The sequence below is a fragment of the Callorhinus ursinus genome, unplaced genomic scaffold (assembly GCF_003265705.2).
Source record: "Callorhinus ursinus isolate GAN/ISIS: 27379988/994484 unplaced genomic scaffold, GSC_fseal_2.0 scaffold9, whole genome shotgun sequence".
In the NCBI taxonomy this organism is placed as follows: Eukaryota; Metazoa; Chordata; class Mammalia; order Carnivora; family Otariidae; genus Callorhinus; species Callorhinus ursinus.
The window spans coordinates 575,653-645,946 of record NW_027397071.1 but is presented as its reverse complement, the minus strand read 5'-3'; the positions used below and the strand labels follow the sequence as shown (position 1 = coordinate 645,946).

At 48.5% G+C, this 70,294-nt stretch overlaps 2 protein-coding genes across 2 annotated transcripts; one reads left to right on the top strand and one right to left on the bottom strand.

Annotated features, from left to right (window-relative positions):
* The first annotated feature begins 12,081 nt into the window (after positions 1-12,081).
* Positions 12,082-43,771, top strand: PHGDH (phosphoglycerate dehydrogenase). Its single transcript, XM_025872546.2, has 12 exons — positions 12,082-12,335; positions 19,854-20,005; positions 21,750-21,815; positions 26,461-26,515; positions 26,611-26,709; positions 34,781-34,913; positions 35,384-35,532; positions 36,945-37,097; positions 40,235-40,367; positions 41,333-41,463; positions 42,320-42,557; positions 43,463-43,771. Exons 1-12 carry the CDS (start codon positions 12,198-12,200, stop codon positions 43,615-43,617), a joined length of 1,602 nt encoding a protein of 533 aa, XP_025728331.1. The 5' UTR covers positions 12,082-12,197; the 3' UTR covers positions 43,618-43,771.
* Positions 43,772-47,292: 3,521 nt separating this feature from the next.
* On the bottom strand, positions 47,293-64,064 carry HMGCS2 (3-hydroxy-3-methylglutaryl-CoA synthase 2). Its single transcript, XM_025872547.2, has 10 exons — positions 63,907-64,064; positions 59,146-59,600; positions 57,504-57,629; positions 56,771-56,935; positions 55,210-55,375; positions 53,456-53,626; positions 52,350-52,456; positions 51,042-51,167; positions 49,524-49,635; positions 47,293-47,645 (listed from the first exon to the last, which is right to left on the bottom strand). The coding sequence occupies exons 1-9, from the start codon at positions 64,008-64,010 to the stop codon at positions 49,529-49,531; spliced, it is 1,527 nt and encodes a 508-aa protein (XP_025728332.1). The 5' UTR covers positions 64,011-64,064; the 3' UTR covers positions 47,293-47,645; positions 49,524-49,528.
* Positions 64,065-70,294: the final 6,230 nt, after the last annotated feature.

Sequence of the window (70,294 nt, the reverse complement as noted above, 5' to 3'; positions counted from 1 at the left end):
TTTTTAACTCTGTACAGACAGGCGAGGCAAGAAGAGACACTGCAGTAAAGGAAAGAACAGTCAATAAAACGGCTACAAGAAGAACAGTTTCAGTGAAAATGCTTCCAAGACTAAGAGAAAATAAACAGTCACCTTTGAACATATTTGCCTTTTTTATCAAGTGTGTACTCTTCAAACACACCCAGAACAGTAGGGGCTGTTTTTTCTCATCATGGAACAGTCATAACAAATAACAGTTGTTCAGGATGCTTGCGTTCAAAGCATGTTCACTTTATTTTTTCAGGACATGTTCACAATGACTCTGTTTTCAGGTGAGGACAATGAGCTACATAGAGGAGAAGTGAATTTATCACGGATCCAATAGCCACTGTATGGCCAAACTGAACGTCTATCAGCTTTAATTATCAGATTGCTGATTTATACCTTCTCGGCCTACCTAATGTCCTAAGAGTCTCTGTTTGCCTTCCGGAGAATACAGACACATAAATGCTTATGTGCATATATCATACATTGTCTAATAACTTGTTATATAGATAGTTGGAGCAAATTACTAATGAGCAAATAATCACGGGCTTGACTCTCGAATTTACCAGTTAGCTTATCTTTTTTTCCTCCCTATCAACAGCCTGAGTCCTGGGCCAATCTCTAAATTAAAAACCCCTCCGTGACATAAAAGTTTTTCCATAACCTTTTCCAAACGAATCTCCTTTCTTTTCCAACAGAAGGCATCTGCTACGGGCAGGCCAACCTCTCCCCTCTCCCCCATTCCTGCCTCCACCAATCTCTAATGCACATTGTTGCTTCCACATCTGTGCTTAGAACCCTCCAGAAAGGCTCAGTCTACCTCACTGCCTATCCTCTCCTTTCCTATCCCTATTAAAGGCCAAGCCCACCATTCCATGAAGTCTTCCAGAAATGCTAGCCCTCAGTTACCTAGCCCACCTCTGAGCAAACCACCAAACATATGGTCCATGCCATGTGTAATCAGCGTTTGTTGATTCATAAACGGCACACACTGCTGGCTATGTACAGCTGCACATAGTGGGTAAGTTGACCACGGTGTCAGAAGACCTGCACCAAGTCCCCAGTCTGCCGCTCTCTAACTTTGAGCAAGTTCTGCAACATTATTGTATTTACTCACATAATTAGCATTTCCAGGGCCCCTCATTCCTTTGTATAGATCCAGACAGTATTGTGTTCCTTCTACCCGAAGGACTTCCTTTCATATTTCTTATGGTGAAAGTGTGTTGATGATTAATTCTTTCAGCTCTTACGTATCAGAAAACTTGTCTTCATTTTTGAAAAATGTGTTTGCTGGCTATAGAATTTTTTTTTTCCTTTCAGGATTTAAAGACGTTGTTATGCTTTCTTATGGCTTGCATCGATGGGAAATCTGCCATCATCCTCACCTTTGTTCCTCTGTATGTAACGTCTGTCTTTTCCTTCTGGCTGCCTTTAGGATTTGTCCTCTGTCACTTTTTTCGACTTACCTACATGTTCGTTGGTGTAATTTTTTTCAGGTATCTGGTGCTTGAGGTTCATTGATCCTTTGGATTTGTAGATTCAACAAATCAAACTTGGAAACATTTTTGGTAATTGTTACTTCAAATATTTTTTCTCTCCCCCTGTCCCTTCCCTTCCCTTTGAGGATTCCAGTTACATTTCGATCAGGCCACTTGAAATTTTCCAACAACTCACTGATGTTCTGCTAATTTCTTTTCCCAGTCATACTATTCTATGAATTTCATTTTGGATAGTTTATATCGATGTCTTCAAATTCACCAATCTTCGGGGGCGTGGGCGACTTGACTGGTTGAGCGTCTGTCTCTTGATTTCAGCTCAGGTCATGATCTCAGGGTTGTGAGATGGAGCCCCACCTGGAGCTCCCCGCTCAGCCAGGAATCTGCTCCCTCTTACTCCCTATCCCCTGCCCCTCCCCCTGCTCTCCTGCATCTCTGTGCTCTCTCTCTTTCTCTCAAATAAATAAATCTTCAAATTCACCAGGCTTTTCTTCTATAATGTCTAATCTGCTGTTTAGCCCATCCTGTGACTTTCCATCTCACACACTATAGTTATCATCTCTAGTAATTTGATTTGGGTCTTCTTTTTTTTTTTTTTTTTTTTTACATCTTCCATGTCTATATTTGACATGCTCACTCTTTCCATTAGTCTTTTGAATATATGGAATACAGTTCTCCTACTTGATTTTATGTCTTTGCCTATTAATTTTAGCATCTGTGTCAAGTTCTGGGTTGATTTCTATTGATTGATTTTTCTCCTCATTATGGGTCATTTGTTCCTGTTTCTTTGCATGCCTGGTAATTTTTTATTGAATTCTATACATTGCAAATTTTACCTTGCTGCATGTTGGCAATTACTGTATTTCTATATAAATTCTTAAGTTGGTCTGGGATGTGGTTAAATTAATTAGAAACAGTTCAGTCTTTTCAGGTATGTCTTTTAAGCTTTGTTAGGCCAGGCCAAAGCAGTGCTTAATCTAGAGCTCATTTTTTTTTTTTTTTTTTTTTTTTTAGCTCATTTTTATCTACTACTGAAGCAAGAGCCAGCATCTTGTGAATTATGAGGGTTTCTCGTCTGGCTGGTGAGAATAGCAGCTGTTTCTAGCCTGTGTGAGCTCTCAAGATTATTCCTTGTAGAGATTATTTCCCTGGATTCTAGTAGTTTCTTCACGTGCATACAGTAGGCAGCCTCAGCTGCAAACTCAAAGGACCTCTTCTTCCAGATCTCCAGAATTATCACCGTTTTCAGCTCTCTCCTCTCCACTCTTCTCTGTGACACAGCTTCATCTTCTTATTTCAGGGAGACCACTGTGCTTTACTTGGTTTCCTCCTTTCTGCCCTGGCCTGGAAACTCTCTCCAGACAGTAAGCTGAGGCAATCATAGGACTTACCTTATTTGCTTCTTATCTCTCAGAGATAACTGTCTTTTAACATCTAGTGTCTTGAAAACCATTGTTTCATGTATTTGTCTTTTGTTTTAGTTATTTCAAGTAAGGGGTAAACCTGGATCCTGTTACTCTATGGTGGCCACAAGCAGAAGTCCTATGCAGCTTCTTTGAGCCTTAATTGCTCATCTTTGAAATGGTGTTGGTAATATCAGTTTGTCCTACCTTATTGAGTCATCACTGTTTTATGAATTACACAAGTCCTACATTAATATAAGATCTCATTTGGAGAGATGAAATGTGCATACAGATAACTGTGAGAGAAGTAATAGTAAGATTGTATCAGTTATTTGCACATTAGTGAGAATGGTTAATCAGAGATTTTACTCAAACAGATTCAGAGTTGACAGTAGCATTAAAGATAGCAACCTGGGCGCCTGGGTGGCTCAGTTGGTTAAGCGACTGCCTTCGGCTCAGGTCATGATCCTGGAGTCCTGGGATCGAGTCCCACATTGGGCTCCCTGCTCAGCGGGGAGTCTGCTTCTCCCTCTGACCCTCTTCCCTCTTGTGCTCTCTCTCTCTCATTCTCTCTCTGTCAAATAAATCAATAAAATCTTTAAAAAAAAATAAAGATAGCAACCTGTTTTTGCCCCAGGCCTTCTTACTCTCTATATTACAAGATAGAGATTCGGGGTCCTATATAGAAGAGTAAGTCTAGATGAGAGTAATTAGTCAATGAATTATTCCAAATTACCCTAAAATACATTATATGTTTCTATCAGAAGTTAAAGAACTGGACCTGGAACCTCAGTAGAAAAGAATATTGCCTCTTTGAAGACCTAAGGGCTTAGAGAGAGAGCAACTCTGGCCTGAAAATGTCAGAAGGTGACCTAAGAAGAGAGAAGAGTAATTCCAAGGTCAGGGTTATGAATGGGGAGTTTGCTGTCTGAAAGAGCAATGAAATGGAAGAACCGGGAAAAAATAAAGATTAATTCCTACAGCACAGCCAATGCAAACTGAATAAATGGAGACCTTGAATTTGTAACTCATGTCTCCCATATATATTTGTATTCTGAAATCCCCTGGGCACTGTGCTGTAGAAGTAGGGACCCTTGGGCTTGATAGATGTTGAGGAAGCCTGACCTTGGAGCCCATGTTTTCAGGGGGTAATGCTAAGGTTTTGGAGCATGCTACAGACTGAATGTTTATGTCCTCCTAAAAATCCATAGATTGAAACCCTCACCCCAAAGTGATGGTATATGGAGATGGGGCCTTTGGAGGGGGTAATTAGATTTTAATGAGGTCATGGGGACAGAGCCCCCATGTTGGGACTGATATTCTTATGAGGGGATAAAGGGATCAGAGTGCACTCTCTGCCATGTGAGGACCAGCAAGGAAGTAGCCATCTGTAAACCAGGAAGAGGGCTCTCACAGAGAACTCAGCCATACTGGCACCCTCATCTTGGACTTTTACCTTCCAGAACTGTGAGAAATAAATGTTTCAGCCTTCCAGTCTGTAGTATTTTATTATAGTAGCCTGAGTTGACTGAGGAATTTACAGGAAAGTAGCTCTGTCCTCTGATTCATTTTGATAATGACAGGACATGAAATGGGAGGAAACTTTCTGTCTGGTGTCTCCTTAGCGGTGTCCATTTCGTCTTCAATGCTACTTCCCGAGTACATGGCAATCATCAAAAAAGTGACAGTACCAGGGTCCTCTCCCCACTCAGCTCTGCCCAAGACCCTAGTGGCATTGAGAGATCCAACTGCATCTTCTCTAGGCATTGGTCACAGTGCTTGAATCTTCAGAGGTGTGTCAGAAGACTGTACCTCAAGCCACAGAAGATTCTTTTATTTAGATGTAGCTTCAAGGTTCTTACATGACATTAACATAGGGAGGCTGAATTCCCTGGTTCTTGCCCCCTTGCCTCCCGTGCGCTACTCTGCTGGTGCTCACCATGATGACACCAGAGTCTCTGCCAGTGTTGCCACCAAAGGTCTGGGAGGCACTGGAGTGATGCCTGGCAGGCCTGCTCTCCCATGGCTCACAATCCAGCCCTTGAACTGGTTGGGGGATGGGCAGCACATTGTCCTTCATTTCCTCTTTCATCTCTGGCCTCAAGCATCATTCATCAACGAACCATCCAGGAAATAGATGCTTGAGGATTGGGGAAGAGAAGGTGAGAAATTTCTCAGGTCCCATCCATCCTGTCTCATTTTAGGCCTAACTAGGACTACTTAGGAATTTTGCTTATTTGTTTGTTTTAATGTTAAATTACCTGCCTAATAAGAAGCAAGGTGGGGAGGGGTCCATTAATGTTCCTTCTACCCTTTCTGTCTTCTAAAATTTCTTTGTGCTTCACTGCTATTTAATCTCTCTGTCAGGATGAAATTTTGTTCTTTTCATTTTGCGTGGTTTCCAAGTGTATTAGTTTTCTATTGCTGCTTAACAAACCATCACAAAATCAGTGGCTTAAAACAACGCACGTTTATTCTCTTGGAGCTCTGGAGTTCCAAAGACAGAAATCAGTTTCCCAGGCCTAAAGGCAGCGCTGGTTTCTCCCAGAAGCTCTAGAGTAGAAGCCGTGCCCTTGCCTTTTCCTGTTTCTAGAGGCCCCCTGTGTATTTGGCTTGAGGTCCTTCCCCCATTTTCAAAGCACATCGTTCCAATCTCTGATTCCATCACCACATGGCCTCTCTCTCCTCTGACTCCCCCTGTGTCCCTATGAGGACCCTTGTGATTCCATCACCCCACCCAGGCAATCCAGGATCATCATCCCCTCTCCCCCCTCAAACTCCTCAGCAGAATCACATCTGCAAAGTCCCTTCTACCATATAAAGTAGTTCCAGGTTGTAGACCTTAGGGTGTGGACATCTCGGGGGAGCCATCATTCTGCTTATCAGACCAAGATTCACATTTTTCAGTAAACACCAATGGCTTGGGCAATTCCTCAGGCAATGTAGAATCCTGATTTCTGCCTGTGATCAATAGTTACAACATTCAAGGGGTGCCTCGAAGAGGCCGCTTTTAGGCAACAGGCTTGAGCAATGGACACCTGAGCAAGGCAGAAAGGCCCACTGTAATCACCAAGCTGAAGACAAAGGGGCTCATTAAGCGACCACCTCAAAATGGCCATAGACCCTAACTGACCAATGACAACCAGGCACAATTCCTAGAATTACCAAAAAAAATGGGAAATTCCATATGTCCCCATACTCCCTCACTCCGCCCTATAACTGTGGCCCTTCACCACTACCTGGTTACAGAGAGTTTCTCCTTTGCTGTCCTGCCCATGGCTCCCTTACAGTATATCCAATAAACTTTTATCTCTTTTGTTTCGCCTTTGGCGAATTCTTTCACCACCAGTGCTGCCGGCCCCAACCCAATTGGGATGCCCCACATTTGGTGACACCCCCCATCCAATCAGAGTACCCCCACAGGGCTGACTGGCTCAGTTGATAGAGCATGTGACTCTTGATCTTGGGGTCATGAGTTTGAGCCTCACATTGGGGTAGAGTTTACTTAAAAAAAATAGCTATAACATAAAAGCCAGTTGTATTGTTGTTTCTTTTATTTATTTATTTATTTATTTATTTGAGTGAGAGAGAGAGAGAGAGAGAGAGCACAAGCATGCAGGGGAGAGGAGCAGAGGGAGAGGGAGACAGAATCTTAAACAGACTCCACGCTGAGTGCAGGGACCCACGCAGGGCTGGATATCATGACCCTGAGATCATGACCTGAGCTGAAACCAAGAATCAGACACTTAACCAACTGTGCCACCCAGGCACACCTGTATTGTTGTTTCTAAACTGAGTATACTATCTTAGAGAAAGGAGGACTTTTGATTTTATTTTGAAAGATGTGAGGACAGAGCAATTAGAAGTCTGACTAGAGATTTAAGGAAATGCTGTAATTATAACTTTACAACCTATTGTCATCTAACTTTTGGTAAGTCATTTTACTCCTCTAAATTGTAAAGCTGGGCTAAATACGTGTCTCAGATTTGTCATTTGTATAACACAAATAATAGTGGCACTTATACCCTAGAATTGTGAGGATTTCCTGAGTTACACTTAGCTAGCCCTTTAAAATGATCGATAAATATTTGTATTATCATTATGACTGTTGTGCACTTTGTTACCATGCCTAATCCATGTAAATATGGGCATCTAACAAGTGGTTCGTGGGATCCTAGGAGGCCCATGAGTAGGCTATAAAAGGTACATGAATTCCCAAAATTTATGCACAATTTAGAAGGTGAGTGGGTTTGTAGCTTTCCTCAGATTCTTATAGAGTTCAGTGGCCTAAAGAGGTTTTGAGACATTGTAGCTTAAGGTATTGAGAGGAGAGCCTGAGATCTCGGAGGGAAGCTAGTGTTGATCAGAGTTTCAGAGACTACCACTAGCCTAACTCACAAGAGACAAGAATACAAACCTGAATTCTCCTACAGGGGAGGAAAATTTTTCCTCTACTCCTCTAGATTGTTTTAGCTGGCCTATTAATTAAATTCACGTAAGACGATTAACAGGAGAAAAACAAATGTAATGTATGTACCAAAGCCCCATTAGAATATAAGACCCAATGTCAAGCCAGGCGATAGATTATATACCCTCCTGAGCTAAGGAATAGGATAGAGGCCTGGGCTTCAAAGGGGAAGAGGGCAATTCACAGGATTGTAAGAAGAGCAGATGTTTAGTAATTCGATATTTGTCCTGCCATGTGGATAGGTCTTTCAGATAAAAAGTTGTCTCTGGTAATAGCTCTTTTTCTTGAGTCTGCTGGGTCCTGATTGCCTTTAGCTCCAAATAATCCACATGCCATAGTGCATATTTGGGGGTCACATACTTTGCTCCCCCTTACTCCTGTGTTTATGAACAGGGAGATTGTCCATCTAGTGACTGTGCCCGATTCCCTCAACCCTTGTTGCTTGACAGCTTTCTCCTGTTGACAGGAGCCCTTCAAAACACAGCCTTTTAGCTTCTCCCTGTTTCTTCTTTTGCCGCAGCACCTGGCAATGGGATCTGGTGAGAAACAGATCCACTCAGCAACCCTTTATTGAAATCAGGGTATCTGGAAAATAAAATAGGTGCTCAGAAGAACAGCAAAGGAAAGGAGTTGCAGAATCAGAAGGGATACGTTTATACAGACTATGATACAATCTGGTGAATTCTCGCTGTACCACATCAAAGTACACCTTGCTACTGACCACTCCTGTTTGTCACATGCAGTCTTCCTCTCTTTCTTCTGGAACAGTGCTGGGTCTTTTTGAACATGCAGACCAGCCTTTCCATTAATATATTCTTCCTGCAGAAAAATTATAATGCAATTGATTATATTAAGAGGGTTTTTTTTTTCTTTTTAACATTTAGTAGTATTTGGATGAAACAGTATTCTCTTAATTTGATCTGGTCATTCCCAAAACTCCTTTTTCAGACATTTACCTTCTCAGGGTGGGTTACTTTCTCAGGTGGTTAACTTCATCCATTATTCACTGATTCTTATCAGTTTCACAGTCAGAGATTTGCCTTTTCAAGTTCTGACTGTGCCTTACAGGTGCCAAACAAGGGACCCACTTCTCTCCTAATCATTATCATCATAGTATTCATTGTCATCATCATTATAATGATAATCAAAACCACACTGTAAAAAGGAGTCTTTTTGGTGTAAATTATAGAATGATCATTTTAAAACTTAGATAATACTTTCCCCTCCTTATAACTAAACTTCAATGGTTTCCCATCTTACTTAGAATAAAATCTAAACTCCTTAGCATGGTGGAGTGGTCGACTGTTGGTGTTACCAGCCTGTCTTCCAATCCCCACACCCCTTCTTTTGGCTTAGCACCCTGAAGTTTCCTTTAGGGACCCACTTTCCTCATCCTCTTAGCATATATTCCAGATGGAACTTTCTTCAGTTCTGAAGTGGGTGCTTTCCTCGGGACTGACCCGCCAGCATATCCATTCCCCTGGACACAGGAATAGGTTCAGAGACAGATACACGACCCCAGTTGACCCAGTGAGGATCAGGTATGAAAACATTGTGGCAATTCTTAGAAAATAAGAGCAAACTTCCAGGATTGCAAAACTGCTCAGAATATACGACGGAATCTTATAGTCTTCACTAACTGGTGACATTCTTGCCACATCTTGGCTTTCTGGAAATGAAGCAAAGCCAGAGAAAACAGAGATGGGGAGAGAGATAGATTGCCATTGACACCAGTCTGAGCTCATTTCTGTCCACATTTGATCTTCTTAGCCACCTTGAGCCAGTTTAAACTGAGTTTTTAATTTGCATCCACAGAAGTCCAGACTATTCACCTGGCCTGAGTGGTCTGTCCCCTGTTGACCTCTCCACCTCATCTCGTGCCTCATTCCCCTTTGGTCTCTATATGACCAAAGGTGCTCTTTCCTACCCAAGTGACTTTATTCTTATTGTCCTCTTTCCCCTGGATATTCTTCCAAATGTTCTCCACTGACTCTTCCTCCACCTTCAGATCTCAGCTTAAGCGCTTTCCTTCTCAGAGATTTTCCTGACTGTCTGACACGGGCCGCACACCGCACACACACTCACATGCTAGACTTCCAGTCCCCGGAGGGCAGGCACCGTGTGTGACTTGTTCAGCGTTGTTATCCCAGGGCATGGCGGTGGGCCTGGTACACAGTAAGTGCTACAGCAATATCTGGGAGCAAGTTCCTTGAATGTGCCAGACTTGTTCTGCTTTGCCTTCTGCCTGGAATTCTCTTTCCTCTGCTCTTTGCAAACTGGCTTCTTATTTCAGCGTCAACCCCAGTATCCTTTTCTTGGAAAGCCCCTTCCTGGTTATAAAGTCTAACATAAATGCCCCCGCATCTGATCCTCTCTATCACGTCACTCCGTTTGTATTCTTCATCATACTTTCACATCCTGCAGTTATCTTGTTCCATTTTTCACTTATTTGTTTATTTTCTGGCCCCAAACGGAACATAAGCTCCATGAGAGCAGGGACCGTGTTTGTCCCCTTCAAAGCTTCGTTGCCATCACCCTCAGCAGTCCCTGGCACATAATAGGCTCTCAATAAATATGTATTGGCTGTCTGATTGAATGAATGAATGAATGAATGAAAGCCAAGCACTACAGATTGCACTCATTTGAGTGCTTTGCATATTGTCACAACAACCATATGAAGTAAGCACTATCCTATTAGCCCTGTCATACAGAGAAGAAAACTAAGTCTAAGAGAAGCAATGTAATTTGCCCAGGGTCACGTTATCAGTAATTTCAGAAGCTGAAATTCAAATTCAGATGTGCCTGTTTTGCAGATGACAATTCATCATTTACTCATCAAAATATCTGTTTTATTACTCCTAATGTGACTTTGGAGATCACAGCTGGGCTCCAAATAAAAAAATAGTATTCCTACCTCTCGCCCTTTCCTCTCTCCCATGAACCTTATCCTCTACAGGGACAGCAGCTGGACAGCTATGGCTTTTGCCCCCTCAGGTACATGGGGTGGGGCCTGCCCTGGTGGGCTCACCACATACAAGGAAGCCGGGGAGGGCACCTTATTTGTGTGCTTCAGCTCCAAAAGAGAGAGCTAAGCAGGGGCTGGCCTGGGCTGGCCCTGGGACCTTTCCCCTAAACTGTCTCTCTTCCCAAGGGGCTAGGGCTCAGGGAGGGGCGGGAGTGAGGGGTCTCAAGAGAATGGCAGAATTATTTTCCTAATACTTCCAAGAAGGCCAAAGTTCCTGTATTATGGATGGAAGGCATAACATGGGGTGGGGGGAGAATATCTCCTCTGCTCCTAGGCTGATTGTAAAAGAAAAATCCTCAACTTGCAGTTGATGTTGGAGGTAGGGTTGAAGGTTGGGAATGCGGTGGGCGGGGGGCAGTGCAGAGAGATATTATATCTCCATTAGCAGTGTCAGGGCTCAGCTCAGCTAATGTAAGCAGATCCTATCTAAAACATCACTCTGTGCCTCTGTACTACTTTGGAGTGCAGTTCAAACTCCTCCCCAGGGAAAGGCCCCCGCTGGGCAGGCTGGCCCTTCCGCACTTTGGTCTCCTGCACCCCTAGGGCATCTCCTTCAGCTATTCATCACACCCTGGGCCTCTGTACATGTCACTTCTTCTCTCCCTGGTTATTTCGCATTCAGCTCTCAAGATTAGACAATTGACTAAGAGCAGCTTGAAGGCAGATAATGTCTTACTTATCACCATATCCTCAGGTCTCTGAGAGTGCTTGCCTTCAAGGAGCATCAGAGCATCTTCTGAAAGGCAGCGTTGCTGGATGCCTTCTTGGTGCTAGGTGCTAGCACCAAGCTGATGCTGGGTGTTTCTCAGGACCAGGGCACACACTGGCTGAGGATGGCTCACGGCTGGATAAACTGAATTCTCATTTATCTAGGAGCATGCCTGACTCTGCTTCTGATCCTAGAGGGCCTTAAACGGATTTCCCCCCCACAACATTTCTGGGAAGAGGGGCATGGGATAGGAACGTTTGTCGTGGGGTTTAAACATAAAGGAGTTAAGAGCTGAGAAGTGCCTCCTTGGTCAACATATAAATTAGATCAAACTGACATCTCACATTCCTTTTGTCTTTTTCATAATCCTAGAGGAAGTGGAGGAAGAGAATGGGGAACTTGAACAAAAATTCTGGCAGCTCTAAATGCACCCGGTCCCTCTTCTCTTTCAAACTCATAATTCCCAATGCATCATTCATTTGTAATTAAGCACTGCTTTGTGAGGTCTCAGAAAGTTTCCTATTGCTTTTCACTATGTAACTTTCTGTGCCTGCCTTTGATACCCTCGGTGTTAGCCCACCAGGGGATGTCCGAGCCCCTTCAGCGTCCAGCACGGTGCCTTGCACATAATAGGTGCGTTCAGTAAATTCTTGTTAAGGAATTATCGAATACGTTCTTCGGAAGAAAGAAGTGAACATGAAACATTTCTCTCAGGGTGAAAGCAAATATTTCTGTGTGAGATATGAATCAGCTAGTCAGCGCAAATTGTGTTTCTATATGCTCACCAGGTGTAGGCAAGGGCTTTCGCTGAGATTGAGAAATACATCACTGGAGAATAATAAAGTGGGCAGGGAACTGAAGGCTCGAGCTGCGAGGAGGAGGCGGAGTCACCGAGAGTTTGAGTATTTTTGTCCAATCAGAAGGAGGCGGTAGGAGCAGAAGGGGGAGTTAAAGGGGAGCGGGAGATCAAGAATCCTGCCCAGTTACACCAGCCCGCCAGCCGGAACTACAGTTTCTCGGCTTCGGTGCCTTTGCCCCGCGCGAGTGGCCGATTCCGAGGCCGACTCCGGCAATGGCCTTTGCAAATCTGCGGAAAGTGCTCATCAGTGACAGCCTGGACCCTTGCTGCCGGAAGATCCTGCAAGATGGAGGGCTGCAGGTGGTGGAGAAGCAGAACCTGAGCAAAGAGGAGCTGATAGCCGAGCTGCAGGTAAGGCGTACGGAAGAGAGACGAGGGTTCGGTGGCATCCCCTGCCGAAACCGGCCGGCTGGCCGGCGCCGGAGCCAGCGCGCCCCACCCCCACCCCCTTCCCTGGTACCAGTCAATCCTGGGGCCTCCTGAGATTGGGGGCTGGGGGAGGGAGAAACAAACCGCGGCGAGCGGCGGGATGCAAACTTTACGTTCAGTTTGCAACCGCGTGTTTCACGTTGGCTCGCCTCCCGCCAGCGCTGCAAAGTGAAGGCTGCTCTAACTGGTCCTGCGGGCCGCCGCGAGGGATGCCAGCGCGAAGGCGCGCGGTGGCCCTGGCGGGGGGGAAGGGGCGCCAAAGTGGCTTCCGCGCGGGGAGTCCAGGGACCCGCCATCCTCCCCGGACTAAGTCCTGGCGAGCCCCGCCGAGTCCAGCTTTCCCCGGGGGTGGGAGGTGGGGTGGGGGGCGCTGGCAGAGCCCCAGCCTGTCTCGTGGCAGCTGGAGAGGCTGCAGACAAGGCGGCCCGGCTAGGGCAGCAACCGTACCCGCCTTTCGTCTGATGCAAGACTGCCGCGAGTTTTCCCCGCCCCTCGGCCTCCAGGGAGCCCTCACAGGAAAGGGGGGCGGGCGGGGGGCGCCCGAGGTCCCCGGGCCGCCTACGCGGCCGCTCCCGCCACCCCCCACCCCCACCCCGGGATCCAGACTTTAGTTCCTGCCCGCCTGCCTCACCGTTGGCCTCAGTCGCTGGTCGGGTATGACCAGACTGGATTAGAATCCGATCCCAAACGCCCCCAGGAAATTTCTTTTTCTTAGCAAATCCTTTTCAGGCACGTACAGGTTTGTTGTGCTGCATAGTTAGCGCCGCCGTCTACTTCAGATCTTTCTCTACCTCCTTTGTAAGGGTCCTGTGAGTTTTGGTGGCCTCGTGCAGGACATTTACTGTGTGAGCCCTTCTTGACTCTAGGTCCTGCACCCAGCATGCGGGGGTCGATGCCCCACTGTCCGAGGTATTCTCTCCCCACAGCCCCGCTCTGCCGCCTCCTAACAACCTCGCTCGACCCCAGCGCACATCCAACCCCTCCATTTTCTCCCCAGGGGGCCCCCTGAATCAAACCACAGAGCGGCCACAGTTGCTTGAGCTGTGCCGGAACCACATGGTCCTACAAACTGTCGGTGCTCCCTTGCCTGCCCTTGTATCTGCTGCTGTGCTTCTCCACGGCATGTGCCCCCCACCCCCTCCACTGCCATGGTGCTGTATCTGGGCACTTAGACAGTAAGTCTCGTGCTGTCCAGACTTAGAGAAGTGTCTGAGTACCCTGCCTTCGGGAAGCTTGTGGACCCCTTCGGGAGCCTGGCCAACACTCCAGGACACCCCAGGATTAACCAGATGGCACAGCATGTGAGTGCCAAGTGAGACCACCCAGCCGCGAGTCTCTGCCCCGCTACTGCAAAAGTGGATAAAAGGGGGGTGATTAGCCTGAATGGGGTGGGGGACAGGGGCTTCACGACCTGATCCTTGGAGCACGGTAGGACTGGATGGGAGGCAGGCACCTCCCGCTTGTCCCCTCCTCTTTTGTATGGGTGCCGTCAGTGGCCTTGGCTCAGGGCAACGGCCAGAAGGCAGTGCAGTGGCCTCCAGACCCACTTCTGACCCTCACCTCTGCCACAGGACCAGGTTGGGATGAGTGGCCTCACTTGGGGCTTTGTAGCTTTCCTGTGGAAATTAGAAATCCTCATTTGTAAGATTTCGAGGGAGGGGGGCAGGTGGGGTAAAGGCAGAATTGAGAAGAACGGGAGGCCTCTCCAGTCGTGGAGGGGTTCGTGAAGTTGAGAAGTTGGCCGGGTGGGTTGCTGGAGTCTGGAGCTGCAAGTTGGAGGACATTTTAAAGGCACTGAAAGCTCCTGGCGGGAGAGGAGGGAGGGGTGTTTGTGGGCTACTGGCTGGCTGGTGGCACGGCTGGACTATTCGGGGAGCCCCCAGCCTTTGGGTCTGTCTTTCTAAAACATTCGCTTCAGAATGCCAGCTAGTCCACCTGGGCAGCCCACTGGAGGGGCCCCATGTCCACACTGTGTCCTTTCATTCTGGGTGGAGAGGTGTCCAAGTTCGTGCCCCCTGCCCTCTCCCACTGAAATCTTTAATTCTCCAGGACGCTTGAGCACGTTGCCTGCCCAGGCCTGGCCTCTGTTCCCATGCCTTGGTATTCAGGGCAGACACAGTTTGCTCTCGCTCACTCCGTGGTCAGGATGTCCAATTACCCCCGCCCTGAGAATGGGGCTTTTCAAACTCCGAGCAAGTCATGGCACATTAGTGGGTAGTAAAGACGGTTTAATGGGTCGTGATTAGCATTTTAAAAAACAAAAATAAGAAATACCTGGGAGCAAGGCAGATAGGCTAAGTAGTGTGTCACGAAATTTGTTTCAGTTATGTGGGGAGTGGTGCGACCTGTGTGGTTTGTGAGTGTAAAACCACAACTTAAACATACATTTCTTACTGTAAGTCTTAGTTTAAAAAGTATGGAAAACACTGGCTTGGAATAATAAAGCATCGTGTTCAGAACTCACAAAACTCTTACACTGGGGACCCTTCTTCTATCAGCAGATGTGACATCTTAAATAAACCGTATACGCAGGAACCTTTAAATATTACCATGTATCCGTGGCTTTTAAACTTTGACCGTGACCCACAAGAAGAAATTCATTCTGCATCATAACTCAGTATACACATACATTGTGTATACACACACACTAAAGTTCCATGAAATAATACCCTTACTGTATGTGATACATATATTTTTCTTTGTTTTATTGAAGAGCAGTGCTGGTCAGAAACCAGTAAGCCACATGCTAGTAATACATTTAACTTACTGAGCACATTTATATCTCTATCTCAGAATTTTAAGAAAGATCAAGAAGGGGAAAATTTTCCATGCAAGAGTCCATCTTTTGAAAGGCTCTTCTAAAATAGCAAGTTCCGGGCGCCTGGGTGGCTCAGTCAGTTAAGCGTCTGACTCGATTTCGGCTCAGGTCATCATCTCAGGGTCCTGGGACTGAGCGCACAGTTGGGCTCCGCTCTCAGCAGGGAGTCAGCTTGAGGATTCTCTTTCTCACTGTGCCCCTGCTCCTGCTTGACTGCGTGCGTGCGCGCGCGCTCTCTCCCTCTCTCTCTAAAATAAAAATAAATAAATCTTTGAAAAAAATTGGCAAGTTCTCAGCCTTTGCACTAGGATTTAATTTGCAGAAGTTAAATAGACATCTACTAAATCAGAATCGCACATATAGTGCCAAACAGCACCTTCCTGCATCCTCTAGCTGGGGAACGATGACCTGGAGAGTTTGGCTTTCTGTATGATTTAAGTCAGAGGCACCAGCCATGCTAGAATCACCCTCAAGGCCAAGCCTGTCCTCCTTGGGAAAGGAAGCGTGTTTGAACTTGAGAAATGTGAGTGGCTTTCTACTGCTGAGTTAGCATAGTTTTTCTGGAACAACTATAAATCCAGCAGAAGAGTGGCCGTTTTCCAGCTCTAAGACAGCTGCGGAGAACAGCAGACAGCAGAATGGGTGCAGTTTGGAGAGGTGGTCAAAATGGCCCACAGGACCCTGAGGGAAAGAAAACTGTAGTCACGGCCGACTGCACTGAGGGCGTGGGAGGGTGTGCCAAGGCCTGCAGTTTGCACATGTAGAGGAACAGGCTGCTTGGAGCCAAGTCTTGGAGGGATGACTTGTGACCTGAGGAGGGGATGGTATCTATGAGTGCTGGGGTTTTGAGGGGTCGGCAGGAGATAGGTCACCAGTAGGCTCTCAGTCAATATGTGCTGGTTGAACATATCAATTGGTGATGCGATTGAATGAAGAACTGCATGAAATGGGGGGTAGTGGAGGGTGTTAAGAGACCTTGAAAGCTAGTGGACCTGGCTCAGTGTGGGACCAGGGTCGACTGAAGGGGAGTCTCCAAAGGCGGATTCCCTACTTGGGATAGGCGAGCTCTGAATGAACATCTGTACTGGTCTGACTGGAAATGCTTCCGACTTCTGGCTTCAAAGAAAGCTGGTCTGAGGGATACCTCCCTTGAGGGAAAAGTGTGGAGGGACTACGGGGTAACAATCCTACATAGACAAGGCTGGGCCTGTTCAAGGCTAATCATGCTGTTTCTGTGCTTGTCCTGGGGTCTGCAAGCATGGGTGGGCTGCTGAGACTCTGCAGCACTCCCCCCCCCCCCCCCCCCCCTGCCACCGCCATGGGAAGCAGATTCCTAAGGTTTGGGGAGGGGGGTGGTGGCTTTGGAGAAAGCATTTGAGGAGGCCAGATTCTTGGGGGGCCCAACGGGGTGATTGGGTAGAGCATCCGGAGCAGGACTGTGCCTCAGATTTGGGCCCAGGAACTCTATACTAGAGTGGCAAGGTGAAAAGACTGTGACTCTTTGGGTGGTCCTGCTCCAGGCCTGCTTCTTGTCAGTTGACCCTTGGTCCTGGACTGACCACTTCAAAGGAGGTTTGACTTCCTCAGTGTGTTAGCAGTGACCAGAGGTGTCAGAGCTGGTGGTGAAGGAATGCACGGTGAAAATGTGCTCGCACGCTGCCTAATTGCCCTCTCTGGGTTGTGCAATTTATACTCCTTTTTCCCTGCACGCTCACCAACATGGACTATTACCACTTTTCCTTTTGCCAATATGATGCCTGAAAATACCACATTTTAAAGTTTACATTTTTTTTTAAAGATTTTATTTATTTATTTGAGAGAGAGAGACAGGCAGAGATAGCGAGAGAGAACACCATGAGGGGGAAGGAGAGGGAGAAGCAGGCTCCCCGCTGAGCAGGGAGTCCCATGTGGGACTCGATCCCAGGACCCCGGGATCATGACCTGAGTCCAAGGCAGATGCTTAACCAACTGAGTCACCCAGGCATCCCCAAAATTTACATTTTCTTGATATCTAGCAGTTTAAGAGTCTTTATAAATTACTGGCCACTTTGTGTTTCTCCTGCGAATTACCAGCTTGGACCTTCACCTGTTTTTGTGCTGGGTTCTTTATCATTTAAGCAAATGATTCATAGGAAGCATTGATTATTTTTGGTGATGAGTCTTTGTTCTGTCATATATGGTGCAAGGATTTTCCCCCATATTAAGCCTATCACTTGACTTTAACTTTTATGGGACCTTTTCCATAAGAAATTAACATTTGAAAATTGTTAGAGCACGCGACTCTTGATCTTCAGGGGTCATGGGTCCTAGAGCTTACTTAAAAAAAAAAAGAAATTGATGTTTGAAAAGTTATCAAATTTGTCGGTATTTTCTTTTATGGTTTCTGGGATTTTTGCCTTGCTTATGAAGCTTCCCCATCCTGAGATCATAAAAATATCCCCTTACATTTTCTTCTAATGCTTATCTTTAAAAAATTCTTTAATTCTTTTGGATTTTTAAAAATTTGTAGTGAGTTTTTTTTACCTAAATTTTCCTCATACCCTTTATCGCGTAGCTCTTCCTTTCCCCATCAGTTTGACATACATGGATCTGTTTGTCCCAGACATACATGGGTCTATTTGTCAGGTGCCTATTTGGTTCTGTTGATCAATTTGTCAGTTTCAGAACAGTTTTCTCCTGTCCCTCTCCTTCTTATGCTCACAAAACTCTTGAGTGCTGTCAGGTAGATCTGATGCCTCCTTATCACAGTCAAGAGAAGGGATTTCCCACGGTGGATTTTTGATCATGTGACATGTTTGAATTATTTAGGGAAGGAAGGTGGTGGTGAGGATAATGGTGAGGATAGGTTTCCACGGCCTCTCAAATCGCTGAATTCATCTATTCAATGCAGTGTTTTAGCATCAGCTATGAAGATAGTCCTGCTTTTGAGATGTAAAATATGGATGAAGAGACCAAATCGCAGGTCAGACAGAGGACACCTGAATGTAAAATAGATGATAGAAAAATAGGGGGAGGGAGTGATACTCAGTCCAGCGTCATTGGCAAGGTTTCATGGAAGAGAAGTTGACCGTGCCTTGAAAAGTTGGTAGTAGGTGGCCAGACGGGGGTGGGGGGGCTTTTCTTTGGAACCAAGTGTAGTGGACTTGAATGTGGGACAGTCAGCAGTGTCCCCATGTGCCCAGGCATTGGCTAATGTTCAACTAGGCTGCTTTAGAGGGAGGAATTCCAAGCACCCTCAAGATTCCCCTGGCGTTGGCCGATGTTGGCAGTCAGCCCAGATGGGGTGGCTCCTATTTGGTTCCTCTAAACTTTCCGTGTCTGTGTGCCTTGGACACTCCAAAGTCACAGCATACATGTGTACTGGTGAGTTTTGGGGTGTCTGGCACTATGAGCCCCTTGAGGGGTGGGGCTGTGACTTCTTCATCTTGTCTGGACGGAGTCTAGCATAATGCCAGATACGTACCTACCAGGTACCCGGTGGATGGAAGGAGGGCATGAAACGGGCAGGAGGAGGGGACACGGGCGTCCTTGATCTTGTTGGGCTTCAGTGTCTCATCTGTGAAATGGAGTTGGACAATATTGCTTGGAGCGTCACATTTTGAGGTTCTGTTTCAGAACTGCAGACCTAATAAAAGGGCTTGGGGAGCCTGGGAAGGGTCCCGCATCTGGCTCTCTGTGGAAATTGCAAAGAGGTTTACATCATTGGTGTCAGATCAGATGTGGGAAGGACCCGGGGGGGCCATCTGTTCCAACCCTCTTATTTTACAGATGAAGACCAGGGGTGGGGGCGCTTAGCACTGTGACTAGAACCCCAGCCTCCCGATCCCCACGGCTTGCTGCTTTTGCAACAACAACACTTGCTTCCTTACCAACCCTGGACAGCCAGTTCGGGACAGAGCATGGTTCACTCGCTCCATTTCCTGGGGACTCTCATTGGGTGTTTGGGCAACAATATTCTCATTCTGAGAAGATTCAGAAGATTCTGGATGAGCCTAAGAAAGACTGTCTTGGGGATTAGCTTAGCCCAAGTGAAGCAGCTATGATGAATCCAGAAAGTATTTACTTTTTGCATATGTATATTTTTAACCCCAAATTGCCTGCGTTTTTGAGCAACTATAGACCAGTTTGATTGTTCTCCCATCCTCCCCTTATTTTGGTCTCTATTTTAGGAAATGACTTTCTTTCAACAGTTTGTCTTTGGTTCATGTCTTAGTCATGAACCAAAGCCAGCTAGTACTTACCAAGCGCCTTCCGTGTGTCACTGGGGCTTACAAAGTAGAATTTAGTCCCCCTTCCCCCTTCAGCAGCACCATGTCTGATGGTAGAGGTGCTGTCCATTGAGCAGAGCCAGGGAGCATGTCGGGGGCTGTACCTGTCCTTTCTCTCTTCCTCCTCACACACTTGAGGAGGCCAAGTCTCAGATTTGTAGCTCATGGGGGATGGAGCTTGGATTTGACCCCAGGCCTGCCTGCTGGTAGCCCCTTCCAGATGGGGATGCTATCAGCTTCCTCTCTCTGAAGCTATCCAAATTCAGCCAGCATGCAGGAACTCCCCCTTTGGGCAAAGAGGTGCTAGGAGGTCTTGAGGACCAACTGTGGACCCAGATGTTTCTTCTGTCTCAGGACTGTGAAGGCCTCATTGTCCGCTCGGCCACCAAGGTGACTGCTGATGTCATCAATGCGGCAGAGAAGCTCCAGGTGGTGGGCAGGGCCGGCACGGGCGTGGACAACGTGGACCTGGAGGCTGCCACCAGGAAGGGCGTTCTGGTCATGAAGTAAGTCGTGGAGCCCCGGGGGGTGGGGGTGGAAGCTCACCACAGAAGGGGAGAGGAAAACTTAGGGTAGAGAAGGCTGGGTCAGTGTAGGATGGGCTTCCAGAAGGATGCCTGGGCCAGGCTGAGTCCAGAAAGGCGGTCCGCGCTCACAGCGTCGTGGTTCCCCAGGTTCTTGACAAGGAGGCTCTTGTTGTAATCTCAGGTCACTTCACAAACCCACTCCACAGACGTTTGAACCACAGCCTGGCTGGGAATCAGAGGAATGTTAGTGAATTTATCTACATTTCCTGCTCCAGAGCTGCCCCTTTCCCTCCGTCATTCTGGCTGGAGCTGGATGTTCGTTAGCTCGACTTTGCTCGGTCCCCCCTGTGCAGGTGCACAGCCTTTGCTAATTGAGTGACTCTACCTTCTTTCCCTTCCTCCCTGCCTGGCACCCTTCTGCAGCCAGGAACCCCAGTTTCTCTTTCACACTCCAGTGCCGAGAGGGGAAAGCATCCCCGCTAGAGCTGTTTTTGCAGAAACTCAGTGCAGAGGTCATGACTGCACGCCAGGACTCGGCCGCACTCGCTTCTGGCCCCCGTCTGGCACTTAAATGGTGTGGCAAGGTGATTGTCGCCTGCTTCTTCATCCCCAAGCCTTTTCCCTTCCCTTGGGAAGTTCAGTGTCCTCAAAACCTTCCTTTCCCTTCCCTTCACTTCTCCTATAGTACAGGGGTTAATTGGTCATCTGACTGAGGTCAATATCCAACAGAAGAAATATTAAATGGTAACCCATCCTACATTCTTGCCCTGGACATGGGGGCATTGCCCCCCGCTCTGCACCCCGTCCTACATCCCACTACAGCCTGTTCGCAGGGTTAGACCAGAAGATAGGTGGAAAGACAGACTCTGAGAATCCTTTTCTCTTGACTTTTTTTTGGGGGGTGCGATAAGATCTCTTGACTTTTCCCTCCTTGTAATCTTCATTTCTAGAGATGAAGAGATCCAATAGAGGAAAAAGGAAGGTGAACATGGGTGCTAATAAATTATTCCAAAGCCAAAAAGAAAAAAAAGAGTCTTTGAGAAAAGAAGAATAGTTTCATGGGTTTCAGCTCTATTCTTCTTTCTGTGAAATGGGCCGAGTCAGCATGGCCGTGTGCATTAAGGTGTGAGGAAGCTGTCTCACTTCAGAACTTGTGGAGAGATAGGAGAAGTCAAACAGGTGCAGAAAAAAAACCCTAGCTTTGTTACTGACAGAAGTCGGGCTGGGCAGCTTGATGAAGGTGTGTGGGCAGTGGGCTGACCTGAATTTGATAGGCTTGCGTGATCACCCATGTTGGTCACAGCCTCAGGAAGAGTGATGGTACAGAGCAGCGGGAATCCCTGCTTCCCGTAGGCAGGTAGATCCTGCAACGAGAGGAAAGAGAAATGCGGAGCCACACATACATCTTTCAATCGAGTGAGACACCTCTCTGCCTTGGGAGAAGTGAGCTTGGGTAGAGAGACCAGGTGTGTCCCTCCAACTGAAGTCCCTCCTCGTGAAAGCATAAAGCCAGGGCAGGGGTGTTTCCCTCTAGCTCTGGGATTGGGCAGGAGTCCATCGGAGAGCCCAGGTAGGAGGCATGGGGTTGGGGGGGGTGGTTTTAAGAGCAGGTGAGCTGAGGGGGCAGGAGAGTGAGCGCACCACACTCCGGGCTTTCTGTTGGGACAGGATTGGGAATACGGGACTGGATCCACTGACGTCCCCTCCCTTCTTCCATCTTTAGCACCCCCAATGGGAATAGCCTCAGTGCTGCAGAGCTCACCTGCGGGATGATCATGTGCCTGGCCCGGTAAGTCCCTGTCTTCTCAGCAGAGCCAGCCTCTGGTGTGTCCGTGGTTATGACTCCCCAAACAAAGTGACCCAGAGAAGGGTAGCAACACTTCTGCAGGGCACCGTGCACACTGCCGAGAAGCTTCAAGGCCACCCATCCTTTATGAAACATTTGATACACTGGTTCTGGCACACAAAGGTCAGGTGGCTTCTCGCCAAGGGGTCCAGTAGGGGATGGGCGTTCGGCTTGGCTGCTCCTTACCCGGAGCAGGCTCATTGAGAAAGTAACTGTGTGCCGTCTTCCTTTCCTCCTTAGTGATTTCCTGTGGTCCACGCCATCCTCTGGCTTCTCGAACCTCTAAGCCTCGAAAATGTGGTTTCTGCTCCCTGGAATATCCTTCCCCATCATCTTTTTTTTTTTTCTGAGTCTTTCCAGTATTTTATTTTTATTACACTCTTTATTAAAAATCCAACTGCACATAGGTATAAAATAGAAGCAGTGCTCAACATTTTTATTTAGTTCGGAACGTTTTTGAGTGAATTAATGCCAAAATGTAACAGCCTCCATACCTCAGAGAGCTCTCATAACCCAGAGGTTCCCAGACTTTGTTGCACATTGATATCATCTGGGATCTTAAAAAAAATACTAATGCCTGGCCCGCACTCCAGAGATTCTTATTTGATCGGTATGGAGTGAAAGTTGGCATAGGGATTGTTTAACAAACTTTTTATTTTAGGAGTTTTAGATATAAAGAAAAGTTGTAAAGCTAGTAGAAGGACCCATATACTTCATACTCAGTCTTCCTATTATTAACATCGGACATTAGTATGGTGCTTTGATCACAATCAGTGAACTAACATTGAGATATCGATTGATAACTTTTAACTAAAGTCTTCCATATCATCTTTATCCAGGTAACTCTTACTCTTCAAGATTAAGCTCGAGTGTTAATTCATCTGAGAAGCTCTCTCTTGATTCCCTGGCTGGGCTGTGTCCCTCACAGATTGCCCTGGCCCCCAGGGCTTACCTCTGTCACTAGGCTTACAGATCTTTATCGTGATAGAAGGGAGTAAAAGCTCTATCTACTTGTGGATTTTTTTTAAAGATTTTATTTATTTATTTGTCAAAGAGAGAGGGAGCACAAGCAAGGAGAGCGGCAGGCAGAGGGAGAAGCAGGCTCCCCGCTGAGCAAGGAGCCGGATGCAGGACTCGATCCCAGGACCCTGGGACCGTGACCTGGAAGGCAGACGCTTAACCAACTGAGCCACTCAGGTGTCCCTACCTGTGGATTCTTAACACAAGGGAATTCAAATGATCAAATGTCTTGCTCTTCCAGCTGGAATTCTGGGGGTGTGGGCCTCTTGAGTAGAGGGGACAGCCTAGAAACCACTGGATACAGCGCAGAATGGGCACGAATCTTCCTGTATTGGGTAAAGTAGAATGATTGTATTGAGCACTGCTGTTGAATGGGCAATTTGGGCACTTCTGTGGTCAGGGGAGAGGGCAAGGAGCCAATGGACAGGGCAGGGAGTTCGCTAGGTCCCTTCACACACCCTTGGATCCTTAAACCAGGGGACCCAGGCAGCCAAGACTCTTTATTTCTCTACTCAGGCCTGAAGCTTCTGGGGCCCAGAAATTACTCTTTCCCCCTCTCAGAACCTGTTCTCTCTTCTGCTGGGACAGGGTCTGGAGGAGTTGACCTTTGTTCTAACTCTTCCCCAAGATTTCTACCTGAGCTCTTAAGTATTCATTGCTACTCCCTGGCCAGTGAAGAGCAGAGGAGGCTGGAGAAAGGGAGGAACAGGGACAGCGTGTGCAGCCAAAGGGACCCAGCCTGCAAGGGGTCCGTGAGCTGGCTGCCTGGATCTTCCAGAACATCTGGGCTGGACTGATTTCCCCTGGAGAAGCCTCAAGCCTTGGTTTCACTTGTGCTGTTAAATTCGGTGGTGTTTTTGTTTTTGTTTTTGTTTTTGAGTGAGGGACTGATCAGCTTTCTATCTAATTAATTCTCTTACTCAGACCTCCCTTCCTACAAAACAGGAGTTATAAAGACTTCTATTTTAAAGTCTCAGCCTGTGGGCTTACTTTCCACAACGGCCTCCTTGTTTTTCCCACACTCCCTCTATGTAGAATGTCTCCACTTTTTCCTGGCTTTCTTTTCATCATCCTTCAAGACCTGACTCGAACACTTCTCCCCTGGAAGCTTCCCCTGACCACCTCCCCAAGTCCCCCTCCAGAGGGCTCCCAATGGCACCCTAAAGGAGGCACCTGTCACACTCTATTGTAATGCCCACGGGGCAATGAGCTCCACAGGGTGCTGAGACCGTCTCGATGTGCTTGTGCATACCCCAAATACACAGCACAATAGTGAGCAACGACAGGATACTCAGCAAATGTCTGAGGGACGGAAAGCACCCCCTCAAATATTATTCAGGAGAAGTTGCTGGAGCAAGCAGATCCAACCATTTACTAGAACCGCTATGCTAAAAGCCTAAGGTGGGCGGCGGGGGGCGGGGCGCCTGGCTGGCTCAGTCAGTTAAGCGTCTGCCTTTGGCTCAGGTCACCATCCCAGGGTCCTGGGATCCCAGAGCCACATCGGGCTCCCTGCTCAGCGGGGAGCCTGCTTCTCCTTCTGCCTCTGCCTCGGTCCCATGCTTGTGCTCTCTCACTCTCTCTGACAAATAAATAAATAAAATCTTTTAAAAAAAAGAATAGGTAGAGTGGAGTGGTTTCAAGGAAGCGCCCCATTTCCAACCTCTCATCCAACGACCTCACCATCAAAGATGCATCAAAATTAAGAACTAAGCACTCTAGTAAGGAAGCATGGCCAGTCTCTCATACCTTCTTGTGTGTCTGCTCAGACTGCTTTTCCAGCAGGGCAGTGAGGGCAGAGTGGGCGCTGTGGACAGGAGGTTGGGAGCATTGAGCAATGTGGGTGGAGAGAGGGGGCCTGGACGGGCCTCACACTGGGGGACTTTGAACAGACGGCAGGAGCTCCTGAGGTGCAGGGGAAGAACAGTGACACAGAAAGAAAGAGAGGAGAAAGCGACCTGCAGAGCTTTCATCTCGCCCACTTTACCTTCTCTTTTTGTAAGTCAGGATGGCTACCGTTTGGTTCTCGGGAAGCCCCTTCCCCACATCCTGGTCCTCCCCAGACTGGCCCAGTGAGGACCCCAACGTGCTAAAGGCTGGAGAGGATCCGTGAGTAGCTGGTAGAGCAGCTGGCGGGGGCTGGGATGTCCAGGGCCGCATGCCCTCTCTTGGATGGCACTGTGGGGCCAGGAGGGCGGAGAGCAGGACGTGAGCCAGACCTGGGAGGAGGCAGGTGGGCTCTGTCTCACTTGGTCGGAGGCATAGGAGCAGGCTAGCTTTGCTGAGAAGGGAGCCCTTCCTCAAGGCAAGTCATTGTCCTTGGGACATTCCTGACACAAGGACCCTCTCCTGAGGCCTGACGGGCCAGAGCAGCGGGTTGGAGCTTCTTGCCCATGAGGCTTGTTACTGAAGCTTTAGGAGTTTGCCCGTGAGATCGCAGGAGCACAAATCGCCCCTCAACCTGACCCTCAGATGGAAGTGTGTGCTGGCAATGTGTAGACATGAGAGAATGTTTTCTTATAAGAACTCAGTGAGATGGAGCTACAGGAACAGTATGTTGGAGTCTCTCCCTCCTTACGCACCCACACACACACTCGCGTGCACACACACACCACTCTTTGAGTTTTGTGGCCAGCAGGAAAGACGACATTTAAATACTTAGAAGGCTGACTGTGCTGGGGATGTGCTGGGCTTTGAGTCCATTCAGCTATTTCCAGTGGGATGATGCTGTTCAAGGTGTTGAACCCCCCCCGGTTGTCTCTCTCCATGCAGTTGGGGTGAGCATGACACGTGCTAAAGCGTGTCCAAGCATTTCTCATGGAGTGTCTAAAATAGAGCAGGGACTCCTTAAACATTCTAAACATTGTTTCCTGTCTCCCTTCTTCACTTCCAGAGAAGCCTGGATGACCATGACCCACATGACATACTCTTAATCCTCTCACCTCTGACTCTGCCCTAACTTCCTGTGTCCCTTCCAGAAAACACGTGGAGACTCGGACCCCATGTTAACCAAGAGGAGGCGATAGGCTGGGGGGCGGGTGGTTTGGGACAGGAGGTGGTATGGACTTGGCACCCACCCACCCCAGTGTAGCCTGAGATGACTGGGGCTTAAGAAACTCTCAAGGAAGAGTAAGTTCCCAGCTGTCTGCTGATCCAGTGGAAGATATGGGTTGTGGCCTTGGATGGAAGAGGAAAATGAAAATCCTTGAACTTCTGGAGCACTTGATGTTATCCGAGCCCCTCGATACCCCATTTCATTATCCCTATGAGCCCCGGAGGATTGGCGCTTGCTTTTTACCAGCCTGGAGCCACTCAGCTGGTTGAGGTAGCTGGAGACAGAAATCAGACTCCTAGCTGGAGACAGAAATCCTGGGGCTCCCCACATCAGGTCTTGCTGGCGGATTTCCCTCTGCTAAACCCCTTGGCCCTCCTCGGTGTCTCTGCACCTGAGCTCCAGACCCAGCCTGAGCTTGGTTCTCCGGGGGAATTGACCGTCAGAGGGGGCAGCTGTGCAGACCTCATGTCACACGCCTTCTGCGTGGGCCTACTGAGCCTGTGTCTGTCCTTGCAGGCAGATTCCCCAGGCGACGGCTTCCATGAAGGACGGCAAATGGGAACGGAAGAAGGTGAGCGGACAGCCCTGCCTTGTCCCGCCTGGCTCGGCGCCCGGGGTCCCTGGTGCTTAATTCGGCCACTTTGCCTTTTGCTTCTTTGGTTGCAGTTCATGGGAACAGAGCTAAATGGAAAGATCCTGGGAATTCTTGGCCTGGGCAGAATTGGGAGAGAGGTGGCCACCCGGATGCAGTCCTTTGGAATGAAGGTAAGAGGTTGGTGAACCCCTTTGACGTGGGGCTCCCTGTTGCAGTTTTGGGAGAGGCAGCTTTGCTTGAGAAAAGGTAAAGGCTTTGTCCTCGGAGGGTCTGACCCTCCTTTAGAGCCCCTAAGTCAGCGGGGTAGCCATTCTGGACACCTGAATTCAAAGTCTGGGCACACTTGGTGGAAGTCCGTCAGCTCTGGGTCCCAGCGGAGCGGCGGGGTCATGCATCCTGCTCAACTTCTCCTCCCCTGCCACAGGGGCTCTTTGATTGGCTGTGTCTGTTGCCTGTGATAATTTAGAGAAACAGGAGCAAATGTGCAACCTTCTAGCAGAGCAAATCTCCAACCACCTTCTAGCTCTGCTCCGTAGTGTAGAAGGGACGGTGCGGTGATTGTCTAGACACTGCCGAGATGAAGTTAAAGCCTGCTGGCTAGAGCACCTTGCATATTGCTCAGAAACCCTCCCTGACCCCTGTTTCCCTCCAGGACCCGGTTTCCTCTTATTCTGGGAACTCCGTGGTTCTTCTGATCGAGGGAGGGTTGTCATCCCCCAAGGCCGATCCAGGAGACCTTGCAAAGGGGGAGGCCGCCGAGCCACAGGAGGGGACCCGTCAGGGCGAGTGACAGGGCAGCCGGGAGTGCTCGTGGACGTCTCCTTGTTCACTCTTTGTTCGCTGTTTGCTGTTGGGGGGATGATGTGTTCAAACTGCTGCCAGGAAGGCTTTCATTAAACAGAAAGAACAGTTTTGACAGTCAGATCATTTCTAGAAAAATTGACATAGAGCTGCGATGGCATTTTCCTTTTCTCTCCTTCTTCCTCCCTTTCTCCACGTCCCCCTGGCTTCATAGAGTTAAAAGGAACCTTAGAGTTCCCTTAATTAAGAACCCGTAATTTTATATTGATGTCTGGAGTTTGTTTTTGCTCAGGCCTCCAGCAAATGGAAGGTAGACAAGAACCCACTGGGCATCCTGTGATACCGCATTGAACATCTTCCTCTCCTTCCTGTCCCTGTTCCCCCACCACATTTATTTACACCCGCCAGACCTCTTTCCTAAGCCTCAGCACATTTTTCTAGATCCCTGGAGAGGGGGAGGTGGCAGGATCCACGGATCATAAGAACAAACCAAAGCCTTGCCCTCCTGTGCAGGGCTGGCCAGGTGCCACACGCGGCAAGGAGCACTTTCTCTTCCTCTTTTGTGAGGGATTAAGGCTTAGCTCACAGAGAATTCTGATCCTCAAAAAGCAGGGGCCTTGGGTTAAGTATGACTCAGAGTGAAATAGCCAAACAGGTGAGCAGCGCCTCACTGATGATACAGAGACTTCAGGAAGGCTGTTCGTCCCCTTCCCCATGGCTCCCTAGGACGCCAAAGCACACCGGCCTCTGCTAGCTCAGGAGCCTTGGTAATCATGGACTTGAAACTCTGGGGCAGTGCCTTACCCAGACAGAAAGCCCCACCTCATTTCCTGAGTCATGGACATGATTGGTAAGCTTCTCTGCTCATCTGGCCCGGGCTCAGCTTCTCAGCTGCTGCCAGGCTGCTTCCGAGAGGCACGGAGGGAGGTGGACCCTCCCTGAGCCCTCAGGCATGTGTTTGAGTCAGAGATGTCCAGAGCCTGCTCATGAATGTGAATCCATGCGTCCCGGCAGACCACGCACGACACGCCCACGTTCCCAGCACAGCTTTGAGGGTGTGGGTGGTTTTGCCTGTTGCAGTAGGTCGCTGCTTCCCTTGGAGGGTTCTTCTGCCCGGCTGTCTCCAGAGGGTCACTGTAGGCTGTCTTGCTTCTGGGACATGATCTTTGTAAACTGCTAAAACATGCCTTGGAGTGGTCAACCCCCCAAACCCCCGGGCCCTGGCCAACTGCCCTGGTCATTTCAGAGTGGCCCAAATGGCCTTCGTTTATATTCTCGGCTCACTTTGACTGAGCTTCCTAACCTATTTCTGGGTCCAGATGAATTTTGCCTCGGGGCAGACAGATGGCTGATCTGCATCATCCAAAGCTCCTTGGTTGATGTTTGAGCAGCTGGGGAGAGCAAGATTTTCTAAAGGCAAGGAGGGAAGATTCTTGAACAAATTGTAAAAGAGATGGTTTATCAGCATCCGGGCAGGAAACAATGATCAGTGTTTACTAAACACAAGTTGTTTTAAATTGGCCTTCTTCTCTCTTCGGAAACAGATATTAGACTGATCGATCAGGGACAACCTTAGGTGTCTTATACCTGGAAGATTTAAAATTGTATTTTAATCATGTAAGAGGTGAATGAATCCTCACATATCTTGAAATATAGATCCTTATCTCCTTGATTACCACCCCAGTCCTGGTCTCACAGGTAACATCGGTTTGGTGTGTATCATCTCAGACTTTTTTCACTGCGTTTACATGGAATGTGTACAGTTCTTGGCCTATAGAGGGATTCTATGCCTATAGAAAATAGAATATTGTACATGGTGTTAAGATAAAAATGTATGTCTTGGAATAAATAAATTTACCATATTTGTAAACTATTGCACGGAATTCTGTTGTGTGGACAATTTGCTTTTTATTTGACCATTTCCTCAAGGATGGACATTGGAAATGCAAACTTTAGTAAGACATTGGTGAGATCTTTTAGGATGCCCTTGGGGTTAAGATGGAGACTGTGAGCTTGGTGCTAAAAGGTTTAGTAACCGGTTGAAGGATAGCTCCGTCTCAATCTGGAGGGAGATGGTACAGGATGGGGCAGGGTGCTGCCTTCTCCACCGTTTTCATTAATGGCCTGGGTGACAGGAAGCAGGGAGAAGTGGCTAACTTTTAAGAGTGTGGAATCAGATCCTAAAAGACATAGGAAGGCTAGAATGGTTGGGCATCCTAATAGGAAGTTTAGCTAGAATCCCTATCAGTGCCCTAAAATGAGCCCCAAAGCAACTAAACACATATTGGATGTAGAAGTGTTGTTAACAAGGTTTTCCAGAGCAGGAGACCTTTGGTTGGCAAAAATGCAGTGTGGTTAACAGTGGCATGGCTGATAGAAAAGGTAATGTGACTTTTGGCAGCATTAAAAGAAATACGGCTTCCAGAACCAGGAAGGTGAGATTCCTCATGCTCTGTACCAGTCAGACTCTCACATGCTCTGTGAGACTGACAGCTCTGGAGATAGAGGAGGATGGTGAGGGGCTCATGTCTGTACTTCCTAAGAAAGGGTTGAAGGCACTGGGGTCACTGAGCCCCATCGTGCCTTGGGAGGCATACCGGGAGGCCGTCAAATAGCTAACAGGCAGTCTATAGAAGAGTCATGCTGTCTAAAGAGTGGATCCAAGGAGGACCAACAGGTACAAGGCAGAGGGGACAGAACTACAGCCCGAGCTGGCCCCGGATGCAATGGAGAGAGCGAGTGTCCCACTCCTGCAGATACCTACACGAGACTGGGTGAGCACTGGGCCAGTGTGTGAGGACAAGGTGTGAACACTGGCAGGGAGGTGGAAGCAGATGGCCTTTAAAACCCTGATATCTCCCCGCACCCATTACCCGTGGGCTACGAGTTTCTTTATCTGTGAAATGGTCTTTAGCAGTGAGTTCACTGTGCGGCCATAGGAAATTGAGCAACATTATTAAGGACTGTAGTTTATTACAGTAACCTATAATTAAAGACAGAGTGTGGACCAGGAGGCATAGGGGACCCTGAGTGGTTCCAGTTGGGCAGCTTGGGCAGCCCTGCAAAGCATGTGAAGATCATCCTCATCACCCCCTTCCCTCCCTGGTCCTGGGGTCTTACCCTGTGCTTTAATCTGTCACCCAGGTTGTTAATCACTAATGAGGCTGTTAACGGATGACTAGCGTCCAACCCCTTCCAGAGTATTGCGATTTAAGAGTTCACCCCTTCATGCCATAGGAAGGATTGGCGGAGACACTTTTGCGCTCAGATGTTGGGGATGGACAGCCCCCCTTACCTTTCCTGTCCTTTCTTTGTCACTATCTGGTCACTCAGGGAATCGGGGATCCTAGACCTTAGCTCTGCTAGGGAGCTTAGCCACCCGGGTTCCCAACAGCATCTAGGGTGTGCGTGTTGGAGTTGGTTGGGGGAGAGCCCACTGAGGCTGCCCCTCCCAACCAGCACAGGCCTGGAAAGGGATCTTCATGTGCCACCCGAGAGCACCTGCTGACTTGCTCTGAACCACACGGCCCAGATGTGGGTTTCCAGAGAATTCCGGCAGTCTGGGGCCTGCTGATGGTCTGAGTCACCCGAGTCTTGGGCTCTATGGTGTTCCTTCTGCCCGAAGTTTTTCTCAATCATGTTGTTGAAGAACAGGTTGTACACTTTGGAGACACAACTCACTCACGCTCGCATGTCCCCCAGAATGTGCTAGCAGGCCCAAGCCAGCCAGGAGCTGAGCCTTGCACTCTCTTACCAGGGTTTTCTGTGAGGAGCAGGCCAGCATCTCAACAGCTTCTTTGTGGCCAGTGTTGTGATGAATCTGACGTTAGTCCGGAGGGATGGACCTGAGGCGCCAGGTGTCACTGACTCTCTCAGGCGCAGCTCATGTTGACTGAGGTCTGCTGTGTCAGATGCTGTGTTCACAATGACCCTTGCAGGGTCACTATCCTTACCTCAGGTTTACAGATAAGGAAACTGAGGCCCAGGACGCTTATATGATAGGTTCAAGATAATAAGCCTGGTAAATGATGGAGTCCAGCTTAAAGTCCGGGTCTCCTGACCTCCAGTCTGGTACCCTTTGTCCTGCATCACCACCACTGTCTTCGTTCCTGATCCGTGTTGGTTAAACGGTCACTGTGCTCGACCTTTCTCGGGACAAAAGCTCCCCAGGACAGGCAGCTCCTATCTTAGTCTGGTAACTGGAATTCCTACTGCCCTAGAGTACTGATTTTTTACGTTCTTCCCAGAGCCTCAAGTTCTAGACAGTACCTTAGGAACATGGTTTCTGTTTAAGATTTCATTGTGCAAAGGAAGTAGGGTTCTAATCCTAAGCCAAATGATGGTTAGCCTCCTTTTTGGAGACCCTTGACCGTGAAGGCCCCCTCGTTCTCCAGCATCTACTGCTAAGCCAGAGGGCCCAGGGTAGCTGTGGTTGGCCTCTCAAGTCTGCCTTCTCCCACCAGCTAGGAGGTGGCCCTGGAGTACCGCTGGAAAAGCTACGGTTCCCCTGCTGCCCAGCATCAGGAATCTGTCCTGAGGCTGGGATTCAGGTGGGGAACCCCTTCGTGGGTCTCCCTGAGGCTCCTCTGTAAGAATAGTCTTCGGACGGTACGTACCTGGAATTGCTCCAACTTCTGCGCATCAGGACTTCTGATCCTTTCTGGGACATGTCAGGACCCTACTCAGACACTGGTCTCCTGGGCCCAGTGTTACTGTTTCTACTCCCCGTGACATGGTCTCCTGGTGTAAGAATCCCAACTCCTAGCTGAGTTCAGCTCCCATCTGCCCTGGGTATCTCCAGTGAAAAATGAAAACAGTTTTCTCAGCCAAATTCTTCCCTGCAGCTGTCTGCAGGTGAACAAGAGAAAGCAAGCCGAGTCAGATCCTGTTGACCGCTGTGGGGGATGCACGTCTCCTCCTGCCCCATCTGCTCCCCATTAGCTGCAGACACCCGACACAGGGCCACTGGGCCCGGCTCAGCCCCTGGGACTCTTCCTCCCCATAGCTTCATGCTGTTTCTTGGCTCTTGAGAGCCCGGAAGCCCCAGAGTATTGTGGACTGGCCTCCACTGGGCTCGGCTTTGTGACCTCTGCTCGTGTTCCGCTGCGCTCCCCGCTCGCATGAACAAAGTACATCTGGATTAGAGATGAACGGGGCCACTGTTCGCGGCAGCCTCCGAGTAGCCGGCGGACAAAGAGGACTTGGAAGAGTACGGGCAGGGATCCTGGGGCCCTCTCTCCTCCCCTGGACACTTCATTGTCCCTGCCAAAACGAGTAGGTTACAGCCGAGGGGAATGGCCATTGGGACTGTGGTGGTCATGAGCTTGTGATCCTACGGCCTTTCCCCCTAAACCTCTACCTTGCCTTTTCCCTGTTCCTCAGGCTGATGATGAAAAATGTGATCTGAAAGCTCTACCTCATTCATAACCATATCTGTTTCTTCTCTGGAAGGGCTGAATTTTACATAGAAATCCTCTTAAGATGCCATTATTTTCTAAGGTGACTTTTCTCTTCCCCCGCAAAGAAATTCAGGGTGAGCAGGGGAAATGTTGCAAAGCATAGGAAGGCCTAAAGGAGGAAAAAATGAATTCCACCACACAGAGATGACCACGCTTAGAGTATCACACTTTCTGTTGTGTTTGTTTGTTGTTGTTCAATCCCCGGCCGCCTCTGAGCATCCTAGGGTTCACCTATAACTTTTCAGGGTTAAGGGAACTGTCCTTTCAAGGAATTATTGAATTGTTGAGTGTTGGAGCAGGGGATGACTTTGAAATCATCCAGCCAGCTCCTTTACTTCAGACTGAGGACCCAGGTCCGGGCCTCCTCGTTCAGCGTCCGTACCTTGGCACCTGCAGGTCTGCCCAGATCAGCTGGCTTTCCTGCCTTCTTGAGGACATTGATGCCTTTGAGTTGGGTACGGCCCCTACACCTCTTTTCCCCCAGTCAGTGCTGCTGACCTGGACCAAGCTGATGGAGAGAGCCCTGGGCAGACCTCCTGGGCAGACCACACAGAAAGTGGATAAAGTCTTTGCAGTGACCAGAGGTAGATGCTTCCTGGCTGGTTATGGATTATCCCCAGCTGCTGGTACGGGCTTGGTAATCTCTAATGCCTTGCCCTTTGCCGAGGAGATGTGTGACTGGCACCCAAGACTCTTTCCATCTACTCCGCTCCTGCTTTCTCAGGTGGCGCTGGGAGCGTCCTGACCTCACCCCACATTAGAAGGATGGGCACTCGGGGTGCAGGTTCTCGAATCCAAACACTGCTTCTTGTCTCCACTCGACCATCTGCCAGCTGTGTGACCTTGGCTAAATCGTTTCACCTCTCTGCCTTAGTTTCCTCATCTGTAAAACGGGTCAGTCCTAGTGCCTAATCCATCGGGTCTGAGTTGAAAGCCCTTGACACACAGTAAACGCTAAAGGAATGTTTGCCATTATTAGCTATGACAACGCGTCCTTTCTTCTTTCTTCTGAGCTTTGTCTTCTCTGACTTTTCTTCTTGCCCTCACCAGTATCTGATGACCTTTGGCAAGGTTCATGAGGCTGATGTAGTTTGTACCCCCAGAGTTCCCTGCCTGCCTCCCTATCTCCCTCCCTCCTCGGCAGCCTCGGAGAGGTCCCTCTGATTTGGGGACCCTCTCCTCCCCCGCCAGCCCAGAAGAAGGTCCTTTCTGGGTCCTTCCCCATCCATGGTGCCTTTATGCCTCACTTTTCCCTCCTCTTGATGTGCTCGCTCCCCACCCCCGTCAGACCTGCCTTATTGAAAGGATCTGTGTGGTTAGTCACCAAGTTAGGCCTTCCAAAACTAGGCGCATTTGAAGTCTTATTAAAAGGAATTTCAGGAGGGGACCAGACTCTGCCCGCTGATGCCTCAGCCACCGCCCTCCCCAGCGACCGTTCTTGGTCTCCTTGCTAACCCTGCTCTGCACCCCTGCCCTCACCTGTTTCTTTCTCACTCTGTGGAAGTAGTCAGGGCCCCTGCCTGTTTTCTGGACTTGAGGGTCCTCGGCTGCGGCCAACCTGTCCTCCCTTCCCTCGTTGCACCCTATGAGCACGTCACTGCTCCCCACACGGCTGTCCTGCTTCTCCTGGGCTGCCTGCTCGCTAAGGGTTTCTGAGCTCCACCTTATCCAGCCGCACACATGCGCACACGCATGCAAACACTCACACATGCTGCTCTTGCGTCTGTTCGTGGTTAAGAGCTTGGAGGTAAACCTCCCTTCGCACTTGGGCCTGCCCCTCCTAATGTGTGAGCCTCACTTTCTTCATCTCTAAAGTAGAAGAGTAGCAACCCTTATTGTGGGAGGTCAGCTGCCTTTGGAAAGGCTTAGCAGTACCGCTTGGTAAGTGTTCAATAAATGGCCACCGTCATTAATAATACCAGTACTAATAAGGGACAGTGACATTCACTTGTGTCTTTGTCTCTTTCTTGCTTCTGACCAGACTGTAGGGTACGACCCCATCATTGCGCCGGAGGTCTCGGCCTCCTTTGGTGTCCAGCAGCTGCCCCTGGAGGAGATCTGGCCTCTCTGTGACTTTATCACTGTGCACACACCTCTCCTGCCCTCTACCACAGGTAGGTGTATCCCTGCTTGTGGGTCGGCCACAGAAGCCACAGACCAGATAAGGGTGGGCTCTGGGCCTTCCGCACATGCTGGGGACTAGTTCCCTTGAGCACAGGGTGATGGTTGGCTGGCTGGCCCTGCCCCACAGGGAGGAGGGATGAGCTAGCTGGAAATGCGTGGGGTGAGCTGGCCCGATGTGCACTACCAGTGACCCCATGGTTTTTTCCTGGGGCCGCTGCTTTCCTTTCTGGTTCTGGGACCTATTCAAAGCACTAATAGCTCAGGGGCTTCTAGGATGTTTCTAAACTGTGTTTGGTCTAAATCCAGAACAGGGACTCTTGCCCCAGAGCCGGTGAGAAGGGAGAGATGAGGCCAGAGAGGCCATGGGCCTGTGGGGAAGGAGCTGGGGTGAGGCGGGGAGGGCCTCTGGTGCTGGGGTCCCAGGCACCTGTGCTGCAGGAGAGCTCTTCCCTCCTTCCAGGCCTGCTGAATGACAGCACCTTTGCCCAGTGCAAGAAGGGGGTGCGCGTGGTGAACTGCGCTCGGGGAGGGATTGTGGACGAGGGGGCCCTCCTCCGGGCCCTGCAGTCCGGTCAGTGCGCTGGTGCCGCGCTGGACGTCTTTACAGAGGTGAGTGCCTGGGGGAGGAGGGGAGCGCTGGGCAGAGGGGCCTGGGACCGAGAAAGCCCAGTGTGCACAAAGGCCTCTGGCTTAAGGGCTCTAGCATCCGTGGCAAACAGGAGAAATTCTGTTGCCAAAAGTAACGCCACTGTGGTTTCGGGAGCCCTTGCCGGGCCGTACTGTGGAGGCAGCCATGTTGTCTTTTGCAAAACCCAGATTTCAAACAGGACCCAGTTCCTGATCTCAGGCTCCCTGGCCTGCTGTCATGTGGATAACTCCAGGGAGGACAGCGCAGCAAACCCATTCTGAGGTTGAGGATTTGGGGCAGGATTTAATGTACTGATACAGGTCTCTGCTGAAATGAATCCCGTCGCCAAGAAGATATTTCACGCAGTGTCTGTTGGCTTTCCCTGCCTGCCTTTCTTCTGGGGAGGAAAGGCAGCCTGAGGACAATGGCTAGAAGTGTTCCCCTGTGTCCTGTGTGGGCTGCTCTCCCTGCCTCTCTGTCGGAGCCAGAGACTCTGTCTTTGCTCACCCGTCCCCCCACCTGCTCTTACACCAGATGGAATGATGGACAGTGCATTTCCACTCGAATCCTTTCGGCCCCTCTTAAAAGTCCTGCCACCAGCATCACAGATCCAAGGGAGGGAGCAGGGATTTTGGCTCAGGCTGTGGGGGGTTGCTGGTGACCTGCAGTGGGGCCTTGGCAAGTCCCCGGCCCTCTCTGAGCCCTGTTGCCCTCACTGTTGCCCTGCCCAGAGCACACAGCGCATGGGGTTGGTACTCCTGGTCCTCTTTCTCACATAGATGGTACGCTTCCTGAAGGCAGATGGGTGCCTGGCCCTCACTGTACTGCCGTTCCCCAGCTCAGCGCCTTCCCAAGGGCAGTACCTTGTGCTCAGCAAGCAGAAGGGGTGGAAAGGACATTGGAGGGTGGGCAGAGGTGCTCAGGTGGCCCACCCTTCAGGCTGAGAGCCAGGTTGGGACAGCTGTGCAGAGGGCCTGCAAAGAGTCTGACACCGTGCAGAGCCAACCGTAAGTGCTGGAAGGATTCAGGGGCAAGGCAGAGCTCGAGGGAAAAACCCGTAACAGAAACAGTAGTTTCCACTGGCTGAGAACCTCCTGTGTTACTGGTGCGCAATCTGCACAAGGTATTATGAGGTGGGTAGTATTAACCCATTTTATAGATGAGGAAGTCGAGGCTCAGAGAGGAGCAGATTTACCCAAAGGCAGGGGGAGCCGAGAGGCAAATCCCATCCATAGCTCTGTCTACTCTGCTGTGAAGAGACACTGACAAGGAAGCCCGTTGTCGAAACCCGTGACGTCCCTGGCAAAACCAAAGTAGAAGGCGTCCTCACCCCTGCCCTCCTCTCTTCCAACTTCCCTGGGCAGCCAACCGAGAGGTGTCTCTTTCTGGGCAGGAGCCACCACGGGACCGAGCCTTGGTGGACCACGAGAGCGTCATCAGCTGCCCCCACCTGGGCGCCAGCACCAAGGAGGCCCAGAGCCGCTGCGGGGAGGAGATCGCCATCCAGTTTGTGGACATGGTGAAGGGGAAATCTCTAGCGGGCGTGGTAAGTATGGCCAAGTGGGGCTGGGGCCCCGAGGGCAGAGGGTGGGGCAGGGCGGGGGAGGGTGTTTGGTTTTGGGGGATGGTGACAGTTCCGGGGAGCAGTGGTGTGCTGGCCAGATTCAGCTCTGGGAGCAGGAGATAAGGACTCCCCTGGAGCCAGCCCTCCGGGTGGGGCGACAGTAACCACCCCGTCCCTAGCTTTGCTAGCTGCGGCCGGCAGCAGGGAGGCGGCTCGGCCCTGCGACAGTGTAGCCTTGCTGCAGAGATTGTGGCTTTTTCCAGGCTCCAGAGAAAGGCTCTTTTGTTCTCCACATGCCTTGGGAGTGAGGGAGTGTGGCTTGGGCGATGCTGGGTGCCGTGGGGAGTGGCGGCTGGGGGACTGGTCTGTGGAGAAGGCTGTCAGGGCCCTCTCTCACCTCCTGGACCTGAGCGCTCCTTTTCCTGTGTCCATCTTAGACCCCTGGGCAGGGCGAATCCCACCCCCAGAATGAACCCTCCAGGCCCCCTTTCTGTCCTCAAATCATGGCCTAATGTCCCTACGTCTTGTCGTAGCTCACACCGGGCCCTTCCTGGCATGTTTCTTCCCCAAGCTTAACCTGACTTACACTTCCAGTTCTGCCTCCTTGATTTAATCTTCGTATGTTCCTTAAGCTCCAGAAGGTACCCGATGCTGTCATAGCCCTTTGGGGGACACAGAGATGAATAAGGAAAGCATAACTCTCCTTCAGGGGGCTTGCAACCCCTTCACAAAGACTTGCTTGGCCTCTCCAGCCCAGTGTCAACTGTTTTGCAATGAACCACGTTCTCTCTTGTTACTAAGATTTCCTGAGCTTGTATCTTTAAATTTCGAATTCTCTGAGGACAAAAAAGCCAGGATGTAAGCTTCTCTGCAGCTCACGTGGCTCTACTCTAGGAGAGAGGCAGCAAACGAGGCAGGGGCAGGGCCGGGGCCGGGGCCGGTCCCTGACCTTCCCGTCTGACCCTCTGCTGGGGATTTTCATTGCTGAGGACAGAACCACAGCAGGAGAGACACAGGGTGCTTTGTTCGGCCTGCCAGCCCTGGTTTGATAGCCCAGCTCTCCGGGCCACCCTACCTTCTACACCCCGAGAGATGAAGGGAGCAGCTTCTCCCCTGAACGACCCCTCAGGGCCAGCCTGGTGGCAGCCACAGGATGGTGGCTGACGACAATGACAATGCTTGGCCTCTCCATCTGTGCGTCTCTCCCCTCTCTGTTCTGCGTCTCTTGGCTCCGCAGAGTGGGGGCACTTTCTCAGTCCCTTTGCACCTCTGGCTTCTGAGCAGCTCTCCCCAGGCGAGGCGCTGGGACTGAGGCTGAGGCTTGGGCTGTGGCCAGTGCCAGCCAGTCAGGGCTGGGCCTTTCCCTCCGCGGCCCCGTGCCGGGCGCGCCTCCGCCCTCACTGTTGCAGCCCTCGGGAGTTAACCGTGGCATCACTAGGTAGCGGTGGCATTCCAGGCCTCTTCGTGAAGGGGACTCCTTCCCACCAGCCCCGTCAGATGGAACCAGACTGTTCCCGTCTTCTAGCAGAGGTAAAATCTCTTGGTCAAAGTCGTTGCACTTGGGCAAATTTCATTCTCCACCCAAAGTGGCTGGTTGTCCTGCTGTAGGCTTTTGGAAAGAAAGACATTTGTGTCACATGGGAAATCTCTCCCTAATTCTTCTCTGCATCCTCTCCAGTTCAGTTTTGTCGTAACCTTAGACACAGACGAACATTAGGATCGGGTTGGTGCTCAAAGGCGCCTGACTCTCGAAGCCCTTCCGTTGGTTCTCCTGACCGCCGTGGGCACCTCGGGGCGGGTTCCATGGGGGCTGCCTGGAGGACACTTGCCTCCACCTGCTGCAGCCTCAGCCCAGCCCACTGGCGCGCGGCCCTTCATCTCTGCTCCCAGCAGCTGGCCTGCCCTCGTCCCACCTCCTGGTTCACTGCTAGTCTTTTCTGTGTCCTTCTGGAGAGGAGCAGGGGGAGCCCGCTGCGAGAGCCCTGAGCCAGGCGGCTGGCCACGCAGAAGGGTCTGCTGGAAAGCCCTGCCTCGTGGCCATTTCTGACGTCGGCAGCCTGTTTGATTCGTATCAAACCCAGTGTTTCGAATTACATCCTTCTTAGGTCCTTTGGTTCTCTTTACAAACTGACTCACAGAAGTGGCCAAGACTTAATTTGAAGCCAGACTATCATGAACCACAAAATGGAATTGCAGTTTTGACTGGCAGCAAGCTGGCTTTGTTACCAAGCCCCTGGTGGGGATCCAGCTGTCCAGACCCTAGACTTACAACTTTAGAAGGACATGTGGCTTTTGTCCCCCTCGGCTGCCCACCATGCCTCCTGGTGGGCTCCCATGGGCCGTTTGAAGAGCGATAGGATCGTTAAGAGTATGTGAGTCCAGCTTTATAAACTGCTATTTGGTCAAAGTGATTAATGACAGTGTAAACACTCACTTTCTTTTTTTAGTTGAGGTATAAAGTAAAAAGGAAGGCATCTTGGGGCGCCTGGGTGGCTCAGTCGGTTAAGCATCTGCTTTCAGCTCAGGTCATGATCCCAGGGTCCTGGGATCGAGCCCCGCATCTGGCTCCCTGCTCAGTGGGGAGCCTGCTTCTCCCTCTCCCTCTGCTTGCCCCTCCCCCTGCTTGTGCTCTCTTGCTCTTTCTGTCAAATAAATAAATAAAAAATCTTAAAAAAAAAAGCTTTATAAAAAAAAAAAAAAGGAAGGCATCTTGGAGAGACCTACCATAGGTCCCAGAGATCCGTGACTCAACAGCCATCTTACATCAGAGACCCACCTTCCTATTGTGCTGTCCAGACCTTTCCCCAGCACAGGAAAACCCAGTCTCCCGTGGAGGGGGTGAGGCAGGCACAGTTCAGTAGGTGGGAGAAATGCCTTTTCCCCCCTTCTGGCAATTTGGAATGGTCTTAGCCTTTTGTGCTCTTCTCTGGCTCTTACAGCTCTCCCAAGCTAAAGGCATAAGTCATTGTCTTGTTGGTGACTGATGGAAGTTGTCTCCACGCTCCCCACCCCCGGGCACTCAAACAAGGATGGCCCTGTGCCTTCTGCTCTCTAAGTGGAGCTGTGTTTAGGAGCCCCGCCTCTTCCTGACCTTGGCTCTGCTCCCCCTTTCTGTGCAGGTGAATGCCCAGGCCCTTACGAGTGCCTTCTCTCCACATACCAAGCCTTGGATTGGTCTGGCAGAAGCTCTGGGGACCCTGATGCGAGCCTGGGCTGGATCCCCCAAAGGGACCATCCAGGTGGTAACACAAGGTGAGCTGGGGACATTGCAGAGGGAGGGGAAGAGGGTTGTGTCAGCAGCAGGTCACAGACAGTGAGGGGCTGGGAAATGACTTGACCCTGGTCCTTGGGACTCCATGTCCCACGTTCTGTCTGCATGGAGTTTGCTTGCTACCCAGTGGGAACAGAGGGGAGAGGTACGGAAAATCACTGGGAAATATATGATTTTCACAAATCACGTTTATATAGTATTTTTAAGATGTACATGTTCTGGGCACAAGAGAAACCTCCACGAGAGACAGAGTTTCTTGGGAGAGGCAGCAGGTGGGTGGAGGGAGTCCCACATTAAGCGACGGGACCTTTGATTCTGGGTCTGACCCTGTCGCTTACCTCTACTGAGTGACTTCCCTTTCTCTGAGCTTTGGGTTCTTCACGTGTAAAGTGAGAGTCGGGGTGCTGTGCTAGACCAGTGGGTGGGACAGTTTGTGCTCTGTGACATAGTGAGGTGGGTCCTCGGGCAAGCTGGTGGTCCTTGGGAGCCTCTGCTCAGCTGGAGAGTGGGAATGAAGACAGCGCCTGAGTTGTCTGTCCTCAGGGACTGGGCAGGCTCCAAGCCACTTTTGCAGTGGCTCCAGCCTGTGCAGATGTAGTTGAGAGACTGGGGAAGGCTCTAGTTCCCTAAACCGTGTGGAGGCTTGTCCTCCCTATGGCCCGTTGGGCATCTGCTCATTTGGGGGGAGCTTGGGGGCGGTGAGACCCTAAGCACTGCCCGTAATAAGCCAGGTCAGAGCTGGGGGGATGCCCAGAGGAAACAAGGCAGGGAACCGGGCAGTCACTGGCTCTCTGCCTTCCAGAGGAAGCGGAACTGCCCCGAGCCGGTTGGGGTTGCCACCCCCAGGGCAGTGAGGAGTCTGTGACCCGAAGCTAGGTGTCCGTGATCTGCTGGCTCCTGTGTAGCTCCACAAACAGCGACCTTATGGTAGTTTCTCTGTCCCCAGGAACATCCCTGAAGAATGCTGGCAACTGCCTAAGCCCCGCAGTCATTGTCGGCCTCCTGAAAGACACTTCCCATCAGGCGGATGTGAACTTGGTGAACGCCAAGCTGCTGGTGAAAGAGGCCGGCCTCAATGTGTGTGTCTCCCTGACCCCCTTGCCTTTCTTGTCAGCACAGTCCTTCTGCCCCTGCCTTTTCAGAGCAGGCTCCCAGCCCTGCTCATGGGGTGGGGGCCCTGGGTGCAGATCCTGCTGCTGACACTGCCCACCCGTGACAAGCAGTCCGAATTTCTCCATCTGCCAAGCGGAAATAGCGCCTTCCTCTGAGCATTGCTATGTGTGAATTACATGCCCGTGCAAGTGCTTTGTGTGCAAGCGCGCTGTGCACGCGCCGCAGCGGCACCTGCACTCTGCCGCTGGGGAGCAGAAGGAGCCAGGCTGTCTTGGGCTGGAGGCGGGGAGGCGGCCCAGCACGCACGGCTTCGGACTCCATCCAGGGCTCCGTTTACCACAGCGCCCAGGTTCTTGATCAGCTCGCCTTCCTCTTACCCTCTGCTGCCCTCACGCCGACCCTTTGGTGTCTCCCCCTCTGGCTCCCGTTGTAGATCCCAGGCTGCGTCTCTCAATCAGTGCGAGCTGCCAGGAGCGATGGGCCACCGAGCTCCCCCGTCTCCCCTCCTCCCTCGCCCCTCCACTAGGCCACTGACTGCATTCAGGAAGCAGTGAGCAGGAGGGGGCCAGGCTGGGTCGACCTCAGGGGCAGGCCAGCCCCCCTTCTTCCTCCTTCCCGGCTCCCAGCCTCCACCTGTCCCTTGAGGGAGGCCATGGACTGTCCCAGGAAGCTAAGGCTCAGGGGCACTAGGCTTGGCCCATTTGCCCTCTTCTCTGGCCCTAAATTGCTGAGTGTGTTGACCAGGCTGTAGCCCTACAAACTGGCTGTTAGTTGGACACAGAAGGTGGCCTAACTGTGCCTCCTTACCTTCTCCCTGCAGGTAACCACCTCCCACAACCCTGCTGTGCCAGGGGAGCAGGGCTATGGGGAAGGCCTCTTGACCGTGGCCCTGACAGGTACCCCCTACCAGGCTGTGGGCTTGGTCCAGGGCACCACGCCTGTGCTGCAGGCACTCAACGGAGCCGTCTTCCGACCAGAAGTGCCTCTCCGCAGGGGCCTGCCCCTGCTCCTGTTCCGGGCTCAGCCGTCTAATCCTGTGATGCTACCCACCATGATCGGTGAGGAGGGGTCTTGTGGGGCTTGCCTGTGTCCTTGAAGGAGGGGTGAGAGAGAGAGAGAGAGAGAGAGAGTGTGTGTGTGTGTGTGTGTGTGTGTGTGGGAGGGGAGGGGGTCTCTCCTGGGATTGGGCTCCATGGACCTTTGCCTTCTTTAGCCCTGCTCCATCCCTCGGGGCATTTCTGGATCTGCAGCATACAGAGGGTCTGTCATGCCAGTTTCCAGAACATTTGGGGAGGGGTACAGAGTTCAGAGGGAAAGTGGCTTATCGCAGGTGGCAGAGCCCCTATTAACTGGCCTGCTCACCATCGTGAAGCACACAGTGTGGACCTGCCCGTCGGGCTGTGTCCCAGGAACTCCAAGCCTTTGAGTGCAGGTTTCCTTCTTCCGACCGCAGGCCCTGGGGGCCAGCCTGACTGCCACAAAGCACGTCAGGGCGTCTGCTCCAGCAGTCGTGGACATCTGGGACCTGCCCCAGGACCCTGGCTTCGGGCCCCTGGGAGTTTTGGAGCACTTCCAAGTTTGGCAGAATGTGTCCAGACCTCAAAAGGCCTAATTTCACCATCCTTGCCAGCTGACCAGAGGAACTTTCCCCTGCTTTTCTCCTTTGCTCTTGGTCTGGATGAAACTGATGACCAGCGAGTCAGGAGATTGCTCTAAGAAATTTGTGGCTGGATCATTCCTTTCCCACTTGGCCTGACGGTCAGGGTGTTCCTACAGAGTCTCTGAATAGTGAGGGAAGCTGGGCAGGTGCCCTGTTCCATCTCTTCACTCGTTGATTCTGAGACCATCACCCCCCATTGCAACTTTGATCACAGGGGTCAAAGTCTTCCGACCCCGCTCCCAGCTTCTTGCTTCTTCTTCCCCGTGCCCTGTGCCAACCAGCGGTTTTCCTATCTACTTCCAGGCCTCCTGGCAGAGGCAGGCGTGCAGCTGCTGTCCTACCAGACCTCGGTGGTGTCAGATGGGGAGACCTGGCACGTCATGGGCATCTCTTCCCTGCTGCCCAGCCTGGAAACATGGAAGCAGCACGTGACTGAGGCTTTCCAGTTCCACTTCTAAGCTTGGGCGGGGTGGGGGGAGCTTTTCTGAAGAATCCTGCCCACTGTGATCAACAGAGGAGATCCACATTCCTTAGGCTGACGCTGCTTACTCTGCAGACCTTGGCTGACCCCGTAGTGCCGTGATAACCACCCAATAAAGAGCCTACCCCAAATGTCCTTGCGTTTTTCTGTTATTACCCTGAAGAGCCACCAGAGAGCAGCTGCGGGCCATGGTGCCGCTGCAGGAGGGTAGAGGGTGTGGAGGGAGATGGGGATGGGCAAAGAGCATGCCTGAGTGTGTGCTCAGAAGAGGGATTCCTCTCTTGTCTGTCTCAGATTGTTCAGAGGCATTTTTACAGGAACACAACTCAGTATTCAGATTCCTGTGCTGTTTCAGATCCCTTCCATCTGGGAATATACATGCGCATTAATAAATACATCAGCAAAGATGCACCGCACTTCATGCCAGGCACCAGGCTGAGTGATTTGCCCAAGAGGAGGGTTAAAACTCAGACTGTTCCCAAAGAAGCTCTCCATTCGGTGGGAGGGACAGCACATAGGCCCCTGGGTGTGGTGGGATGTGTATGAATTCTGTTGAGTCCAGAGGAGTGATTTGAGCGGAGGATGGTGTCTGAGATGTTTGGAAGTTTCATAAGGGAGAGAAAGTACGTTAAGGTATAAAGCATGAGAATATTTGCCTATTTCACAAAGCCAGCTCGGTATGGGTTGGACAGAATATTACTTGACTTTTTTTTTTTTAAATATGATTTTCCTGAAACATGACAGAATGGCACTCACTGACCCTAAGGGTTTCACCTTTTGAGAGTTCTCCCCCTATTAGTAGGGGATGATCCATCCCTACCTTGGGCAGAATAGCATCTGCTTTGAGACTCCTGACTGGACCGAGAAGGCTGGACCAGGGCAGCTGATGGGCACTGGCGGGTGCTAACCCACCACTCTGGCCTCTTTGTGCTGTGGTTGAGCAAAAGGTCCGTGAGAACCACCAGGAATCAGCGGCTGCAGCGTGTTGGCGGTGCTCTCGGAGAACAGGTGTGTTCTGACCCGGCTATAGCAGACCTGGAAGGGGGAGGCCTTTCAAGGAATGTTTAATTCTCCTAAACCTTTGTTTCCTCATCAGTAAGAGGGATGGGGTGCCTCAGAGCTCTGGTGATAATTGAAGGGATTAAAATGTGGTTTATAGGAAGTGCCTAAGGCACTTGGTGAACATGCGTATCTTCATCCCTTTGAAAATGGACAGCAGGTCTCCCTCAGTCTCTCACTGAACCCCTTGCACTAAGGAGGCCATCCCTTGAGGCCGCTGATCCTGGAAAAACGGGCTGAGACTGATGGAGTTAAAAATTCTGTTAAAATTTGAGCTCCATATTCAGTCTCTCAGCCTCTTTCTCCAAAATTCCCTGGACACACCATACTCGATGCTCATGGTCAGAACAAGTTCTGGGAGCTCAAGTTACTTGAGCATCTCCAAATAGCTTCCTAGCCTTGGGTGGCCTAGGAAGGCCTGGGACAGTTTCCTTGCATCCCCCTGTCCCGCGGCTGTCCACATAACCCCCAGATCAGAAAGGGCAAGATTCTTACAATCCAGCTGGGGCCCCACAGACACTGTTCTTTCCTCAGTGTTGCTCTGCGGGTTGTGGCATCTTGGCCACACTTCACTTTAGAGTGGAATGTCCTGTGGACCAGTGTACCTCGGCTGGGAAGCAGAGCTGTGCTGGCAGCTCAGTGATGGAAACAGTGGGCTGGCCATTCTTCACGTCCAGTTTAATATGACACGTGATGCACTCTGGCTCGAGACGAGTATAACGTGGCCCAGTGCCCTTATCCAGTGATCACTTCATCCTCTTTCCTCCTCCAAGTCAGCCAGGGCAATTTCTTGCCTCCGCAGGGAAATTTTTTTTTTTCTTTTTAAGATTTTTATTTATTTACTTAAGAGAGAGAAAGAGCACTAGTGGACAGAGGGAGAAGCAGGCTCCCCACCGAGCAGGGAGCCCAACGCGGGGCTTGATCCCAGGACCCCAGGATCATGACCTGAGCCCAAGGCAGTCCCTTAACCAACTGAAACCCCCAGGCGCCCCTGCAGGGAAATTCTTTATCTGCCAGTGTTATCTGGACAAAGAAACAAATGGCAGGAGCAGACCCGAGGGCAAGCCTGGGATGGGGCAACTAGAAACGCTTCCCTCCTATGTTGTCCTTCCTTAGGGGGAAGGGCTTTGTTCAACAGCCAGCAGGAATCCATCCCAATGCAGTGCTCCCAGAGCTGCCAGAGGAAGGCCCAGGGCTCCATACCAAAGTTGGTGAAGAAGGGGAACTGAGCGGGGCCAGGGGCCTCTGTCTGTGCGGTGGAGGCAATGCCCAATGGCATCCTGAGTGCCTTGAGTTGAGCCAGGGCTGGGGGCACGGGCAGCATCCATTCAACCGGTCAGGACCCTGACATCCTCGTTGTCAAATCTTTTCATTCCCACTCCCACATCGTGTCCAAATGACTCCTGAGTGGAGGCACTGGGTGATATGGAAGTCCTGGATGCTAAGGCCGACGGAGGCAGTTTCAGCACCAAGACCCCACAGTGAACTCCGTATGGGTAGAAGGCAAGGCCCAGAGACTCTTATCTCAAGAACTCTGGTGCGTAGTGGCTTTTGCCCAGGACTACAGACGCTGCTCTGGAGATCTTAGGAAAGGCTTATGTTGTCTAGCAGGAATGCCAGCTAGACTAAGGGCTTCCAGACAGCTTGCAGAGAGGAGCAGGCAGCTAGGGCCGCCAGAGAGAGTTACACCTGGTGGAACAGGAGGAGCTCAGCACGCACCTGGAAAGAGGGCTGGGGAAGTCAGCCGATGTTGTATTAGCTGCTCAAATCGGGGTTTAGCTCGGATTTTCTGGTGAGTGTGGGGACATGAACAGCCTTGGGCAAGCAGTGAAGTGGGCTGGCTCCGCATCTCATTCCCACATGCCCCGTGCCCCGTCCAGCCAGCCTTGTTCCCCACCAAAGGAAGCCAGCTTTTCTCCTGCAAAGCGGGACAGCTGAGGAAGCTTTTTAAAAGACCTGGTACCCTCCTTCCCCCTCCCAGACCTCTCCCTGGCTCAATTCCCACCCCCCTGAACCCTTGCTACTTTATAAGAGGGTCCTAGCAAAGGCAGTGCCCTAACCCAAGGGAGACAAATCAATCTCTAGCGGAAGAATTCCCTGCTAGGTATCAAAACTCTCACTTTTGGCTGGAGGAGTCAAAAGCATGCTGCATTAACCTCTGCCCTGTGTCTATTTGCCCAGAGAATACTGGCAAGGCCTGAGCAAGGAGCTGTGGCCGACCTTGAGGGTATTTCTGGCCCGGTCTACAGGTGGCGTCTTTAGATCAGGGAGGGAAGCTGGGCGCAGAGGCTGTGTGTCCCCAACTTTGTTCCCCTGTACTTCTTGGAGAATGGAATGGGATGGGGGAGGGGTGTGTGAGGTGAGCGCTCAGTGGTTTTACAGCGGTGGGGGCAGGTGCGGGGTCAGGGAGAGTGGGGCCCTCAGAGCCAGGGGGTCCGGCAGGCTCCTCGGCATGTCAGCTGTGCGTGCCTGGTGCTCCGGTTTCCAACAATACAACGAGGGATTGCCTCCTTCTCTAACTGTTGCATTGTATTATAGGGGTTTAGTACCCGCTACAGCATCTAGAAATTGACCAAAAACCGTAAGAAAGGAATAGAGATATAACAGCACAGACATCTAATAATGATAATTATGGCCACAAGGGAACATGATAGGCAAAGTTATCTGGATTTTTTTTCCCAGTTCCGGAGAGCAGTGATTCTGGGCTAGGTCTTCTTCGCATCCGCTTTTCCACAGAGGACCCCTGCGCCGCCATTAGCCCACAACAGTGACTGCAGCAGAGAAAGGCAGGAAGGACCGCTAAGGACGGCCCCTTACTCTCCAAGGCCACTGCTTCTGGGGACTACGGTGTCGAATCCAATCCATTTCCATCTAAAAATGGGCTTTTTTAAAAATATGATCCATGAGCAGAAACTCTGCTGGTGTAGATTTCCCAGGAACCATGGTCTGTAGAATTTAAAGAGACAAAAGAAGGACATTCAGTGTGAGTCATTCTGGGCATCCCTCCGCCCTGCCCTTGCTCCCAGTACCTGTGTCTTGTCTGAGGTAAGGCTATGCAGAGGGGCTCTCCTGCCTGCATCATGAGGTCTCGGGGGCAACGCTGCCTGCCCAGCTCCACGCCTGGATGCCTGAGCCACCTGTGCCAAATGCCACAGGAGCCAAAGGAGGTGGGCAGGGGCCCCATGACACAATCTGCTTGACAGAAGAGCAGGCTGGACAGGCTGGACAGCAAAGAGACAGCTCCACAGAGTGCCACGCTGACAGAAAGCCTTTCATTCACTTAAAATTTCATTGTTGTGGGTTTGTTGCTCATGTGAGCTATCAGGATGAGACAGGACAGGAGCCCCAGCTTTCTTCCTCTGAGGTACGATGCTTGTGGACCATGAGAGGGAGGGAGCCTGATTTGGACACTCACCCTTGAAAATCCCAAATTTCTCTCTGTCTGTCACTCTCTCTCTCCTTCTGATGACTGAATAGCTTGACACATCTAATTGCCTCCTCTTTGCCATTGACTTGCCCTTAAGAATCCTATTTCAAGCAAGCAAACAAATGACTCTGGGGCAGTGTCCAAGTCTGTGGCCCTGGGTGCTGAGCTTGCAGTCCAACCACACTTGCAGCCCCGGCCGGTCAGGCCCCTTGTCCACCTTTGCTGAGCACCGAACATCCCAGGGGAGGAGGCCAAGTACTGTGAACTGCAGTCTTCCTGCATATCCTGTGGTTTTCCTGCTTTATCTGGGTATCTCCTTTACCCGTGGACTTCCTTCGCTTCCCTGGCTCCACATCCTGCCCTCGGCAAACCTTCTACCCTTCATCTACCAAAGGAGGGAGACAATAAATACACACACACACACACACACACACACACACACACACACACACAAAGGAAATATTTGGGGACTGTGTTTGTTGAGATTTATGGATTGTTGAAGAAATGGCTTCTCACTCCTCCATTCTGCTTATTTTAGCAACTTGGAAGATAAACTGAAGTCCATGAACTGTAAGATTCTGATTCCTTTTTTTTTTTTAAAGATGTTATTTATTTATTTGACAGAGAGAGAGAAAGCACACAAGCAGGAGAGAGTGGCTGACAGAGAGGGAGAAGCAGACTCCCCGCGAAGCGAGGAGCCTGACATGGGGCTCAATCCCAGGACCCTGGGATCAGAACCTGAGCCAAAGGCTTTACCGACTGAGCCACCTAGGCGCCCCTAAGAGTCTCCTTCTGAATACTTGATTCTCCTTTAAAAAGAACCCCAAGAAGTCTTCCATCTCCCCCTCAGGCAGTCAGTCCTCTGGCAAGAAACCCTTCTCTCCTCCCACCCCCACGGCCCCCTCCACTGACTTTCCAAACCTCACTGCCATTCCCCAGGAGGAACCACCTGGCAAGGCTCCCTCCTGCCAAGGCTTCTGGCTCCAACAGAATCCCCAACACCGTGTTTCTTCATGAATCTGTAGATATCTTTTCTGCAGCCATTCATCTTTGTTCCTACCCACCCCCCCTTTGGAGGAATGGGTTCTGTAGGTTCCCCTCACAGATGCCAATTTGGTTTCTATCATGTTTCTAGGGAAGCTTCCTATCCCCAGCAGATCAGGTAAACAAGTTGACTTTTTTCCACATTCCAGAGTTAAAAAACGTGCCCCTCCGCCAGCTTTTGTCTTTCCTGGGCAAAAAGCCCCACCAGTTCTGGGTGGTCCTCATGGTATAAACTCCCCACCCCCGATCACTTCGGATCTATAGACCCTGTCTGGCCTGGGTACACTATCGGAACTGCATCTGTTACCCAGAGGACAAACTTGATGCCACCCACCCTGCAAAACGTCACTCACCACCTTTAGATTGGTCGCCGGGCGTACTTGCGGCGATATAGCTCATCCACTCGCTCTAGGTACCACGTGCCGGGGAAAAGACTGCTCGTGTCACCAGGTGGTGAGAAATTCACTGTGGAATGAGAAGAGGCAATACTTACAAAGGGGTTGGGGAAGAGAAAAGAGTGCCAGGGTTGCCTTCACTGTGAAGCTCTCCTGGCTGTGAGGCCACCTGTCCCATCCCCAGCAGAGCCTTGGACCAGCCCAAGAACCAGAAGCAGCCATCTTGGATCTAGTACATAAGCCTTGGCTATGAGAAATTTTACTATAGGAGTATGACGTTTTCCTACACTAAATGTGACTTTCCTCTCTTGAAGTCCTCATCATGTCCTCTTGCCAATGGCACTTGGCTTGAGGTATGTATACCTCAGAGCTTCGTATCTTCTGATAGACACTTCCTTCCTAGCTCTAAGTTCTCTGGCTCTGATTCATTGTAGTATTTCTGTTCTTTGTCCATCAGTGTTTATCTCAGAAGTCCTATTTTTATTTTAATTGTTTTTCCTCTTTACCCTAAGGTGTCCCTGTTCTAGAGGAGATGGATGACTACTAGACCTAGGTTTTCTGGAACATTCCCTGTTCCGTGTATTCTGTCTCCCTTTCAGACCACACTGCAAGCCATGTGTCCCAAGTCTTGCTTGAGAAAATACCTTTTGTTTGGTATCGGTTTCAAAACCACCATCTGGTCTCTCCAGTCATAACTTCAGCTTTTGTCTCCTTCTCCTTTGTTGCTTTTTGGGGCAATATCTGTTTTAAGATTTTATTTATTTATTTGAGAGAGAGAGAGAGCACAAGCAGGGGAGAGGCAGAGGGAAACGCAGGCTCCCTGATGAGCAGGGAGCCCAATGCGGGACTCGATCCCAGGACCCTGGGATCATGACCTGAGCCGAAGGCAGACGCTTAACCCACTGAGCCACCCAGGCGCCCCATTGGGCAATATTTTATTTTTATGTTTGGTAGGGAAAGGGGGCAGGTGGGCTGTCGATAACTTATTTATGTACATTAACTCATTTAATCACTTTGGCAATCTTGCAAAGCTGGTATGATTTTAGAAATAAGAGAGCTGAGAAAACTTCAACAATTTTCCCAAAGATAAAGAGTTACTGAATGTCACAGGTTGGTTTAGATTTGAATATCTAGCTCCAAAGTCTGGGCTCTTTCAACTGCTGCATAGAGAGCAGTTTTCAAGACCACACTTCTGATGTCCTTGGGACTGCATTGTCCAGTTCCTGTTTTGAGTAGTTAGCTACAATCTATACTGAGAAGCTACATGCTGCTTCCCACCTCTTCTCCACTCTGCCTTCTGCTTCCCCACCCAATTCTTGCCCCTTTGCACCTAACGGATTTTCTCCCAATCATATCTCATAGATGTCTTCACCCTGGCCCACTGTAGTCCAGACTTCTGATGAATCCCCGGCTCTTTGCCCCTGGCATGAAAACTGAGACAATTTCCTTCTCCTCTCTTCTTGTTCTTTTTCTTACCCTTATGGTAGAATTGTTCTCTTTGGTCCATTATTTCCGTGAACTCCTGAGGAGACATACGCTTCCGGGAGGCGAGGCGTTTTGGCAGGTCTGACATACTAGACACCAGCTTCTCCAGGGGGGATCCTGGGAAACCCAAAGGCAAGATGGTTAAATCTGCTTGACTGTCATTATCATTGCTACCAATCACGAGTCCGAAAGAGAGCCAGGTTCTGTGGGGGCTCGAACCCTGGAGAAAGAAGGTACTGTGTGTGGCTTGGAATGTCGAGAAATGATAGAGGTCAGCAAACATGTTAGCGAAACCTACTGGCAGACACACTCTCTTAGTCAAGGAATGTCCCACAGAGTGCTTAGGTGCGCACCCTCAATCATATCTGACATAAAATAATCAACAGACATTTATTGAAAATTTCAAATCCATCAACTTCCCTTTAACCAGTTGCAACCAAAGGGCCATTAACTCCCTCCTCCCTGGACTTCTTGCTGGAACAACCTGACTGGTTTCCCACTTCCACCTTTGTTTCTCTTCAATCTAGTTTCAAGTAGTAGCCAGGCAAATGCTTCAACTCCATAAATTAGACAAACTGACTCCATTGCTTAAATCCCTTCAGGGAGGGGCGCCTGGGTGGCTCAGTCGTTAAGCATCTGCCTTCTGCTCAGGTCATGGTCCCAGGGTCCTGGATCGAGCCCCACATCTGGCTTCCTGCTTGGCGGGAGGCCTGCTTCTCCCTCCCCCACTCCCCCAGCTTGTGGTCTCTCTCTCTGTCAAATAAATAAAATCTTAAAAAAAAAAAATCTCTTCACGGAGTTCCTTTGTTCTTAATCACAACTTAATTCTGTCCAGATGGGAGCCTCAGTAGTGGTGAGGCAGAGAGTGGTTTCTTTTACCTGATGAATCTTACCAGAAGTGCCTGATAGAAAGACAGGACTCAGGAAAAGAAGAAGATAACAGGAGAGGAAGAAAAGGGGAGTATGTCAGAGGGGGAGATGAACCATGAGAGATGATGGACTCTGAAAAACTGAGGGTTCTAGAGGGTAGGGGGGTGGGGGGATGGGTTAGCCTGGTGATGGGTATTGAGGAGGGCACATTCTGCATGGAGCACTGGGTGTTATGAACAAACAATGAATCATGGAACACTGCATCAAAAACTAATGATGTAATATATGGTGATTAACATAACAATAAAAAAATATACCAAAAAAAAAAAACTAATGATGTAATATATGGTGATTAACATAACAATAAAAAACAATTTGAAAAGAAAAATAAATAAATAAATAAAAAAAAAAAAGAAAGACAGGACTCACCTGGAGAAGCATCCTTGGATGCTCGAAACGAAAAAAAACTTGCTGCTAAGCCAGAGCCATAAGAGAAGGCCCCAATCCTGGAGCCAGCCAAGTCCTGGGCAGAGTACCTGTAGGGAAAGAAACCCAAGAAGCCCATTGGCATTACAGTCTGCCTTCAAATAAACCACCAACTTATCGCCCCAATCTAGTCAACCTCTTGCAAGTAGAAATGGGCTCCAGGCACTCTGCACAAAGAGGGGCTTTTGGAAGACCCTGGGGATAGACCCAGAAAGAAGAAAACTTGCCAGGAGGAGAGTGGCTAAAATCCAAGATACAGAGGACACATTGAGCATTAACAGAATTTGGGGTATAAAAGGAGCTTCTCGCCACCTATGAGGACAAGATGAATTCAGTGAACTCTGAAGTTTGGAGGCCAGACCACTTCAAGGCTTCCATGTTTTCTGGTAATGTTTCAGCAGTTGTTCCTTTTTTTATCATCCCCTCATCAGTAATCATTTGTTGAGTTCATATATAGATCTCCTATGTTAGGCACAGGTACTATAGTACAAGTATTTCCTTACAAAACCCAGAAAATAGAATATCAATAGAAATAACAACTAGTATCTGAGCGCTTGCTGAGCACTAGTGTTTTAATTCCTTTACACATTTAGCATTCATCAAAACACTAGAAGGTAGGTATTGTTAGTGCATACGTTTTATAGATGGGGAAAGTGAAGCACATAGAGGGTAAGCATTTTTCCAAGAGCAAAGCTAATAAGTTAAACCCCGGTTGTGGATTCTAAAGCTAGACTCTCTTAACCGCCATGCTTTACTAAGGACAGAGATTTCAAATGGATGAGATAAAAATATGCATCAAAGTTCTATTATGTGCTTGCTACATCCAAGCAGATGTTACACATTCCTTGACATCATACGTTGTCACTTTGCAGACCATTGTTTAATACTGATGGTAAATCTGTCTATACATGTACCTTTGAAACATGTTTCCTTCATTATCTTTCCTTCCTTAAGAATTTCTGAACCGGAAGAGGAACCAAATTTGGTTGACCCCTCCGACCACAACCATGGGGTGGAGGGTAGAAGGTGGGGCTAGGCACAGTACTCACTGGGACAGAAGGGAGGCCAGACACCCATATAGGGATGAGGTGTACATATTCCCGTTGTGAGTGGAGAGGTAAAGGGAGGCCTTGGTTTTCTTGTTGAACATGTCCAGGGAGGCCTTTTGAAGTGCTTTATCCATGTCCTTGTTGGTGTAGGTTTCTTCCAGCGTTAGCCCCCTGGGAGGCAGCCAGAAACACAGGCCAGGTGAGAGACCACAGAAGGGGAGGGAGGCAGCAAGGGGGAAAAGTAACAGCTTCTGAAGAGACTTTTAGGCACATGTTTTTATTACAAAATATTTGGAAATACAGACCAGCACAAAGAAAAACAATGTCACTAACAGTCCTACCATTCAGAGAGAGCGCTGAGGTCAATTTTTCTTGTGGAATCCATCCCTGCTTTCATAAGGTTAACTAGAAAATAAAATCGTGCTATATATTCTCTTCAACATGCTTCCCTAACTAATTTTCTCTATGACATTAAATCATCTTCTCTAGCAATATTTTTAAAGGCTGCAGGATTGACCATGAAATGATGTGCCCTACTTGAACCAATTTCCCCATTCCTGTCCCCACCAGTTAAAACTCTGCATGTTCCCTCACACATGTGGATTTGCTGAACCAAAAAGTGTGCACATCTTTAAGGCCTTTGTGTTGTGTGTTCCTATTTCTCCCCAAAGCCCTTGTGTCGATTTACACATCCACTGTTGTGCTTTTTCATAGAGCCTCATCAATTCTGGGTATTCAAATTTTTAAAAAGGCTATGTAAGGAAAATGGTAACTCGTTTAAATTTGTTACTAATGAGCAAGCACATTTGAAAATGGGATCATGTGCATTTCTTCTTTGAGGAAATTTCTGGTGTATATCTTTTGCTCATTTTTCTATTAGGGTGTTTATTTTATTATTGATGAGACCTCCATATATTAAAGATATTAAACTATTATCTTTGGTATATGTTAGAATTTTCTTTCATGGGACAGGTCTTGTAAGTAGTGTTTGTGCTCATTTTGATGTTTTAGTTTGTGGCAGGGTTAGTGGTAGTTAGTAATGGGGGCAGATGTTGGTAGAATACTCCAAAACTTGAACTAAACAGCTACCAAGAAGAAAAGGGAATATTTTCTTCCCAGTGGGAACTGTGTATTGAAGATTCTTTTTTCTAAATGTCTTGGAGTAAGGCATCAATAAACAGATTCTTCTAAGGTGGGGAGCTGGACTATCTCCATTTTGTAGATGGGGGAAATTAAGGCAATAGGCCAGACATTAATTCAACGATGGCAAGTGAGAATGAGGCTTGATGCTCCCAAGTTGCCATCCTGTACTGTGATTATTTGCTTCTAGTTGTTTCTGTCCATATAGACTGTAAGATCCTAGAGGCAGGGATCATGGAGTCACATTTATTTTGGTGTCCCTGGAGTTTAGTATGATGCCTGACATACAGTTGATGTTCATAAAATGTTTACTGACTGAATGATTTAGCCACACTCCCTTTCCCCTTTTTCTTATTCTCTGAAGCTTCTGATAGCCAGCCACTTGATCTAGAGGTGCTGGCAAACACCCTGTGCTCCCTGAGATAAAAGATGGGGGGCTCTATGTAGGCCATAACCCAATAAGTCATGTATAGACTCGGTGTCATTTCTATTGTGTTGGAGGATTGTCCTTTTCTCACCCACAGGGTTGGCTGGTGGTACAGACTCAAGGAGTGAAGAAACCTCCTCCTTCCTCAGCCCTCACGAGCCTCTAGGTTTCCCCGAAGAGGACCCACCTGAAGGCCTCTAGCCCCTTATAGAGGCTGGTCTGCGTGTCGTTGCTGGCTGACAGGAAGTCATTGAACATCAGGCGAGCCAGGGATTTCTGGACCATCTTGCAGAAGGGTGTATGAAAGATCATAAACTGCAAGTCATCAAGAGTGAAAGGCTGATCGATGCCAGCTGGAAGAGGAGGTGTGAAAGCAAGGATGTGCCATGGCAGATGAGCCATTTAGACCTACACCCCAAGACCTAAGTATTCTGAGTGACTTGAGGCATCCCGGAAAACCAGCTCCCACCTCCAGCAAACACATCCCAGAGAACCAGCTCTTACCTCCAGCAAACACATGAAAGTTTTGCTCATTCACTTTACAAGGATCTTACTAAGCACTCTACTTATAAAGAAAGAAAGGAGAGAAACAAATGTTTTCTTCCTGTCTACTATTGCCAACCTTTATGACAGATAATTCCTCCAAATGAAACTAGTGTTGTGTTACTGTCTCTATTTTTCAGAGAAGGAAACAGAGTCTCTAAAATATGAAGCTAGGTCATGTGTCCAAGGCTCCCCAGCTTGAAAATGGCTGGCTTTGGATTTAGGTTCTGATGTCTCTGACTCTATAGACACCCTAGACTGTCTCTTAGTGCTGAGAGCCAAAGCAGCATCAATCAAATTCCGCATGAGTTTACGGAGCAAAATTAGAATGCAGACAGAATACAGAGCTGGTGAGAGCGATTAGCCAATACCAAATTTACAGAGGATGGAAGGTAGAGAAGTCCAAGTCCACTGCTTACCCGTATGGGCCAGCAGTGGTGAGTGGCAGCCCTCTCAGCACAGTGGAAAGGGGCAAGAAGTGGCTCCTAAGGCCACCCCTAAAGCCTCCATGCTCTGGGACCTTTCACACGTGCCTTTTCTCACACTGGAAACTGCCTATCACAGATGCCCTTCTGGCCATGGTTAAGCAGGTAAGAGCCCTTTTATTTTTTTTAAAGTAGATCACTCTGTACTTTATTAAAATAAAGTTTGTTTCCTTTCTGATTATGAAAGCAGCACATATTTTCTTAGCAGGAGAACTCAGAAACTAAAGGTTAAAATAAAATTAACTTGTAACATTACCATCCAAAGAAAAATCACAATTTCAGTATACTAATACTGAAAATAGAGATAAGATTTTTCAACATCGACCAGACTTTAAAAGGTAGCAAACTACAAAAGGTGAGTCAAATCACTCCTGACTTCAACAGAGACAAATCCTAGCCCCGGTAGGATGTGGCTACTCTGACTCACCACAGTACCTCCCCAGGGGACTGACACCCACTGGTTTCCTACTGGTGGCTTTGGTCCTAGATTGTTTACTTTCTTTCATTTAGCTCAGGTTGGAGGCGGCTTCATACTTGAATTGGAAGCTTCCAGATGGACTTTAGCATAGATCCATGGAAGGGTGTAAGAGGAAGGCGACATGAAGCAATTCTTTTGAGATCATTTTTGAAGGAAAGAAGAAATCTTGTCTTAAGCTTTTAGGACCACCTCTTGGTCCCCTAGAAATAGAGTCCCCACTTTCTGCCCTCTGAGCCCCATACCTTGTTTCCACTGGTTCTGGATTTTTTGACGGTATAATGTGTAACATCTGTCCAAGGCCCGTAGGTAGCACTGGATGGAGAGCTTGCCATCCACTATTGGGTACTCTGTAGCCGCATCTGGTTTGTAGAAGTCATATACGTTCTCCATGTGGGTTCCTCTAAGCCCTGGCAAGGCACAAGGAGAGATTCAGGGATGGTATGATGCAGCCCCCATGGAGCAGGGAGGATGGGGAGGCATGTACTAACAGTTTCCTGTTTTTTCTCTGTCTGAGTCCACTCAACATCCCTCCCGTGTTTCAAGGGAGTTGAATAGATGGTTGCTCTTATATAAATGAGATTTATATTTCCCTTTCCATACCTATATGGCCTTAACAAAATCTGGAATAGGTGCCAAAAGTCTCAAAGGGGAACCTTTCTCCTTATATCCAGTTATCTTCTTTCATCTTCAATTGCCAGTCTAGCTCCTTAAAGGTCCTCATCTGCAGCATCAATGTCACTCATTCCATGCATCATTATCCCAATGCATGATGGTGCAGAAGAGGAAACCTTGATGATCCCTCCATTCCCTTCCTCCCTGCACTTTGCTCCCCAGTCCAGCCTTTTGAAGGCAAGCGATATCATCCTCAAATCCATACTTCAGCCCTGTGTAGTGGGTATGCCAACTTGGGATTGGGAGCTACGCATTTGCTGTGCACAGTCTCTCGGTACCACATTTCCACAGTTTACCACAGACCTCTCTCGAGGGCCAGAGGGGCCTTGGGCCCAACCAGCATGGCCACAGCTCCAGCCCCACCTGTGGGGCGAGCATTACCACGGGGATAGACTGCAATATCTCCGCAGACCACCATTGCATAGCGACCTGTAATGAGAGACAAGAAGTAATTATCTCTACTTGAGATCACTACCCAAGTCTCGAGTAGACTGAGTGCTTCCTGTGAACCAGGCACAATTTTAGGTACTAAAGATAGACCAGTGAACAAAACAAAAATCCCTTCCCTCACGATTAGCCTATATATCGGGTAGAGTTATTCCCTCTTTATGTACAAAGAAATGGAGGCCCAAAGAACTTAAGTCACTTGGCTTAAGGCACACAGCTAATAGATGTTAAGATAAGGATTCAAAGTCAGGATTCCAACACAAATTCACGGAAACCCAAGAACCTTCTTTTAAGAATTGTAACAACTCCAACAAAAAAGTATTGTTTTATATATATGGCTTGGAAATATATATATATATTTTACAGATATATATAGTTTGGAAACTATAGAAAAGTATTTAGAAGCTGTTAAAGAAAAGATTAGTAAATTTGACTATCCAAAAAGTCAAACTTTTTATCAGAAACAAACTCAGACAAACTGGGGAAGTATTTACAATACTTACAACCAACAAAAAGCTATTTTGCTTCATTTATAAAAGTCTCATTAAAAAAAAAAAAACCCAAGGTATGTAATGAGAAAATGGCCAATGAACATCCTAAAAAATACTGAAGCTTTCTTATAATGAAAAAAGAGAAAAATCCTTATTTTTCCTTATTAAATGGACAAAGATTAGAAAGCTTGATAATATGTATTATAGGAATGTACTTTAGTACAACGTCTTGAAGAACAATTTGGCACATTCTTTTTTTCTTTAAAGATTTGTATTTATTTATTTGAGAGAGAGAGTAAGAGAGAGCAAGCATGAGCAAGGAGGAGGGACAGAGGGAGAAGTAGACTCCCCACTGAGCAGGGATCCCAACGTGGGGCTCTATCCCAGGACCCTTGCCCTCTGCTCCTCCCCCGCTTCAAAAAATATAAATAAATAAATAAAATTTTTTAAAAAATATGTTAAGCAAAAAAACAATTTCCTAGTAGCCAGGCAAGGGAGTAAGAGAATAAATACTCTGTGTAATAGTCCATCCTGTGATTCTTTTATTTGTTTTGTTTTTTTATCCTGTGATTCTTTGGGTCTATTTCTACCAGGATGTTTCCCCCTTAATACCTAAACTTGTTTAACTCTGTCTCTCAGAGGCTTAGGAGAAACTTACCAGAAATAGGAATATATTGGATTTGGTTTGGTGTCCCACGCCTGCCACACACTGTGTGTAAGATATCAGGTCCTCCATTTTCTCACTTCTAAATCAGGCATAACACCCACTTCCTAGGCTGTTGGAAGGACTAAATTAACAGCTATGTGAACATGCTGCCTAATTAGCAGCATGAAGTCATACAAGTCTAAGCAGTTATCAGGATGGTGGCTGTTGACAATAGCAGCAGCTGTGTGAATAAGTTGTCCTGCCCTCTCTGATGAAATCACCGGGGAAATGGAGAAACAAAACTGAGGATTCAGCCTCTAACCCAGTCCCTTTCTTACGTAAGGTCTCAGGAAGCACATACCATCCCAGGAGCTGGACTCCACCCAGTTGGCAGCATTGAAGAGGGAGGCAGTGCCACCATAGCAGGCGTTGGTGGTATCTATGCCCTCAATGTCAGTGTTCCCTGAATCCTGGAAGAGCTCCATGAGCACTGTTTTGACAGCCTTGGCCTTGTCAATGATGGTCTCTGTGCCCACTTCCAGCCATCCCACAGAGTCCCACGGGAGCTGCATGCGCTCCATCAGCTGCTGCACCACCGTCAGGCACAGGGAGTTGATGTCCTCCTGGACTGAGCAGAAGCCCATATGCGTTTGGCCCAAGCCCACCGTGTACCTCCCTGCTTCTACATTGTTATACTTCTCCAGGTCTGTTTGGTCCACATACTGGGCTGGGAAATAGACCTCCAGGGCAAGGATGCCCACATCCTTTGGCCAAGTATCTGTTTTGGCCAAGGGGACAGCAGGGATGGTAGAAAACCTGTAATGGAGATAACAATCAAAATCCTCTTAATGGTCTCCAGCCAGTCTCCTCAAAATACTATACAGCAATCATCTCATTCATTTTTCATATATTTTGAAGCTATATTATCAGATGAATGCAAATGTAAGATGGTTATCTTTTGTTGAATTAACCCTTTTATCCTTACTAAATGTCCCTCTTTAATTCATCTTCGTGATATTCCTGCCACAAAATCTACTTTTGCTGATGTTAAGAAAGCTGCCTGAGTTTTTTAGTATTACTGTTTGCATGGTATATCTTTTGCTGTCCTTTTATACTTTTAACCTCTCAGGGTCTTTATATTTAACACACATCTCTTCTAAACAGCACATAGTTGGGTCTTTTTTGTTTGTTTTTTAACAAGTCTTATAATATTGGTGCTTTAATTGGAGTAACTAGTCCAATTATATTTATTCTAATGACCAGTACAGATGGGATTAAATCTACTATCTCACTTTTTATTTCCTTTGTCTCTCTCTCTCTCTTTTTTTTTTTAAGATTTCATTTATTTGACAGAGAGAGACACAGCGAGAGAGGGAACACAAGCAGGGGGAGTGGGAGAGGGAGAAGCAGGCTTCCCGCGGAGCAGGGAGCCCGACGCGGGGCTCGATCCCAGGACCCTGGGACCATGACCTGAGCTGAAAGCAGAGGCTTAACTACTTGAACCACCCTTGTCTCATATATCCTTTGTTTCTTTATTTCTTCTTTCCGCATTCTTTTGGATTAAGCAAGTATTTATTATTCCATTTTATCTCCTCTTTCTTTTAATAATGACCTTGAGATTACCATATGCATGCTTGGTTTATTATAATCTAACTTACATTAACTTCTACTGTTTTCTGAACAGTGAAAAACCATACTTTAACTCCCTTTATCTTCTCCATCCCTTTGAACTATTATTGTCGTATGGTTTACACATGTTAGAAACTTCATAGGACATAACTTTAAAAATCTCATTCAGTTTTATTTTTTTTATTTTTTTTTTAAAGATTTTATTTATTTATTTGAGAGAGAGAGAATGAGAGATAGAGAGCACGAGAGGGAAGAGGGTCAGAGGGAGAAGCAGACTCCCCGCCGAGCAGGGAGCCCGATGCGGGACTCGATCCGGGGACTCCAGGATCATGACCCGAGCCGAAGGCAGTCGCCCAACCAACTGAGCCACCCAGGCGCCCTCTCATTCAGTTTTAAAGTGGCCCTCTCATTATCCCCTTTCTCCTTGTTTCTTTTTACTACACAAGAACACACCTATTGTTTTTCTGCTTCTTAAGGAAGCTTCCTGCTTGATTCCATCCTCTCTGCTTTTTCTGATTGGGCCCCTGAATATTTACGGAGCACATCCTACACAGTGCTGGGTTCCAGATGCACAGTAGTGAAGAAGGCATCCTTTGTTCCCATCAAGAGAGCATGGTCTAATAGAAGAGGCAGACATTTCACAGCTGAATACATAGTATAAAAAGCAAAGGCTGTGAGAATACAGAGGACAGGGGGAACAATTCTAAATGGGAGCAGAGAGAAAATGGGGAAGGGGGTCAGTGGAAGAGGGAAAAGATAATCTATTTCTTTCCTGGACCTACCCACCTCTCTTCAATCCTGACTCCTAATGTCCCTGACGAAATTCTGGAGTTTCTCCTTCCAGCTACGAGTACAGAAATCACCAGGTCCACCTCCATCTGTTTCCACATGGAAGTACCTGAAATCTGGTTACTTTAGTGATATTCTTCATTTTGCAGATGGTGAAATCAAGGCATGCATTGGTGAAGTGTTGTGCTCAGAGTACCTTCATGGTTACTCATGTGTAAGAAACATCCCGTCCTTTCACCACTTTGGGTGCCACCAAGGCACTCCTGAGTGCCACCAGAGTCTTTTGACTTATATCTGGCTATAGAATTCCTGACCATGGTGAGTGACAGGTTGGCTCCACAGGCTTATGCATTTAGCTCTACACCACAGGAACTACAGCTCAGATTGAGTGTGTCTGTCAATCATCCTGAGGATTCCGGGCTTCTGGCAAACCCCAGTTCTCCCATCAGAAAGGTCACTTTGAAGTACTGTGAGGCAAAGTGGATCACAAGATCATAAGACAATGAGGCAAAGCATCAATGTTCACCCATATCTGATAAGAGAGGTTTGGAATTCAGTTATCTGCCCTATTTATTTGGTGTTCCCTAAATAATTGGAGTTTGTACTCGCAAATATTTGTGGAGAATCTTCCCCCGTATGTAGAAGCTAATGGTTAGCCAGCAGTGGTCCTTCACTTGGCTGGCTTTCCCCTCAGGCTCATTCTCATTCTGCCTTCTCTGGGCTCCCTCCCTTCCTCTCTTTCCAGTTGGAAATCCAAGCTTTCAAGGAGAGGTTCCAAGAATCAGCCACTTGGTAACTGTTGTAACTATCTTAGCAGGGGGCTATTTTCTGGAAGTGGATTCCAGAACCTTGAAGAAAATTTAGCATGTAGAGGCTTCCAGAAAGATCAGACCCCTGGAGTTAAGAGTGCCCTTCCTATCTTGTATGTTTTCTCTAGAGAATAATCACTTTATTTAATTTAAAATTGGTTTTGTTCTGAGGTTGCTTGGTTCAAGAATATGCTTTTCTTTCTTTATTCCATCTCTCCTCCTTCTCTTGTGTTTCAAAATTCACCATTACGTGCCAGGCACTGTGTTAGTGAGAGGCTGCCGAGGTGGAGAGGGTAGACAAAGAAAAGAGGTTCTTGAGCACTTCCTTGACCAGTGGGAGGAATAAACGAGCACATACATGCATATCCCAACTGAGAGTCAGAATGTGATAAGGGCCTCAAGAGGGATATAACAAAATCCCACCGGAGTTTGGAGGAAGCAGAGATTTCCTGTGGGTGGTAGGCTCAGAAAAGGCTTCATGGGAGAGACTACATTTGAAATCCACTTTGATGGATGAGTGGCACTTCTGCTGAGGAAGAACTGGAGGTGGGTGGATGGGGTGGCGGTCACAGTGGGAGATGGCTAAGCAAGTAAGGGTACCTGGCAGGGCAGAGAATGAAGGGGATTAGGGACGCAGCACATGAGAAAAGCAGCTGGGGACTGCCAAGGCGAGGGCACCCCTCTTCATTAACCAGCGGGGAAGCATAAGCTGAGGTGGGAGTAGTTCTTGGGTTGGATTTAGAGCTGGTGCAGGTTGCAGTAGAGGGGACAGACATACAGAGAAAGAGACTCATAAGAAAGATCCTTAATACTCTTTTAGGCCACGGAAAATGGGATGAGCTGTGAGTACCCTGGAAAAGGGAAATGTGTGAACCAAGGAGGCCAGAAGGAGGGACAGGTTGGATGAGTTCTGAGGTTTGGCTCTTGCTAGGCAGCCCGCTGTTGCTTATTGAAACAAGCAAACCCACGTCAATCCCTTCCTCACAGATACAAGAACAGGTTAAGTGTTGAGCTGGGACATTTGGCCCATCTAAAGAGGGTGAAGGAGAGTATGGACAATGGCAGAGAGTCAGGAAGAAAATAAGAAGGCTAAGGAGCATTGTCCCCTACCCCACACATTCGTATGGCGAGGTCCCTGGATGCCAGGCAAGGGAAGACACGGGGTCAAAGTCGTTTTTCTCAGCATTCATGGAAGGCAGAGTGGAAGTGGGAGGAGTGGGCTAGTGCTACAGTGCAGTGGATCCCAAGGCCCTAGCTGTAGCTATGACCATCGGTGTTGGCAGGCTCCAAGCACGTGGGCCAAACTGAGGAGTGTTTAGAAATAAAAGGCACGCGTGTGTGTTTCTGTGCACAACGCATGGCACACAGACATACACTCTTATTTTAACATCCCATTTCCCCCTTTCATGAAATCAAAGGGCAGAGAAGCGTGCTGATGATCCCCAGTCCGTTGGAATCTTGCTTCAGTGACTTGAAGCAGCTGGTTTGACTAACAGCGCAGCTGGCACAGAATGCTGCAGGTCTTGGCAGGAGCTGGGGATAAAGCAGGGGACGGTGGTGGAGATGGAGAATGCCGGGGGCCCTCGAACTGATATTTCCACTGCTTCATGCAGCTGGGGCAGTGAAAGATGTCATCGTCTACGCCCAGCGGGTATCAGAGGTTGGGGATCCTGGAACTCTGTAGCCGAAAGGGACCATCTGTTTAGAGAGGACGTAACTGAGACCTTAACAGGTTAACTTGCTTATCTAAGGCTGTGCACAAGCCTTGCCTACTCTTCCCTGGGATTCTAGTGAGCTTTTCCTTATGGTGGGCCCTCTACCTATCTATCTTTTACTGGTTCAGTGACAATTCTCAAAGAGTGGCCTGCACAGTCCCTGGGAACAACGTGACTCACCTTTGGTGGGCTGCTGGAAGAAGGCTAGCAGGTGAGGCGAAGGCTTCCTGCATTGCTGTCTTCACTTGCAAGACCCGCCTCACTGAAGTCAACAGCCGCTGCATTTCCAGAGAAACAGGCACAAAACCAACAGTTCACGGTCCTTGGGAGAGTTGCCCAGCTGTGCCCCACTGGGCTTTATAGAGAGCTCTGAGACTCCTGCCTCTGGAAGCCCCGCCCCTGCTTATCGGGGCTCAGATGGCTTCTAAAACTGGGCCAAAGGTCTCACTCAGAACATGGGCGAGTCGAAGGAAAACATCATCTCTCCCAACTTGTACACAGCTGCCCTGATCCTGGGCAGGTGTGGGAATGGATGGCTCTGATTTCTCCTTTCTCAGGCTCTTGTGGCAGCCTTACTTATGGCCAGCCAGCTCAGGGGGCTATGATGTTCCTTGTTGTCATACATCCTGGGGTAACCCCATTTGGCCTGTCTTGGACCCTGGCTCCTCATCTGGGTTGCTCTTGCTTGCTCTTCCAGAATGCCCCCTGGGGTTAGCTGTTATTATTTTAATGTATCATGCATAATAAGGAACATCTTTCAAAACCGAAGAAGCAGTCTTTTAAGTACTTAGGAGTAGATACTGACACATAGGCAAAGGGTCAGGTTATTGGAGAGAATGTGGAGCACACCATACCTCTCCTCTCTTTATTGTCACTCTTACACTTGTATAGCTGTACACAACCTCCTAGTGAACTGCAGGAAGGCTGCAGGAGAAGTACAGGAGCCCCAAAGGGGTGATCAGGGCTCTCCTGAGGTGGAAAAGTCCACTTTACAGATGAGGCCAGTGATACGTAGTCAGATGACATGACTTTCCCAAAGACCTAAGGAACAGGTTGGGGACTCAACTGTGTCTTTTGCCTCTAGATTCTGGTCTTTCCACTCTGCTCTTCTACTTCTCTATAAAAAGGTTCCTGCCATCTGCTCTTCGAGTGAATTGTTCTCTCCACCTCTCTCTCACAACACTAGTCTTTCTCAATCTTTTATGAGGGTCATGCATTTATTCATTGGTTTACTCAGTAAAACTCCCCTGCCTAATGTAACCCTTTGGAAGGCATGGAGAAGAGCCAGAGTGGTTCTTGCTTTAGGGGAATCAGGGCTGGCTTCATTTTCCTGCAGACAGAGACCTTCTAGGTTCCCCCAGAAGTCCAAGTCTCCTGGGTCTTCCATCATGTTTAGGTTCTTGCCCCCATACAACTTGGTGCATTACTTCTCTAACTCAATCTTGCTCTGTCACCCATGCCCTACCACTGAGCCTTTTGCAAAGTTCTGTCATCAACTTAAAATTCTTTATTTCCAATTTCTTTTCTGAAAATGACCTTTGTTTCTTGCTCTGTCTCAATCTACAGCTTTCAAATTGTGGTTGGGGTCTTTGCCTGCCCCACAAAATCCACTCCCTGGCCACCAGTCCCCAAGATATACTTTTAAGAACTCAGTATAAGGCACATGTCTTCTTTGCTCTGCATTGATACTGCCAGAGTATTTTTCCTCTCCCTCCTCTCAAAAGCCCCACTCTCTTCAAGTCCATGCCATCACTCTGAGCCACCCAGTGCACTTCATTCTAGATGTCAACTCACAGTCTTGCTCCACTCCCCTCATTCATGAGGATTAAAGCACATGAATCACTGCTTTCTTTTCCACATCAATTCTCTCAACATTCATGAAGATGCTAATCTCCACATGGATAATTCATCTACTCTAGCCTTTCACTTAAGTTTCTACTTCCATGATCTTGTCTTCCATGTGACTTTAGCATCCCACTCTACACTCATACTCTTGACCTTATCACTACAGTGTCTATACCACCTCCTAAATTTTAATTTCATGCTGCTTAATTTCTAATAACCTCTATCTTTTCAGCTCACTTAAAAGAACCCCCACCTTTTTCTCCCACTGGGACCACCATTGGCTCCTCCACTTTTTTGCCATTTATCATACCTCTAAGTGACCTCTTTTCTTTCTTTAATGCAGCTCAGATTACCCATAGTGCATCACCATACAGAGTCTCTTGCACAAACCTTGCCATGTATTCTCTCTGTCAGACTGGCCAAGCAAACCCTTGACTTTGGTGAAAGCCACTCTTGGTCTACTCATGGGTGCCTATATCTGAGAAGCTAACCATGACAGAAGAAAAATGCAATACTGTACTGACTCATTAGCTTTTAATTTACAACCACACATTTCAAATGGACTCCTAGCATAGCCTGACAATTCTACTACGTTTTCCTAGTCCATTGGCTCTTTAAGTCCCAACACAGCCAATCATACTTTCTCTTCTTATACTTGCTCATTCTTAGCTGATTACTTTGACGCCAGTTTCACTAAGAATATAGAAACAATCAGAAGAGAACTATCCATCTTTCTTTAGCAAATTCAGCAAATTGCCTGCCTTTATAGCCCACACTCTTGCCTTTCCACTTCTTATCTAGAGGAACAGTCCTTGTTATATTTAAGGCCAAGGTCACCACTTGTGCACTGATTATATCACCTCTGGTCTACATAACGACTGTGGTCCTGCAGTTATCCCCTCTCTTCCTTCTGATCAATTTCCCTTTCTACTAGGTTGTTCTTATAAGTATATAATCCCATCTTAAAAAACTTCTTCTTGACCCTAAATGTCTTACTGAATGTGCCACCAAATCTATGCTCTACTCTATAGCAAAAGCCATTAAAAATATTGTCTGTTTTCAATGTTTTACATCCTTACCTCTCATTCTTTTTTTTTTTCCTTCTTTTTGCTAGCACCTACTTTATTGATGCCTGAGACTCAGCTGCTACTGGAAATTGGGGAGCCAGAATCTCCCACGGGGAACGCAACCCGGTGCCCTCTCTTGGAGTGCCTCAGTGAGCCATGGGGATGGGATTGATGCTTATAAGACCAGCAGCTGGCGAGAGGTGATGGCCCGGCTACTAGCTCCCTCGATATGTGGTATAGGACCACGGGCTCAGCAGCAGGGGCACATGGAACCTATGGGTCTCATTGGTGATGGTGAAAGTGACTTCCACATATGAATAAAAGCTCTCCTGCCCCCTCTTCTTCCTTGGTGTCAAAGGACAGCTTGTAGGTGCCTGCATTCATTGGGCCTGGTGCCAGGACACTTGGGCAGTGGCCATCCAAGTCCATGTAGTTTTTCCTCAGCTCTGTGCACTACTGGCCATGGTCCTTGAACCTGAACAGATGGAGGTAGAGGCCCTGGACTGGGAGCCCTGAGGCAGTGTCCAGCACATGCATGGTCAGTGGGCTGCTTACCAGCTCCATGCCTTTGCCCTGAGCCTTGGGAGAGGGACAGGAACGCGTGCGTGGGCCCCAGACTTGTGTCCACATTGGCTTGGAGACAGCAGCCTTAGAGTAAACAGCCCTGGATTACAGAGTCCCCAACTGCCCTGGGAAACTTCTCTAAACAGAACAGCCAGACTTTGTCATCTATTTCCTTCAAAACTTTCCTTCAGATTTTGTCATCTATTTCCTTCAAAAACTTGTCATCTATTTCCTTCAAAACTATTTCCTTCAAAACTCAAAGCGATTAATAGAAAAATCAGTTACTTGACTGTGCTTGAGTACATTTACTTGATTTAAGTCCACTAAGACTATCACATTCTGATACTTCCTAAATGAAAACGCTTTTATTTTTGCTTTGAGATTTTCAGCTCCTGAGCTGCAGCTTTTCAGCTGAGTGTTGATTAATCAAAAATGAGTGTCACGAGCTAGGTAAGCATTAAGAATCAGAGAAATTGATTATCGTAGATAAAAAAGTTTAAATATCCAGGGGAAAGTCTTGCAAAAACAGTGTTTGTTTTTTACGTAATTCTACCAAGAGTGCTGATTTAGGAGAGCAAATTCTAAACAACGTTCCCAGGTAGACACATCCATCTCTCTTCTCCCTCATAAACTCACCATCCTCATTTCAACAAATGTGTGGAAAATGCATTTACCCTAGGTTCCGATGACTGATAAATTGAAGTGAACCCCCTCCATGTAGATTTGCACTTTATATCTCAACCTAAAGTAAAGATGCTTTCAGGATTTTAGGCAAGTTATTTCTACGAACAGCCTAGACTCAGAGAAATGTCTTTATGTTTTGGTAAATTAACCATGTTTATTTCATAGTAATAGTCATACAGTACAAACGTACCTGGTGCTTTATCAGTTTTGAAGGCTTTCACATGCACTCTGTACTCACAACAGGTCCACGAAGTTGATCGGGACATGAGGGCTTGGAGAGATGACAAGCCCTGGCTTGTGGGTATATTAGTTTGTGGCAAGGGCTAGGAGTAGAAATCAGTGCTTAGCTCCACTTCTAGGGTTCTCTCACTGCATCTACATGTGGATTCCGCTGTCAAGGGTGGGGGAGCCAATACTGCGTGTGATTTTGTTACTGGTTAACCAATCTCTTACTTGCCAGGTCTTGCCTTTTGTGATTGCGGGGAGTGACCTTCAGACCTTTGAGTCCAAAGCTTCTGAGTTTCAAGTTTCATGAAAGAGGAGCACTGAAGCTTGAAGTTAGTCTGTATAGATTCCCATCTAATTAGGTGAGAGGTCTTGAGAAAAGTAGGGGAAAGGGCATGGAATCTGATGAGATTTCCCAGAAAAACACTGAGCGCTGGAGTTTGTCATTTTACCATTCCAGGTGTTACCTTGCATCTGTTGTATCACCAAGGGAACAAACCTAGCAAGATGATGTGTAGTGTCAAGGGGAGAAGATTCAAGATCTGCGTGAGTGAGACACAGGGTAGAGATGGTACAATTGCCCATGATTCCCAATGAGCAGACCCCAGCATCAGTTGTCATCGCTTCTTTGGGTTTATTTATCTTCACAGACATTTAAGCAGTTTAAAAAAAAAATTATGTTCTCACGGTCATTTTGTGTCAATGACAAATAATATATCACAAAATAACCAATCAGTATAAGAAATCTTTTCTTTTTCTGAGCTCTCAGAATTTTGATAATTATCAAGTATTTGTCTTAATTAGCCTATTTTATATTTGCATAGCGTTTTATGTTGAAAGGTTTTCTATTCAGCAACATGGCAAACTGTCATAGGCTGTTGAATGCCTCTCCCCAAATCCACCTGGAAAGCACTAGCAAAATGAGTAAAAGCATGAATCTGAAGAACACTTTTTTTTTTAAACTGTGAGCTATCCCTGAGGAGTCTGAAGGATGCCTGGATGGGGATGGGGGATGGGGGGCAGAGGTGGAGGCAGGGATGAGATTGGGAGTGGGCTAAAGCCTGGGGTGGAGGATGGCTGGAGGCAGCAGTAGGAGGAGGGACATCATAAAAGCCCTATCCTGGTGCGTAGTTCTTGAAAAGAGTTGCAGATTGACCAATCATGCTCTGACAATCACTCTGACAAACCTCCATTCTCAAACCCCCAAGCTGGTAGCCCAGCAATATTTTCTCCTGGTGCAATTGTTTCCTAACAGTTTAAATGTGAAACCTCAGTCAGCGGAGTCTCCTGGTGAAGTGGCAGCAAACAGGGATGGTTCACCAGTGGTTCTGTGATGTCTGGGGCTCTCCACTGTGGGCTTATTCCCACCCCTCACCTGAAATATGCCTTGAGGAACACGGACTGGGACCAGGTCTTCCATGCTTCCCCAACACACAGAACCAGAGAGCAACTATTACCTCCAGGGCCCATGAACTCAAAATAACGAGACGTTGAGGACTATAAAAAAGGACAGCACACAATGATATATACCACCTGAAAGAGAATTCTTGAAACAGGCAGACCAAGACTTTAAAATAATCATACTGTGTACTTAAGAAGGGAGAGGAAGATTTTTGTATTACAAGGTACTAATAAGAAGCTGCAGGGAAGGAAAAATGATTTTCCCTTTACCTGTTTAGGTTCTTGGCTGAGACTCCTCTTATAATAAAAGACATAACAAGAGAAAAACAAACAAGTTTAGTAACAGGTATACCACCTGTATACATAGGAGATACCCAGAAAAACTAAGTAAAACTCCCCAAAATGCTATATTCCAAAAACCTGAACAAAAAGGAGAAACATTAATTTAAGATCAGGAATAAGACAAGGATGACCACTACCATTTACCTTGGTGCCATACTAGAGATTCTGGCTAATGCTATTAAGAAAGAGAAAGAAAGAATAGTTGAAAGGATTAAAGAGAAGATATAAATAGTTACTATTTATAAATTAGTTAGAAAACTCAACTAAAATCAATGAAATATTTGAACTAAAGAGAGGATTCAACAGAGCTGTCAGAGAAAACATCCATTTAAAAAAATCAATAGGGTTTCTCTACATTAACATCAACCAATTAGGAACTATGACGAAAAAAATGAATCCAATTAACAATAGCAACACAAACAATATAGGGCCTAGAAATT

Coding starts and splice junctions, on each gene's coding strand:
- PHGDH (XM_025872546.2), top strand. CDS start 12,198: ATGGCCTTTGCAAATCTGCGGAAAGTGCTCATCAGTGACAGCCTGGAC. Junction 26,516..26,610: donor GCAAATGGGAACGGAAGAAG/GTGAGCGGACAG, acceptor CTTTGGTTGCAG/TTCATGGGAACAGAGCTAAA. Junction 26,710..34,780: donor TGCAGTCCTTTGGAATGAAG/GTAAGAGGTTGG, acceptor GCTTCTGACCAG/ACTGTAGGGTACGACCCCAT.
- HMGCS2 (XM_025872547.2), bottom strand. CDS start 64,010: ATGCAGCGGCTGTTGACTTCAGTGAGGCGGGTCTTGCAAGTGAAGACA. Junction 56,936..57,503: donor CCCTCTGGCCCTCGAGAGAG/GTCTGTGGTAAA, acceptor GTGCCTTGCCAG/GGCTTAGAGGAACCCACATG. Junction 51,168..52,349: donor ATCCAAGGATGCTTCTCCAG/GTGAGTCCTGTC, acceptor TGGGTTTCCCAG/GATCCCCCCTGGAGAAGCTG.